A 72,089-nucleotide genomic window follows, 5' to 3' on the forward strand; every position below is an offset into this window, starting at 1 on the left:
TGTAGGTCATGCTGCTTTGCCTGATTCCCCCTGCTGTAATTCTGGGAAGTGCTCACTCTGGTGGATAACAATAGGAAAACATGTAAAATAATAATTTAAATTTTGAATACTTCCCTCTTGCGGTAGAAAAAAAACAAAAAACAAAACAGCAAAAAAGCTTTAAAAATATAATAAAAATAAGTAACTTACTAAAAAATGTTTTTTACATTTGCGACACATTCCTTTTAATGTACCATACAACGTACTGGGAAACTAAAAAAAAAAATTTCTTTGTTCGGTTGTATGGGGGGAAAAAAACCAAAACTGATTCCCCATTGTTCTTTAACCCTTGATTTTATGCCATTGACCGTGCAGTAAAAACGTCATATTAAGTTTATTCTGAGGATCAATACAATTACAGCCATACAAAGAAACAAATAATAAATTTTCTGTAGTAACATCCTCAATAAATTATCCTGAGCAGTTATTTTAGCTGGACATAGATAAAACTGCAGAACAGCAAACAACCTTTCATCAGTTGTTTGAGTTTAGAGGAAAGATACTACATCTTGTTTAGGCCCTATGAACACTACCATAAAAATTGTCCGGAATTGCGGTCCGCAATTATGGACGCATTCACTTCTATTGTTCGCGGACAACTTCCCGTTTATTTACGGGAAGGTGTCCGGGCCTAGAAGTGTACCGCAAAAGACAGGACCTGTCCTGTCTTGGCTTTTGCTTTTTACGGTCCGTGCTCCCATACTTTGTATGGGAGCACGGGCTGAAAATGCAGAGGGCTGCCAGAGGCCGGCCATGCACGCAATCGCGGGTCATGATTACAGGTACGGCCGTGTGCATGAGGCCTAAGAAAGGAGAAAACACAAAGACACAAGATTGGTGTGGTTTTAAAGGTTCTTTATACTATAAAAAACAACAAGAAAGAAAACCTCATCACAATAAACTTGATAAATTTACATCATATTTTCATAACGAGTAGATGACACTCATGGTCCACAGTACTCTGAAGAGACTTCTTCCCTCAAAGTATAGGGTTACAGTTTAATTACTCTCCAAGGTCCAGAGTTCTGAATTTGTCTAGGTTGTAGAAGCATGCCTTCACAATGCGTCCACCAAAGTATCTTCCATTAAGGTCCACCACAGCTGAAGAAAAAAAGTAAAGAAAATGTATATTATTCTAAATATACATCTGCACTAAATGTTTGGCATTAATGGGACCGTTAGGTCAGATTACCAGATAGCCATAGAAAAGAATAAAAATACTTACTTGTAAAGGGAAAAAGCTCCTACCCACCTCCCCAGCACCGTGCTGAAGTCTCGCACATGCTCAGTACAATCTGCAGTTTCCCTGGTTCAGCAGTGAAAGAGTCTGTCTTCCAGCCGCAGTTTTAGTGTGGAAATACAGCTTCTAACTCCATCTGCTGCTTTTTCTCACTGCAGAGCCAGGTAGACTGAAGCTTGTACTGAGCATGTGTGAGATTTCAACATGGTGCGTGGGAGAAGGGACACTGATAGGAGCTTGTCAGCTCTAGGTGGCAGGAGATGGATTACATCATACATACACACTTGGTCTCATACATATACTTAATCTCATAAAATGATAATTTTAATATCAGACAGGAAAACTTTGAGAAAGGATTATACAGCCATTCTTACACGGATCAGTGTACATTAGCCTTATCAGGTAAAGAGGCTCGGTCACTAGTTTAGTAATGCCCTATCTCCTAGATATCTTCTATTAGGCGGTGTCACACTGCAAATAATAAACGTTTTGGGACACAATTTTCGCTAGCATTATCAAAGTTATGAGCTTTTTTTCTAAATATGCAAATGAGCCTATACTTGGCAAATGGGTATCAACAATAGCGATTCTCAAGGGGTGGAGCTTCCTCACAGCCTCTGACGCTGTCCTATCAGCATGAAGCCGCTTCACACAGTGTGAGAGACTGAGGCTGGAGGGAAGGGGGGGGTCACTTCAAAACAGCCGTATCTCGGGCCATACCTAGAACAGTCTTCTGGTGGCTTATGAAAGAGGAGATTCTAATCTTTCATATGACACCAGAATCACAGTTCTAGCTGTGAAACAACCGGAGATATCGTCAGTTAAATACGCAGTCGGGAATGAAAACTGTATACTATATGATCACACGGTGTTGCTGGGAAGGGAAGGGCGACAAGCTGTATGTCACCCCAGGTCTGGATTCTCAGCTACACTGCTCATTACTGCTATATAATGTCCTCTGCCAAACAATGCAGAATACAAATCATATAATGGCCAGAAATAGTGTTATTCCTAATGTACACACATATGGCAAATGCAGAAACGGTTCTATTCTAAGCAATGAAAAAGATTAATATTCCTTATGACTGTTCTATTGCTTCTCTAGTTCCCATGCTGTTCAGTGTGATGGCACTCCAATAAATATCTGAATGTAAGAAATCAAATACACGTTTCTCAGAAAAACACAATAGCGTGTACATGGTTTTCCCAGGTTTATGTTCTAGAGTCATGTAAAATGTTCAGAATGCTATAGCTTGGATGTGAGCTCTAATGTTGATATAACACTGTAGAGCGTGTAGGAATCTAAAACAACCACAGGGCCATTTTTGTACCTTATTTTTCGGACTATAAGACGCACACAGGTTTTAGACAACAGAAAATAGGAAAAATTTCATATTTTACGACTTTTACAAATAAAAATCTATTTGTTGAAATAAAAAATTTGTTCTGTTTCACCACATTCTGAGGGCCATAACTTTTATATTTTTTCATCAAGCGGTGTGAGCGCTTATTTTTTGTAGTTTTTATTGGCACCATTTTTTGATTGCTTATTATTTCATTTTGTTTTAGCGCGAAGGTGACCAAAAAAAAGATTCTGGTCTTTTAATATTTTTTTTTTTACACCATTCACCGTGAGAGTTAAATAATGGTATATTGTAATAGTTCGGACTTTAAGGCCCCATGCACACGACAGTTAAAATCGTCCGTAATTGCAATTATGGACCCATTTACTTCTATTGTCCACGGACACCTTCCCATTTGTGTCCGGGCTGTTTTAGACATTTTATTAGTTCCCCTAGGGGACTTGAACCAGCGATCTTTAGAAATACAAATGAATTGCAGTAGATTGTCATTTCTATAGGAGCCTGCTAAGCCCTGCCGGAGGCATGGCTAAGCAGAGGCAGACCGAAGACAGACCTGCTGGCCTTCATTAGGCCCCCAGGCTGCCATGACAACCATAGGCTCCCCTCGATTGCATTGAGGTGGGGGGGGGGGGGGCTTGGCGTTAGTGACCGCCAATACGCCTTTTAACGGCGGCCACTAATGGACTTTATTCTGATGCATATGCCTTTTTACGGCACTGCATCAGGATAAAGTAAACAGAGCAGGGAGCGTCAAATCTCCCTGCTCTCAGCTGCCAGAGGCAGCTTAGGGCTGGGAGCATCCCTGCTCTGCCGTGTGAGATCGATATAAGTATCGATCTCACCTGTTTAACCCCTCAGATGCGGTGCACAATAGCGAGCACCGCATCTGTGTGGTTTTGGGCAGAGGGAGGGAGCTCTCTCTCCCGCCGACACCCGGCGATACGATCGCCGAGTGTCAGTGTCTTCTATGGCAGCCGGGGGCCTAATAAAGGCCCCCAGGTCTGCCTGTCATGAATGCCTGCTAGATCATGCCTCTGGCATGACCTAGCAGATGCCTGTCCGTTTTAAACGGACAGGAAGTAATACACTGCAATACAAAAGTATTGCAGTGTATTATAATAGCGATCGGAGAATCGCATATTAAAGTCCCTTAGTGGGACTAGTAAAAAAGTAAAAAAAAAGTTTCATAAAGTTAATAAAAAAAAAATTGGAAAAAAAAAATTAAAAACCCAACTTTTCCCCTTACAAAATGCTTTACTATTAAAAAAACAAAATAAAGTAAAAACGTTACACATCCGTAACGACCCCGACTATAAATCTATTACATTATTTAACTCGCACGGTGAACGCTGTAAAAAATTTAATAAAAAACTATGGAAAAATTGCTGTTTTCTGTGAATCCTGACTTAAAAAAAATGTGATAAAAAGTGATCAAAAAGTCGCATCTACTCCAAAATGGTACCAATAAAAACGACAAGTCTTCCCGCAAAAAAATAGCCCTCATACAACCGCATCGGCAAAAAAATAAAAACGTTACGGCTCTTCAAATATGGAGACACAAAAATAAATAATTTTGAAAAAAAAACGTTTTTACTGTGTAAAAGTAGTAAAACATACAAAATACATACAAATGTGGTATTGTTGCAATCGTAACAACCCGCTGAATAAAGTTATTGTGTTATTTATATCACACGGTAAATGGCATAGATTTAAGACGCGAAAAAGAGTGGCGAAATTTCAGTTTTTTTTCTATTCCCCCCCAAAAAAAAGTTAATAAAAGTTAATCAATAAATAATATGTCCCCCAAAATGGTGCTATTAAAAAATACAACTTGTCCCGCAAAAAACAAGACCTTATACAGCTATGTCGATGCAAAAATAAAAAGGTTATAGCTCTTGGAATGCGAGATGGAAAAACATAAAAAATGGCTTGATCATTAAGGTTCCTCTAGAACGGGGAACCCTAAATCCCGTTATAGCTTTTTGTGCTCACGCTGACTGATGACCACTTCCTGATTACATGGTCGGGAGTAACGGAAACCGTGTATCTTGCTGAGCTACGCTGTCTCCGTAACTCCCATAGTAGTGAATGGCAGTTACGGAAGCAGCGCAGCAGATCGCTACGAATGCGGCGATAAATATGTATCGTTTTTTTTTTTTTCCGTTTTACTACTTTTGCACAATAAACATGCGTTCTGGAAAAAAGTAATTTGTGTCGTCACATCCTGAGAGCCATAAATTGTAATTTTCTGTCAATTAAGTGGTATGAGGTCTTATTTTTTGCTTATAGTTTCTATTGGTACCATTTTGGAGTACATGAGACATTTTGATCACTTTTTATTCAATTTTCTGTGGGAGACGAAGTGACCAAAAAAAAAATAGCAATTCTGGCATTTTAAATATTTATGGCCTTCACCGTACAGGCTAAATAATGATATACTGTAATAGTTCAGACTTTTACGTCCGTGGCGACACCAGTTCTGTTAATTTTTGATTGAATGTTTTTACAGTGTGCTTGGGGAAAATGTTTTAATATATATTTTTATTGGAAGGGGGGGGGCACTTTTACATTTTCATTAAACATTATTTAACTCCATTTTACATTTAGTTTTTTTGTCCCACCACAGGCATTAAAGCAGTGATCATTTGTTCGCTTGTATATTGCTTTGAAATACATAGTATTCCAAAGCATTGTTGCCTCTGGAATGACCCAATATGCAATAGAACCGACAGATACATAGGACAGGGTTTTGAAAACCCCATCCACATATATTGTACGATGAATCACTGCAGATTTTCAGTTGCAGATTCTGCATTGAAAATCTGCAGAATTCAACAATATGTAAAGGCGTTAACATTTACAGCATGGTAAACAGAACATTTAGACTTTTTACAATGTATAAAAGTTATACGCTAAGATATATGTACCCCAAAAACGGTGCCTTAAAATAATACAACTCGTCCTGCAAGACAGGCCGTTATAGGTATGTAAAAAAAAAGTAAGGCTATAACTATTGGAACACAAATACTAATAAATATACTGTCGTGTGAAAGAGACATCAGGGAGGATTTACATGCAGCAGATTTTGTTGCAGAAATTTTCTGGGACAGAAAATGAGTTCCATTCATCTGAAAGGAACTTGCAAAAAACCATGTACTGCTGCAGAAACAAACCACATTCAGGTGAATGGAACAGATTTATAGGCCTCTTTCATACGGCAGCTTTTTTGCATCAGTAGAAACCTAAATGGAACCTACACAGAGAAAAAAGTATAATGGAAATATTGCAACTCTACCAAGTTTTGTACCCACTCCTGGTTTTGGCTTCCAAATACTGATGCAAAATACTGCTACACCGTATGTGAAAGTGGCCTTAGGCCTGCTTCACAGGAGCGTGTTTGGTCTGTATAATACAGTCTGTAGTTCGGCATGATTTCCCAGACCGAACACAGTTCAAGGAGCCGGGCTCGAGGCATCAGGTAGCTATGATGCTAGGAGTCACTGTCTCCCTGCGGGAAAACTTTCCGGTACTGTAATCAAGTTTTCAATGCGAGACAGTATTCCCGCGTGGGGGGGGGGGGTCGGGCAGGGACTCCAAGCATCATAGATAACTATGATACTAGGAGCCCACCTCCCTGACCTGTGCTTTGGTCTGGGAAATACTGCCGACATATGGACCATATTTTACAGACTGAACACGCCCGTGTAAAACCAACCTAAGGCAAAACTAAAAAAGTTCCCTGTGTCCTCAAAGCCAAAATAGGTTGTGTCCTTTTTCAGATTTTACACCCTCATGTTTTTAGGAGGTAACAAGTGGCACCCATACTGGCTTTGCAATTACTGCAGATTGCAATTATTCTTGGGCCTCCCTTCCCTCCAACAGAAATCCTTTAACAAATTTGTCAGTTTACCGAAACTATACCTTACCTTTAATAGCCGACTCTACTCTCTCAAATTCCAAAAATATCCTCACTGCATCCTCGTCTGGAGTACCTGGGATCTAATAAAAATGAAAACATTACGACCATTACTAATCAGCTTTAAAAAAGTCACTGCTATAAAACACATTTTGCATCTTCAGACTGAATCTATATGGTAATGAAATTCATATGGAAAAGAAAAAAATCAAAACAAAAATATATATATTTTCCTTCCATACTTAGCAATGTTAGACTGTGTTCACATCAGCGTTGCCCTTCCGTTGAGGGGTTCCGTTGGAGGTTTCCTTCGGGTCAACCCCTCAACGGAAAAGAACAACGGAAAAGAAACCGGAAACCTTGGCTTCCGTTTGCATCACCATTGATCTCAATGGTGACGGAAATGTTGCGAAAGGTTTCCGTTTGTCACCATTGTGACAGGGTTCCGTTGTTTTGACGGAATAGCGCAGTCGACTACGATATTTATTCCGTCAAAAACAGAACCCTGTCCATGGAGATCAATGGTGATGCAAACGGAAGCTAAGGTTTCCGTTTGCCTTTCCGTTTAGGGGTTAACCGAATGGAAACCCTCAATGGAAATGCAATGCTGATGTGAAGAGGCCCTACCGGTACCACCACTAAAGGAGATCTACAAAAATAATCATAAAAAGCCCCTTTATTGCACTTAAACTTTTTAACTATTTTAGGCTGTGTTCACACTGCTGTTCAGGGTTCATGAGGTGCTATCTTGCTATCTAAACGCCAGAGAAAACAGAATCCAGATGGAACGCATTATAAAGAGTCTGTTGGGCACCATTAGGATCTGTTGTGTATTATAAACGAAGGCCATGATACAAATGTGACACACTGAGTACAGATATTATTGATTCGAGTTATACTCCTGGAGATTTCAGCTGCTCAGCTCCAGTGTCATTATGACAACATAACGCAAAAGTGGAATGGAAAGTTGGACCATATAGGGTTGATATTATAGGGCTGATATTGTAGGATAAAACCAAAGTCAAAGTGTTTGTGATAAAACACAAACTTATTTTGATTAGGCTACGCGTTTCAACGCCAAACCAGCACCCTCATCAGGCCAAGTGAAAAAAAAATGACAAGACAGTCACTATAGTTTCATGTAAAACCCTTGAAAAGCTGCCAAACAAAAAGGTCAAAGTACACCTCTGTTTCACCTGTAAAAATTGCACAGCCAATAACTGCATCACAAACCCGTGGCAATTTGCGGTAAAAGGCATGCAGTTTTGTGACGTGGTGTTTGATCACGCGGCACACAACCACAATGCCCTATTTGAGGTCAGCATATAGTGCTGCTGGAGACCCCGATTCCGGCGGCGTATAACTTACTTAGTTATATTTACTAATTTTCCGAGCCAGGAGTCCTCTCAATGATGTGACATACACAAGACTCCTCAATATTCATGAGCTGCGTCTAGCCCCGCCCACCCACCGCTGATGGCTTCTTTCTCCAAAGCACAAAAAAGGGAAAAAGCGGTCAATCAGCGGCGGGTGGGCAGGGTTAGCCGTATCTCATGAATATGAGCTTCTGAAGAAAAAGATTTTTCCAAAAACGACAAAACTATGAAAAGTTATACACCGCTAGAATCAGGGTCTCTGGCACTAATTCATGCTGCCCTCAGATAGGGCTGCATAAACCGGATGACAGATTCCCTTTAAATTAAAAAATAGCAACAGACCCGAGTATCAGGTCACATCTGCATCCTACGACACTAGGCTTGAAACTGAGGAAAAAACTAAAAAGTAGAATACTTAGTGATCCCGTGTGGTAAAGTACTATGTCTGATGCCAAGGACATAGGCAAAAAAAAGTACACAAGCCCAATTCGATCCGGTCCATTAACTAGTGTCGTTTGATGTAGATTGGGCTATTAATATTTTATACCCCAGGACAGCAGTCCTCAAAAGTTTTTTTGCATTTGCATGAAAGGACCACTTTCATGCAAGACAATTTTTCCACAGACCGGCAGGGGTGGTATTACGCGCATTACAAAACACCCTGCGTACTAGAGTTAAATGGAAATAAAATGAAAAGGTTTTTAGGGTCAGTTCACGTGTTGCGTAAATACTGTGGATTGTTCACAACGGAATTAGTTGCGGAAATTCCGCAGCATAATACAGTTGCAGCAAAGTGGATGAGATAGAACAAATCTTATCCGAACACTGCGTAAATATGGAGCCGAAAAAACATGCAGTGTGGAGTTTTATTCCGCAGCATGTCAATTGTATTTGCGGAAGCGCTGCTTATTTGTTGCGGGTTTTCCCCATAGAATTCAATGGGGAGGCAAAACCCACAACAATTAGCAGTTGTTGAATTTATTGAAGCATAATCGCAACTAATCTGCCGCAAAAAACGCAACTCAGGAAAATAAATAAATAAATCTTATACTTACCCAGAAGTCTGTTTCTTCCTCCAGGTGGACCTCCTGGGATGATATTTCATCCCATGTGACCGCTGCAGCCAAATCACAGGCTGAAATGTCATCCCAGGTGGCAGGACTGCTAGCAAGGTGGCTAAATGCTGCAGTTAGGCGAAAAAATGCACCAGGTGCAGAATTATTCTAAAATGCTAGCGTTATTAAAATTTAACATGCACTACTTAAGGCGTTTTTAATTTGGTGTCATTTTGTGCATGCTTTTTTTCTGGCATTTTGAAGTCCTATAGAAAAGCCTATGGAAAAAACACATGAAAAAAAACGCCATACCCAGAGAATGCTGCATTTGAAAAAAAACAAAATCACTAACCACAAAATACTTGCAAAAATAGGGTTGTCAAGATACCAGAATTTGGACTTCGATACCGATACCAAAACGATACTTTGCTAACAATAAAAAATTCTTCAATTTTCTTATGTGAGGCGCGTGGTGTGATGAATTGTGAACCTCCATGTTCCTCACATTAATAGTAATTAACCCCATCATGTTTCTCAGTCATTATGGACAACATTGGGTTAATGTGTGAGGTACATGATGGGGTTATTTAGTATTAATGTGAGGCACATGGAGGTTCAAAATTCATAATACCTCGTGCCTCACATATAAGTGAAAGAAAGCAGTTTTTATCTCTTAACACCGTACACATCATAAATGACGCTATAAATTTATTACAGTCGTGACGATACCAAATATGTGTATATTTTATGTATTGAGACTTATTTTAATGTTTATTGTAAAAAAAATGTGTGTATTATTTTTAAATTTAAAGAGGCTCTGTCACCAGATTTTGCAACCCCTATCTGCTATTGCAGCAGATCGGCGCTGCAATGTAGATTACAGTAACGTTTTTATTTTTAAAAAACGAGCATTTTTGGCCAAGTTATGACCATTTTTGTAGTTATGCAAATGAGGCTTGCAAAAGTCCAAGTGGGTGTGTTTAAAGTAAAAGTCCAAGTGAGCGTGTATTATGTGCGTACATCGGGGCGTGTTTACTACTTTTACTAGCTGGGCGTTCTGATGAGAAGTATCATCCACTTCTCTTCAGAACGCCCAGCTTCTGGCAGATCACGCTGTGACGTCACTCACAGGTCCTGCATCGTGTCAGACGAGCGATGACACATCGGCACCAGAGGCTACAGTTGATTCTGCAGCAGCATCAGCGTTTGCAGGTAAGTAGCTACATCGACTTACCTGCAAACGCTGATGCTGCTGCAGAATCAACTGTAGCCTCTGGTGCTGATGTGTCCTCGCTCGTCTGACACGATGCAGGACCTGTGAGTGACGACACAGTGTGATCTCTTGAGAACACGGCTGTGTCTGCACTGCCAGAAGCTGGCCGTTCTGAAGAGAAGTGGATGATACTTCTCGTCAGAACGCCCAGCTAGTAAAAGTAGTAAAAACGCCCCGATGTACGCACATAATACACGCCCAGTTGTACTTTTGCAAGCCTCATTTGCATAAATACAAAAATGGTCATAACTTGGCCAAAAATGCTCGTTTTTAAAAAATAAAAACGTTACTGTAATCTACATTGCAGCGCCTATCTGCTGCAATAGGAGATAGGGGTTGCAAAATCTGGTGACAGAGCCTCTTTAACATTACTTTATTTCTTTTTTTACTTTTTTATTTTCAAACTTTAATGTACTGGCATATATCTATATGCCAGTACATTAGCCGGTGTACTGATAGTACACAGGCAGTTGTCAGGACATACCCAAGTATGCCCTAACAACATGAAATATGGTCAGAGAGCCCTGGGGTCTTCAATGGACCCTGGGCTGTCTGCCCATATATGATATATCCCTCGATCGCGTCACATGGATTCCCTGTGACGCGATCCAAAGGGCATCCCCCTTCTCATTTTCCACTTGAATGCTGCGGTCAGCTTTGATCAAGAGAGTAGCGGCGGCGATCAGAGGTTTCTCTGATCTGTGCCATTAGAGCGGGGCTGCGGCTGTGTAATACATCCATTGCCCTGCTCCTGACAATAAGCAAGCACATGGTCAGCTTGAGGTGATGCGGCCAGCAATGCACCAATGAGACACGTTCTGTCTTCAGTGCCGGCGCTCATTAGTGCAGCGTCGGCCGCATCACCTCATGCTGAATGTACGCGCGCACACTTGTTGTCAGGAGCGGGGCAATGGCTGTATTACACAGCAGAATCCCCGCTCTGACTAGATTCACATAAAACAATACTAAAATGTGCGGCCACACAGCTTAGTATTGAAATACATGAATTAACGGTATTGAACCGTTTGAGGGTGCACGGCATCGAAATAGTATCGACAAGTCGATACATCGTGCAACCCTATTCAAAAATGCAACAAATCAAAACGTAGTTGTATGTAGTGAATTTTATATTCTACTATAGATTTTTAAAAGGCAGCACAGTTCATTGAAGTGAATGTGGCTAAGTCGCCATATCATTTATAACCTGTGGACAGGTGTGGCACGGTTTTGGTAGAAAGCCGCCATGTTTTACAAATCCAGGACAACCCCTTTAACAACCAGACTTCCTTACATAATTAAATAGCAAAAGCGTGTTAGACGTGTTAGCAATGTAAGTGGCCCTACATCTCTAACACCCAGGAGCCACTACACAGCAAGATGTTAATTATATTACAAGAGCCAAGGTCTGGGAGACGCAATTCAGAATTGGTGCAGGAAATTGGTATTTCTAAATAGGATAATACGTTTAGCACCTGGTCTCCAGTGTAGGGTTTTTGATCGATTCCAAAAGTATTATAAGAAATTATATTGACTTTAATGGGGTCCGTTGGTTTTCCAGTATTTTTAATTGCCAAGAATAGCGCTTCAGAATGCATTATTTTTTCCATCACAGAACATCACAGCACAAGTGTGAACAGAGTCTTGAATAAATTATTTTTAAGTCAAGAATTTCTGCTAGCCGCCAATTGCCAAAATAGTACAGACTTTAGAGTTGCCACTCAAATACTGAAGGCAGTAGAATGTGTGAAATAACTTATAAGTGTGACTGCTTAGATAAAACATATTTAACTCTTTAGAAGTAGTTACATCTGTTTACATTTATGAGAACTTGTCCTAAAATAAAAGATAACAAACCTCAAAAATGACACATTTTGCAACTTTGCCATATTTTTCACATTCTTCCTTTGTTTCGCCCTCCAGATCTTCATCCACTTCCCCTGAACCCACCATATTCTGCAAAGGGAAGTTAGCAAAACATTTTTCAGAATGCGTACATTGTGGTGTAAAATGTGCTGATACGTAAAAGAGCACATTCACACGGATGTTTTTGTGTTATGTACATATATTTCTCGCTGAAATCAGAAAAAGACCCATCAGTGGAAAGCAGAAAAACATTTCAGAAAAATTTTATGCCAAAAACAAGCGCGGATCCTATCAGAGGCAAGGAGGAAACGGAGATACTAATGAAAAATTACACGATTTTCTAGTAAGGGGAAAAATAAAAAATAAGTCAGCGTGAGATACTTCTTAGCCTTACCCGTAATAAAACCACTTTGGTCGGACACTTTAGTATTTCTGTTAGAGGGTTTGGATCTGCTTTTTTAGATGTGTCAACTGGAATAAAATTATGCAAAACGTTAAAATTACCTAAAAGCAATCAAACACAAGCCAGACTGAAATGAAACATAATCTCTGTCAGTTCTCTCACGTGATCGTCTGGATTGTTACATAAACATACATGTAAACATGCAACAGGTATCGTAACATGCCAGATTTAGCGGTGACAAACGTGAACAGATATGGGTTCTGAGGATCTCCTTCATTTGCAACGGGAGAGATACAGTATTCCCATAAATTGATGACAGGACTGAAAAGGCAATGTCTATGTGACCCAGCTACACAATCAGGCAAGTCTTCTATCAATATAAAAAGGAGTTCTCCTGATTAATGAGACAACATAGGAATTTGTATCTATTGTGTTAGATTGTAAGCTGTTGCGAGAGGGCCCTCATCCCTTTTGTTTGATTTGTTAATGACTTGTTACTCTGTCAGATTTTGTTGGGGTCCTATTACATGGTCTGATAATGGCCGTGAAAACGAGCTCTCATCAACGAGAGGAGATGTGCTGCCGACAACAATAATATTTTACTTCTTTAACCCCTTAACGACCAAGGACGAAAATGAACGTCATGGTCGGCTGCTAGTTCCCGCACCATGACGTTCATTTTCGTCCGCAATTCAAACTGTCACTCTGTGTAAACACAGAGTGACAGACCCGCGCTGACAGCTGTCCTAGACAGCTGAGACATCAGTCTTGCCGGACAGCGGACCATCGCCGCTGATTTCGGCAGTTAACCCCTTAAGTGCGGCGACGGATTGCCGTCGCCGCATTTAAGTGGTTTGAAGCACATCAGCAGCCCCCACGAAGTGATCGTGGGGGCTACCGATGCTTGTCACGGCAATCGGAGGTCAGATAATGACCTCCGGGTTGCCATGCACGGAAGCCTCGGAGGAACAGCCTCCGGCCGTTCCTCCTCTGCTTTCTGTCAGTGTGACAGTCACGTCACAATGAAAGTTAGAGTACATCACACTACGTGTGTAGTGTAATGTACTCTAGCAGCGATCAAAGCTGCAAGACTAAGTTTCCCCTAGTGGGACAAGTTAAAAAAGTAAAAAAAAGTAATAAAAATGTTTTAAAAAAAGTGTAAAAATAAAAGTTATAAGTTCTATAAACACTAAATGCTTTTTTTCCTATAAGACTTTTATTATAGAAAAAAAATGAACACATTAAAAAAGTACACATATTTGGTATCACCGCGTTCGTAACGAACCCAACTATAAAACTATAATGTTATTTTTCCCGCACGATGAACACCCCAAAAAAAAATCAATAAAAAACTACGACAGAATCGCAATTTTTTGGGTCACCACCGCTCCCTAAATAAAGAATAAAAAGTGATCAAAAAGTCGCATGTACCCGAAAATAGTACCAATAAAAACTTCTATCCGTCCCGCAAAAAACAAGCCCTTACACAGCTTTTTTGACTAAAAAATTACGGCTCTCAGAATATGGTGACACAGAATTTTTTTTTTTTATAAATAAGTCATTTTATTGCGCAAACGCTAAAAAAAAGGACCAAACCTATATACATATGGTATCGCCGTAATCGTACCAACCCGCAGAATAAAGTAAAAATTTAATTTATAGCGTACGGTGAGCGCCGCAAAAAAAACACCTAAAAAACGGTGTCAGAATTCCTGTTTTTTGCTCAGGATTGCAAAAAAATTGAATAAAAAGTGATCAAAAAAAATCGCATGTACCCCAAAATGGTACCAATGAAAACTACAGATTGTCCCGCAACAAATAAGCCTTCACACCACTCTATTGATGGAAAAATAAAAAAGTTATGGCTCTTGGAAAGCGGGGAGTGAAAATCTAAAATATGAAAGCAAAAAATGGATCAGTCCTGAAAGGGTTAATTCATTTCTAATGAAAAAACGTATGACCACATGTGGGGTATTTCCGTACTCGGGAGAAATTGCTTTATAAAAAAATGGTTGTTTTTTTCCTCCTTTATCCCTTGTGAAAATGAGAAAATGCAACATTTTAGTGGAAAAAATGTTGATATTAATTTTCGCGCCCTAATTCTAATAAACTCTGCAAAAGACCCGTGGGGTGTAAATGCGCACTATACCCCTAGAAAAATTCCTTGAAGGTTTTTCCAAAATGGGGTCACTTTTGGTGGGTTTCCACTGTTTTGCAAATGCGACATGGCACCGAAAACCATTCCAGCAAAATCATAAATCCAAATGGTGCTCCTTCCCTTCTGAGCCCTGCTGTGGGTCCAAACAGCAGTTTATTACCACATATGGGGTATTGTCGTAATCGGGAGACATTGCTTTACAAATGTTGGGGTGCATTTTCTTCGTTATTACTTGTAAATAATAAAAATTTCTATGTTGTTTCAGAAAAAAAGTACATTTTAATTCTTACAGACTAATTTCAATATATTTAGCGAAAAACCTGTGTGGTCAAAATGCTAACTATACCCCTAGATAAATACCTTAAGGGGTCTAGTTTTCGAAATGGGGTCGTTTATGGGGAGTTTCTATCATTCTGGCAGCTCAAAGCTTCTCCAAATGTACATTGGGGCCTAAAACATTTTCAAGCAAAATATGAGTCCTGAAAGCCTCCGGGTGTTCCCTTCCTTTGGGGCCCTGCCGTGTGTCCAAACAACGTATTAGGGCCACAATGTGGGTATTTTTGAAAACAGGAGAAAGAGGGTGATAGATTTTGTGGGGTGTTTCTTCATTTTCATGGTCGTTTTACAAAGAAATCGGTCTTCAAACAAATACTTTTATGAAAAAAGTGAAATTATAATTTTTCTCACCTGATATGCATTAAATTTAGCAAAGAACTGTGGGGTCAAAATAATTACTATACCCCTAAATAAATACCTTATGGGGTCTAGTTTTCTAAATGGGGTCGTTTATGGGGAGTTTCTATCGTTCTGGCAGCTCAAAGCCTCTCCAAATGTACAGTGGGGCCTAAAACATTTTCAAGCAAAATATGAGTCCTGAAAGCCTCCGGGTGCTCCCTTCCTTTTGGGTCCTGCCGTGTGTCCAGGCAGCGCATTAGGGCCACAATGTTGGTATTTTTGAAAACAGGAGAAACAGGGTGATAGATTTTGTGGTGTGTTTCTTCATTCTCATGGTCGCTTTACAAAGAAATTGGTCTTCAAACTGATACTTTTATGAAAAAAAGTGAAATTTTTTTTTTTTTCACCTGCTATGTATTCAATTTAGCAAAAAACTGTGGGGTCAAAATACTTACTATACCCTTAGGTAAATGCCTTAAGGGGTCTAGTTTTCTAAATGGGGTCATTTGTGGGGGTTTCCACCATTCTGACACCTATGAGCCTCTGAAAACCTGGCTTGGTGCAGGAAAACAAAATGTACTTCAAAATTTATAAAATTATTATTCAATTTGTAAGTCCTCTAAATTGCTGAAAAATTATTTTATTTTTTCAAAAGTGCTGTCAAAATGGAGTAAAGAGATGGAAATATATTTAATTAAAAAAATTGTGCAGTATGTGTGTACATATGTGACACATTGCAGTTAAAAATAGGGAAAAATGATAATTTGTACAAAATTTCTTCAATTTCTCTATTTTTTTATTAATTTCCGCAAATCGTATCAGTCTACTTTTACCACTAAAATAAAGTACAACATGTGACGAAAAAACAATGTCAGAATTACTTGGATATTCAAAACTTTCACAGAGTTATTCTCTGATAAAGTCAGACATACCAGATTTGACAAATCTGGCTTGGTCATTAAGGTACAAACATGCCCGGTCATTAAGGGTTAAAACGATACGACCAGCAGATAATCAAGCGTTTGCTCGTTCATCTGCTGATCGTTCCCCTGTTTACACAGGGCAATTATCGGCAACGAGCGTTATATTAAGGCTTGTCTGCCCGATAATCGTCCTGTGTAAAACCCCATTTACTGTCATGTGCTACAAGTCATTCAAGCAGCAAAGCCACTGCACTAAACATATACAAATTTAAGGAATTTGCTCTGGGGGTTTCTCTGTTAAAAATATTATATTGCCAGGGTGGCCACAGTGCGTTTCGGGAGTCATACGTGGCTAACAGAATATTTTGGTGCAGATCCTAGATACACAACTGAACACAAATCCAGTTTCCAAAACGCATTGAGGTAGTCCAGGAATCTGGCTCTGTTCCACAAAGCAGGACATTTGGGCTCTTCTGTCTGATTAGTGTTCTGCAGTGATGATATCTGGAGAGATTGGCACAAGAAGAGAAAGCGTGCTGTGGAATATGCTGTTACTCTTCCGGGATTGAGATATTTGATGACAGACTGCCTTTTGGGAGCTACAAACGGCTGTTAGTTGGATACTCCTAATATAAAAATAGTATTTTTTTTCCTGTGCTGCCTTAAAGGGAATGTGTTGCCAGCAAAACATGTTTTTTTTTTTTTTTTAGTTAAACAATTAGTGTGTGGGTGATTAAACATTGTTCTAATTTTTTTAATTTTTTCCACGAGTCAGGAAATATTATAAATTGGATTCAATTTATAATATTTCCCAGCACTGGTCACTAGATGGAGCACTTCCCAAAATTGCAGCATTGCATGTGGTAAAGCAACCACATTGCTTTATGCTGCAAAATTGGGAAAAAATCCCTCGCTCTAGTGAGCTCTCAGAATCCCCCCGTCCTTTATCCTGGCTAGTGCCGGGAGAAACGAGGGGTTTGAACGGTCTAACCTCCTACACTGTGTGTCGCCATTTTTTGAGCTAACACACAGTGTAGAAAGTTTACATAAACTAGTAAACACATACTGAAACACGAACATACATAGAAATCACTTACCTGCTCCAGTCGCCGCCGCTCCCTCCGGTCCATCCGCTCCGTCTGCTGCTCCATGTGCACAAGTCCGGAAGCCGCGACCGGAAGTAGTAATCTTACTGTCCGGCCGCGACTTCCGGTCCACAGGAAAATGGCGCCGGACGGCGCGCATTTCAAATCGGACTGTGTGGGAAAGGCGCATGCGCCGTTCCCACACACACGGCATACACCAAAGTGGATGGAACGGGCCCCGTTCGCAGTCCCTATGGGACTGGAGCTGCCGTATTCCATGTCTGTATGTGTCGTTAACCGACACATACAGAAATGGAAAAAAAAATGGCAGCCCCCATAGGGAAGAAAAAGTGTAAAAATAGAAAAAAGTAACACACAAACACACAAATAAATATAAAAGTTTTTAATAAAACCCTAACATAAAACTGATATAAAAAAAATAATTTTGGTGACACTGTTCCTTTAAGTATGTTTTAGGACAGATATCTAAATATACAAATCAGTCTGGCATTTGACAGATCAAATTCTGGGTAAAAATCTGTCTAAACCAGAAACCCAATTCACATGCATTGCAGACGGAAATTTAGCAGATTTATGGAATTTAGACATGGAACCCGCGACTAAATCCGAAACGTGTGAACATAAGGACACACTAAAGGCACAAAGAAAAATTATCCATCTTAACTAACATTTTTAAGCTCAAATGTCAACATATTCAACTAAAAAAAACTTTATATACAGATGGAGCAATCTTTAACTTGACACTTACCGTGTTAAAGAGGCTCTGTCACCACATTATAAGTGCCCTATCTCCTACATAAGGAGATGGGCGCTGTAATGTAGGTGACAGTAATGCTTTTTATTTAAAAAACCGATCTTTTTTCACAACGTTAGGAGCGATTTTGGTTTATGCTAATGAGCTTTCTTAATGCCCAAGTGGGCGTATTTTTACTTTCGACCAAGTGGGCGTTGTACAGAGGAGTGCATGACGCTGACCAATCGGCATCATGCACTCCTCTCCATTCATTTACACTGCACTAGCGATATAGTTATATCACTATGTGCAGCCTCATACACAAACCCGAACATTACTACAGTGTCCTGATAATGAATACACATGAAATCCAGCCTGGACGTCATGTGTACTCAGAATCCTGACACTTTTGAATCTTTTTTGTGAGATTCCGGCAAGTGAAACGAAATCTCGCGAGATTACGGAGCTAAACGAGATTTTGTTTCACTTGCCGGAATCTCACAAAAAAGATTCAGAGGTGTCAGGATTCTGAGTACACATGACGTCCAGGCTGGATGGTCATGTGTATTCATTATCAGGACACTGTAGTAATGTTAGGGTTTGTGTATGTAGCTGCACATAGTGATATAACTATATCGCTAGTGCAGTGTAAATGAATGGAGAGGAGTGCATGATGCCGATTAGTCAGCGTCATGCACTCCTCTGTACAACGCCCACTTGGTCGAAAGTAAAAATATGCCCACTTGGGCATTAAGAAAGCTCATTAGCATAAACCAAAATCGCTCCTAACGTTGTGAAAATAGATCATTTTTTTAAATAAAAAGCATTACTGTCACCTACATTACAGCGCCCATCTCCTTATGTAGGAGATAGGGCACTTATAATGTGGTGACAGAGTCTCTTTAAATACACTTTATCCGCAAGCATCAGAAATGTAATCTTAGATAGATAAGAAGCATACCTTTATCAGCCACATCACCAATAATGATTTTTCCTCCTCTCTTGCTGGTTTTCTCAACAGATAAGGCAGTACTAAGCCCCTGTTCATGCTTTCCCAGACCCTGTCCTTCCCGGAAGCCGTATTTCTGCATGATTTTATGAGCCACAGTTCCACTATAAAGCAAAAAAATTAAGAAGAGGAGATTGAGCATAAAATATAAAGAACTGTTTTATTAACCCCTTCCCGACATTTGTCGTATGGATACATCATGGAAAGCTAGTGCTTTCCGCATTTTGCCGCATCCATACGACAAATGGTGGACACCGGCTCAGAAGAGGAGTCGGTGGCACCATCGCTGGATGTCAGCGGTGTATTACAGTATGGCGGGGACCAAAATTAACTTCGATCCCCGCCATTAACCCCTTAAATGCAGCGCTCAAATGCAATCGATGCATTTAAGCGGTTTGCAGCTCATTGGAATCCCAGCAATGAAATTGGCTGCAATGGCAACCGGAGGTCCAATACTGGCCTCCCGGTCTGCCTAGCACGGAAGCCTTCCAGGCGTCGTCAGCGGTGGATGTCAGCTGTATGTTACAGCTGACATCCACCTGTAATGGCAGGAAACTGAGCTAGCTCCAATCGCTGCATCTTAGGAGGTTGCTAACAGATCGCCAACCCTGCCATGCAATGAGGGCTGGAGACTGCTGCTATGGCAGCAGGAGACCCAACAATGGCCTCCAGCTCTGCCATTACGGAAGCTGATTAGGCCCCGCCGGGAGGCGAAGCCTAATCGGCTTGCTGTTGGTGAATAACTGACAGATCCAATACATTGCACTACATAGGTATGTATAATAAAAGTTTCAAGTAATAAAATAAAACACATTCGCCCTGTTCATTCATCAAGTCCTTTATTATTGAAAATAAATAAACCATAAGCGACTGTAACGGCCTGAACTATAAAAATATTATGTTATTCATTGCATGCGGTGAACGGCGTAAAGAAAAACCTGTAAAGAACAATGCCAGAATTTCTGGTTTTGGTCAGTTTGCCCTACAAAAATTTGAATAAAAAAAGTGATCAAAAAGTTGCATGTATCTAAAAATGTTACCTATAAAAACTATAGCTCATCTCGCAAAAAAACAAGCCCTCATACAGCTCCGTCGACGAAAAAATGAAAACGTTATGGTTCTCAAAACATGGCGACAGAAAAAATAAAATTACTTCTGTAAAAATAATGTATCGTGCAAAAAGTTGTAAAACATAAAAAAGTGCTATAAATTAGATATCGCCGGAATCGTACTCACCCGCAGAATAAAGTTAAAATGTAGTTTATTACGCATGGTGAACGCTGTATAAAAAAAGCAAAACTAAAAAAACTATGCCAGAATTGCAGTTTTTTGGTCCCTTGCCCTCCCAAAAATAGGATAAAAATTGATCAAGAAGTCGCAGGTACCCCAAAATGGTACCAATAATAGCTACAGCTCGTCCCGCAAAAAACAGCCCTCATACCACTCCGTCTATCAAAAATAAAATTAGTTAAGGCTTCCATAAGTCAGGAAATAAAAAATATGCAGCTGTGACGACCCGCGGGGAACATTTCTTCTGTTTCAAGAGGCGAATTATCAAGGACCTAAAATTAGGGAACCAGTAAGGGTAGAGCCCAAACATATCTGCCCGTATTATACCAGGACAACACTTCCCAGCAAAATTCTCCACACTGCAAAGGTGTGGAGTGTTTAACAAAAGGGGGATACGGAAGGACATTTATCAGTACAACACCAGCCTGTGCAGAAAAGGACTGCTCCACAGCGTAACACACATATATGGATTATTTTACTCTTTTTTTTTAACCCATTATACCACCTGACTATGCCCCTGATGTAAGCCGGGCAGAGTACATTTGCCCCCACATTATAAACGGAAACAGCAATACTCAAACAAACCTACCAAGCAAATCCACGCTCCAAAAGCCAAATGGTGCGCCCTCCACTCTGAACCCTACAGCATGCCCACACAGCAGTTTATTTCTACATATATGGCATTGCCATACCCGGGAGAACCCTTTTAACAATTTTTGGGGTGTGTGTCTCCAGTGGCACAACATATCTGCCACTGAAATGGCATATCTGGGGAAAAATGTACATTTTTAATTTGCACCATCCGCAGCGCAATCATTTATGGAAAAGACCTGTAGGGTGAAGATGCTCACTACAATGCTTAATAAAATGCCTTGAGGGGTGCAGTTTCCAAAATGGGGTCACTTCTTTCTTTTATTATTTCACATCAGAGCTCTGCAATTGTGAACCAATATTTTGTAAATCTCCAAATTAGGCCTCAATTTTACATGGTGCTCTTTCACTCTTGAGCCCTGTCAAATGTCCAGGCAAAATATTAGGGCCACATGTAGGGTATTCCTAAAACCGGGAAACACAGCATAATAATTAGAGAGCAGTCTTGTTATGGTGGCACAAGCCGGGCACCACATATTGGCATATCTATGGAAAAAATTCCATTTTCGCTCTGCAACATCGAGTGAACACTAATTTTTGCAAAACACCTGCGGGGTCATCATGCCCACTACACCCCAAGGTGAATACCTTGAGGGGTGTCGTTTCCGAAATGTGGTCACTTCTGGGGGGTTTCCACTGCTTTGGTCCCACAGGGGCATTGCAAACGCAACATAGCGACCAGAAACCAATCCAGCAAAATCTGCACTCCAAAAGCCAAATGGCACTCCATCCCTTCTGAGCCCTACTGTATATCCAAACAACAGTTTATTACCACATACGGGGTGCTGCCGTACTCGGGAGAAATTGCTTTACAAATGCTGGGGTTCTTTTTTCCTTTATTTGTTGAGAATATGAAAAATTTTGAGCTAAAGCTACGTCTTATTGAAGAAAAGGAATTGTTTTTATTTTCACTGCCCAATTCTAATAAATTCTATGAAACACCCATGGGGTCAAAATGCTCACTACAACGCTAGATGAATTCCTCACGAGGTGTAGTTTCCAAAATGGGGTCACTTGTGGGGGGGGGGGGGTTTCCACTGTTTTGTCTCCTCAGGGACTTTGCAAATGTGACATGGCCTCCGCAAACCATTCCTGCTAAATTTGAGCACCAAGAGCCAAATAGCGCTCTTTCCCTCCTGAGCCCTGCCTTGTGTCCAAACAGCCATTTATGACCATATGTTGGGTGTTGTTTTACTCGGGAGAAATTGCTTTACAAATGTTGCGGTGCTTTTTCCCTTTAGTCCTTGTGGAAATGAAAAAAAATTAGCTAAACCCACATTTTCTTTGAAAAAAAAACATAGATTATAATTTTTACTTCTAATAATTTCTGCAATGAACCTGTGGGGTCAAAATGCTGACTATAAACCTAGATATTTTCTTTGAGGTGTGTATTTTCCCAAATTGGGTCACTTTTGGGGGATTTCCACTGTTTTGGCACCAAAAGAGCCCTTCAAACCTGACATGGTGCCTAAAATATATTCTAATAAAAAGAAAGCCCCAAAATCCTCTAGGTGCTCCTTTGATTCTGAGGCCGGTGCTTCAGTCCAGTAGCACGCTACAGCCACATGTGGGATATTTCTAAAAACTGCAGACTCTGGGCAATAAATATGGAGTTGGATTTCTCTGGTAAAACTTTCTGTGTTACAAAAAAAATGGATTAAAACTGAATTTCTACAAAAAAAAAAAAAAATGATATTTGTAAATGTCACCTCTACTTTGCTTTAGTTCATGTGAAACATCTAAAGGGTTAATAAACTTTCTAAATGCTGTTTTGAATACTTTGAGGGGTGAAGTTTTTAAAATGGGGTGACTTATTGGGGGTTTCTAATATATAAGGCCATCAAAGCCACTTCACAACTGAACTGGCCCCTGTAAAAATAACCTTTTGACATTTTCTTGAAAATTCTGAGAAATTGTTGCTAAAGTTCTAAGCTTTGTGAGGTCATAGAAAAATAAAAGGATGTTGAAAAAACGATGCCAATATAAAGTAGACATATGGGGGATGTTAATTAGCAACAATTTTGTGTGGTATAACTGCCTGTCTTACAAGCAGATACATTTAAATATAGAAATAGGGATGCACGATGCATCGAAACTTCGATACGGTTTCGATACTCTGCATCCCCAAACTGTTCGATACCGCTATTTCATGTATTTCGATACTTAGCTATGCGGCCGCACAGCTCAGTATAGTAACACATGAATGTATGAGAGTGGGGCTGCGGCTGTGTAATAGTCACTGCCCCGCTCCTGAGTCCTGACATGTGCACGCTGTCTGGATGATGATATGATGCGGCCAGCGCTGCACTAATGAGCGGCGGCACTGAAGCTAGAACATTGCAGGCACACTGCAAAACACCCCCATGTTCTGTCTTCAGTGCCGGCGCATCACCTCATGCTGACCGCGCGCGCACTTCCTGTCAGGAGCGGGGCAATGGCTATATTACACAGCCACAGTCCCGCTCTATAACGGCGGAGATCAGAGAAACCTCATCTCCGCCGTTATTCCCCTGAATGCTGCGATCAAAGCCGACTGCAGCATTCAGGGGAAAATGAGAAGGGGGTATGCCCCTTGGATCGCGTCACAGGATCCCCTGTGACGCGATTGAGGGACATACCATATATGGGCAGACAGCCCAGGGTCCATTGAAGGATGCCACGACTGTCCTCCCATATTTCCTGTTGTTAGGGCATACTTAGGTATTTCCTAACAACTGCCTGTGTACTATCAGTACACAGGCTAATGTACTGGGCTATAGATATATGCCAGTACATTAAAGTTTAAAAATAAAGTAAAAACAAAGTAATGTTAAATTAAAAAAAATACACATTCACCTTTTTTTTTTTACAACAAACATTAAAATAAATCTAAATACATAAAATATACACATTCAGTATTGCCGCGGCCGTAATAACCTGCACAACTATTTTTTTGCATCATTTATGATGTATACGCTGTAAAAAAATAAAATGAAAACTGCTTTCTTTCACTTATTTTGGGGCACGAGGTGTGATGAATTTAACCTCCATGTGCCTCACATTAATAGTAATTAACCCAATCATGTACCTCACACATAACTTAAGGTATCATGTACCTTACACATTAACCCATTCTGAGAAACATAATGGGGTTAATCACTATTAATGTGAGGCACATTCAAAATTCAACACGACGTGTGTCACATCAGAAAAACGGAAGAACTTTTTGTTTTTTATTAATGTTGGCAAATTAATTGGTATCGAAATCGCAATACTAAACGAAGTATCGGTATCGAAGTCCAAATTCTGGTATCGTGACATCCCTATTTAGAAAAATGCAAATTTTTGCAATTTTCCGTGAAATTTTGGTGTTTTTCACAATTAAATACGGAATGTATCGAGCAAATTTTGCCAGTAACATAAAGTTCTATGTGTCACGAGAAAACAATCTCAGAATCGCTTGGATAGATAAAAGCATTCCCAAGTTATTACCACATAAATTTAAACATGTCAGATTTGAAAAATGAGGCTGTCATGAAGGTCAAAAGTGGCCAGAGGGAAGGGGTTAATTATATATAAAAAGAAGGGAAAAAAGCAAGGACATCTCAGCAGTAAAAGTACCTGGCTTTTGAGACAGCTTAATTATCTACAGTTAGGTCCAGAATTATTTGGACAGTGACACAATCTTCATGATTTGGGCTCTGAAATGCCACCACATTGGATTTGAAATTAAACAACTGAGATACAATTGAAGTGTAGACTTTCAGGTTTAATTCAACGGGTTAAAAAAAACAACCTGTGAACGTTTTAGGAATTGCAACCATTTTTCTACACAGCCTCCTCATATCAGGGGCTCAAAAGTAATTGGACAAATTAACATTACCATAAAAAAAATTTTTTTTTAATACTTTGTAGAGAATCCTTTGCAGGCAATGACTGCCTGAAGTCTGGAATCCATGGACAACACCAAACACTGGGTTTCCTCCTTTGTGATGCTTTGCCCGACCTTTACTGTTGTTACCTTCAGTTGTTGCTTGTTTGTGGGTCTTTCTGCCTTAACCCCTTCCCTCTTTAGCCACTTTTGACCTTCCTGACAGAGCCTCATTTTTCAAATCTGACATGTGTCACTTTATGTGGTAATAACTCCGGAATGCTTTCACCTATCCAAGCGATTCTGAGATTGTTTTCTCGTGACACATTGGACTTTATGTTACTGGCAAAATTTGCTCGATATGTTCAGTATTTAATTGTGAAAAACACCAAAATTTAGCGAAAAATTGCAAAAATTAGCATTTTTCTCAATTTAAATGTATCTGCTTATAAGACAGGCAGTTATAATACACAAAATTGTTGCTAATTAACATCCCCCATATGTCTACTTTAGATTGGCATCGTTTTTTGAACATCCTTTTATTTTTCTATGACCTCACAAGGCTTAGAACTTTAGCAGCAATTTCTCACATTTTCAAGAAAATTTCAAAAGGCTATTTTTACAGGGGCCAGTTCAGTTGTGAAGTGGTTTTGAGGGCCTTATATATTAGAAACCCCAAAAAAGTCACCCCATTTTAAAAACTTCACCCCTCAAAGTATTCAAAACAGCATTTAGAAAATGTCTTAACCCTTTAAACATTTCACAGGAATTAAAGCAAAGTAGAGGTGAAATTTACAAATTTCATATTTTTCTGCAGAAATACATTTTTAATACAATTTTTTTTATAACACAGAAGGTTTTACCAGAGAAATGCAACTCAATATTTGTTGCCCAGTTTTTGCAGTTTTAGGAAATATCCCACATGTGGCCGTAGCGTGCTACTGGACTGAAACACCGGCCTCAGAAGCAAAGGAGCACCTAGTGGATTTTGGGGCCTTATTTTTGTTAGAATATATTTTAGGCACCATGTCAGGTTTGAAGGGCTCTTGCGGTGCCAAAACAGTCAAAATCCCCCAAAAGTGACCCCATCTGGGAAACTAGACACCTCAAGGAAATTATCTAGGGGTGTAGTGAGCATTTTCACCGCACAGGTTTTTTACAGAAATTATTGGAAGTAGGCCGTGAAAATTAAAATCAACATTTCTTCAAAGAAAATGTAGGTTTAGCGATTTTTTTTCTCATTTCCACAAGGACTAAAGGAGAAAAAGCACCGCAAAATTTGTAAAGCAATTTCTCCCGAGTAAAACAATACCTCACATGTGGTAATAAACGGTTGTTTGGAGACACGGCGTGGCTGAGAAGGGAAAGAGCGCCATTTGGCTTTTGGAGTTCACATTTAGCAGGAATGGTTTGCGGAGGCCATGTCACATTTACAAAGCCCCTGAGGGGACAAAACAGTGAAAACCCCAAACAAGTGACCCCATTTTGGAAACTATACCCCTTGAGGAAATTATCTAGGGGTATAGTGAGCATTTTGACCCCACAGGTTTTTTGCAGAAATTTTTGCAAGTAGGCTGTGAAAATGAAAATCTACATTTTTTTCAAATAAAATGTAGGTTTAGCTAATTTTTTTTCATTTCCACAAGGACTAAAGGAGAAAAATCACCATAAAATTTGTAAAGAAATTTCTCCCGAGTAAAACAGTACCCCATTGTGGTAATAAACGGCTGTTTGGACACACGGCGAGGCTGAGAAGGGAAAGAGCGCCATTTGGCTTTTGGAACTCAAATTTAGCAGGAATGGTTTGTGGAGGCCATGTTACATTTACAAAGCCCCTGAGGGGACAAAACAGTGGAAACCCCCCACAAGTGACCCCATTTTGGAAACAACACCCATTGAGGAAATTATCTAGGGGTATAGTGAGCGATTTGACACCACAGTTTTTTTGCAGAAATTATTGGAAGTAGGCCCTGAAAATAATAATCTACATTTTTTCAAAGAAAATGTAGGTTTAGCTAATTTTTTCTCATTTCCAGAAGGACTAAAGGAGAAAAAGCACCACAAAATTTGTAAAGCAATTTCTCCCGAGTAAAACAATACCCCACATGTGGTAATAAACGGCTGTTTGGACACACGGCAGGGCTTAGAAGGGAAAGAGCACTATTTGACTTTTTGAGATCACATTTAGCAGGAATGATTTGCGGAGGCCAGGTCACATTTGCAAAGCCCCTGAGGGGACAAAACAATGAAAATGCCCAAAAAGGGACTCCATTTAGGAAACTACACCTCTTGAAGAATGCATCTAGGGGTGTAGTGAGCATTTTGACCCCACAGATGTTTCATAGAATTTATTAGAATTAGGCAGTGAAAATAAAAACAGTCCTTTTTCTTCAATAAGACGTAGCTTTAGCGCAAATTTTTTCATTTTCTCAACAAATAAAGGAAAAAAAAAGAACCCAACATTTGTAAAGCTATTTCTCCCGAGTACGGCAATACCCCATATGTGGTCATAAACTGCTGTTTGGGCAAACGGCAGGGCTCAGAAGGGAAGGACCGCCATTTGGAGTGCAGATGTTGCTGGATTGGTTTCTGGGCACCTGTGGGCCCAAAACAGTGGAAACCCCCCAGAAGTGACCCCATTTTGTAAACTACACCCCTCAATGCATTTACCAAGGGGTGTAGTAAGCATTTTAACCCTGCAGGTGTTTTGTAGAAATTAGTGTGCGCTCAATGTTGCAGAGTGAAAATGGGATTTTTTTCCATAGATATGCCAATATGTGGTGCCCGGCTTGTGCCACCATAACAAGACAGCTCTCTAATTATTATGCGGTGTTTCCCGGTTTTAGAAACACCCTACATGTGGCCCTAATCTTTTGTCTGGACATATGACAGGGCTCAGAAGTGAAGAGTACCATGCGGAGTGGAGGCCTAATTTGGCGATTTACAAAGTATTGGTTCACAACTGCAGAGGCTCAGATGTGAAATAATAAAAAGAAACCCCTGATAAGTGACCCCATTATGGAACTGCACCCCTCAAGGCATTTATTAAGGGGTGTAGTGAGCATTTTCACCCCACAGGTCTTTTCCATAAATGAATGCGCTGCGGATGGTGCAAATTAAAAATTTATATTTTTCCCTAGATATGCCATTCAGTGGCAAATATGTCATGCCCAGCTTATGACGCTGGAGACACACACCACAAAAATTGTTAAAAGGGTTCTCACGGGTATGACGGTGCCATATATGTTGAAGGAAACTGCTGTTTGGGCACGCTGTAGGGTTCAGGGCCGAGGGAGCACCATTTGGCTTTTGGAGAGCGGATTTTGCTTGGTACTATATTTGTTTGAGTATTGCTGGTGTTTTATAATGTGGGGGTACATGTAAGCGGGGCGGAGTATATAAGGGGCATAGTCAGGTGGTATAAAAAAATAAAAATAATCCATAGATGTGTGTTACGCTGTGAAGCAATCCTTTCTGCACAGGCCGGTGTCGCACTGATAAATGGTGTCATTTCTTATCCCCCTTTTGGTCCACACTCCGCGCCTTTGTAGTTTGGGGAATTTTGCTGGGAAAGTATTATCCTGGTATAATACGGGCACCGTCGCTTCCATCGGATATGATTGGGCCCTCCCTTCCTGGTTCCCTAATTTTAGGTCCTTGATAAATCGCCTCTTGAAACAGAAGAAATGTTCTCCTCGGGCACAACTGCATATTTTTTTATTTCCTGACTTATTGGAGCCATAACTAATTTTATTTTTCATAGACGTAGCGGTATGAGGGCTGGTTTGTTGCGGGACGAGCTGTAGTTATTATTGGTACCATTTTGGGGTACATGTGACTTTTTGATCACCTTTTATCCTATTTTTTGGGATGCCAGGTAAACCAAAAAACGCAATTCTGGCACAGCTTTTTTTGGTTTTTTTTTATACAGAGTTCACCATGCGTTATAAACTACATGTTACCTTTATTCTGCGGGTCAGTACGATTCCGGCGATACCTCATTTATAGAACTTTTTTATGTTTTACAACTTTTTGCACAATAAAATTACTTTTGTAAAAAGAATGTATTTTTTCTGTCGCCAAGTTGTGAGAACCATAACGTTTTAATTTTTTTGTCGACGGAGTTGTATGAGGGCTTGTTTTTTGCGGGACGAGCTATAGTTTTTATAGGTACCATTTTTGGATACGTGCGACTTTTTGATCACTTTTTATTGTAATATTTGTAGGGCAAAGTGACTAAAAAACAGAAACTCTGGTAACGTTTTTTACGGGTTTTTTTTACGCTGTTCACCGCGTGCAATAAATAATATAATATTTTGATACCTCCGGTCGTTACGGTCGTGGCGATACCAAATACATATGGTTTATTATTATTTTTCAATAATAAAGGACTTGATAAGAGTAAAAGGGGGATTGTGTGTTATTTGATTACTTGAAACTTTTATTGTTTTCAAACTTTTATTTTTTGCACTTTTTTTTACACTTTTTTATACTTTTTTTACACTTTTTCTCAAGTCCCACTAGGGGACTTGAAGGTCCAACGGTCAGATTTTTTTTTTTCTAATACATTGCACTACCTATGTAGTGCAATGTATTAGATCTGTCAGTCATTCACTGACAGCAAGCCGTTTAGGCTTCGCCTCCCGGCGGGGCCTAAATCGGCTTCCGTAATGGCAGAGCAGGAGACCATTGTGTCTCCTGTTGCCATAACAGCAGTCGCCAGTCCCGATTGCCTGTCAGGGCTGGCGATCTGCTTGTAACCGCTACGATGCAGCAATCGCTTTCGATTGCTGCATCGAAGGGGTTAATGGCAGGGATCGGAGCTAGCTCCGGTTCCTGCCGTTACAGGTGGATGTCAGCTGTACAGTACAGCTGACTTCCACCGCTGATGACGCCGGATCAGCTCCTGACCCGGCGCCATCTTGCCGGCAGCTACGGAAGCCGATCAGGCTCCGCCGCCGGGCGGATCTTGACCGGCTTCGGTGCTAGGCAGACCGGGAGGCCAGTATTAGGCCTCCGGTTGCCATTGCAGCCACCGGAACCCCGGCAATTTCATTACTGGGGTTCCGATGAGCTGCAAACACCTTAAGTGCAGCGATCGCGTTTGAGCGCTGCACTTAAGGGGTTAATGGCGGGGATCGAAGCTAATTTCGGTCCCCGCCGTTACAGTCGGATGTCAGCTGTAAGATACAGCTGAGATCCGGTGATGATGGGACCGGCTCAGCTTCTGAGCCGGTGCCAAACGTTTGACGTACATGTACGGCAAGATGCGGGAAGTCAGTACTTTCCATGACGTACATGTACGTCAAATGTCGGGAAGGGGTTAAAGGGGTTTTCTGAGATAAAATTACTGTGTTAATGCTTGGAATTTCTGAACGTAAATACATTTGTAATATACTTACATTTTCCAAATTTGCCCCGTTTCCAGATGCTGCCGTGAGGTTCTTGACGGGTAACGTTACTCTGTGGCCGCTGTGTTGCTCTTCAATTCTCTTCTGGGTATACGACACATCACTTGTGACATGCCGTGTATGTGCTGTTCTGTTGTACAGCCCATAACGCGCATGCATGGTCCCTGCTGTTATCTCGAGAATAGCAGGGACTGCGAATGTGCGTTACGGGCTGTACAACAGGACAGCCCATACACGGCACGTCACAAGTGATGTGTCGTATACCCGGAAAAGACTTGAAGATCAACACAGCGGCCAGAGAGTGACATCACCAGTCAAGTACCCCATGGCAACATCTGGAAATGGGGGCAATTTGGAGAATTTAAGTATATTACAAATGTATTTACATTAATAAATTACAAGCATTAAAGGGAAGGTGTCATGATTTTTTTTTTTTTTATTATATTGAAATATAAACAAAAATTTTATTTATTAGTGTTGTGACTTTAAACTGCTTACTGTGTTCTTACTTTTACTTCTCTATGGGGGCTGCCATTTTTTTTTTCATCTCTGTATGTATCAATTAACGGCACATACAACCCCATAGAGAATGCGAACGGGAGCCGTTCCATTCTCAGAAGCATACGCCGTCTGTGTGGGAACGGCGCATGCACCGCTCCCACACAGACCAAAACGAAGCTCGTTGGTAGAGCGAAATCCAGCGCCATTTTCATGTGGACCGGTAGCCGCTGCCGGACAGTAAGATGACGACTTGCGGCCGCGGCTTCCGGCCATATGTTCAACGAAGCGAAGGCGCAAGGAGCGTAGACCAGCGGAGGTGGCGGCAGGTAATTTATGTTCGTGTATGTGACGTGTGGGTTATGTTCGTGTACGTGATGTGGGTATTATGTTCATGTATGTTCGTGTGATACTGTCTGCTGAGCCCTGTATCTAATCCTCCTACACTGTGCAGTCGCTCAGAAAACGGCAGCACACAGTGTAGGAGGTTTGAAGACATTCAAACCCCTCCTTCTCCTGGCACTAGCCAGAAGAAGGGAGGGGGGATTGTGTGAGCACTCTAGAGGAGAGTGTGTCCACCCCAAATTTGCAGCATAAATCAATGAGGTTACTTTACCACAGTGACCATGCTGCAATTTTGTGAACTGCTCCCTCTAGTGACCAGCACATGGAAATGTTATCAATTAGCATCAAATTTATAAAATTTCCTGACTTGTGAAAAAATTAAATGTGCCATCACTCAAATACTAATTGTTTAATTGAAGAAAATAAAAATAAATTTCTAGCGACACATTCCCTTTTACACAGTCATTTTACCTCAGAAAACCCCTTTAAGCTTTGTCTTAAAGAGGCTCTGTCACCAGATTTTGCAACCCCTATCTGCTATTGCAGCAGATAGGCGCTGCAATGTAGATTACAGTAACGTTTTTATTTTTAAAAAACGAGCATTTTTGGCCAAGTTATGACCATTTTTGTAATTATGCAAATGAGGCTTGCAAAAGTCCAAGTGGGTGTGTTTAAAAGTAAAAGTCCAAGTGGGCGTGTATTAGGTGCGTACATCGGGGCGTTTTTAATACTTTTACTAGCTGGGCGCTGTGAAGAGAAGTAACATCCTCTTCTCTTCAGAACGCCCAGCTTCTGACAGTGCAGATCTGTGACGTCACTCACAGGTCCTGCATCGTGACGGCCACATCGGCAGCAGAGGCTACAGTTGATTCTGCAGCAGCATCAGCGTTTGCAGGTAAGATCGACTTACCTGCAAACGCTGATGCTGCTGCAGAATCAACTGTAGCCTCTGGTGCCGATGTGGCCGTCACGATGCAGGACCTGTGAGTGACGTCACAGATCTGCACTGTCACAAGCTGGGCGTTCTGAAGAGAAGAGGATGTTACTTCTGATCAGAGCGCCCAGCTAGTGAAAGTATTAAAAACGCCCCGATGTACGCACATAATACATGCCCACTTGGACTTTTACTTTTAAACACACCCACTTGGACTTTTGCAAGCCTCATTTGCATAACTACAAAAATGGTCATAACTTGGCCAAAAATGCTCGTTTTTTTAAAATAAAAACGTTACTGTAATCTACATTGCAGCGCCTATCTGCTGCAATAGCAGATAGGGGTTGCAAAATCTGGTGACAGAGCCTCTTTAAGCAAGTGAAATGCAGCTCGATCCGGTTGAGATCTGATGATTGACTTGGCCATTGCAAAATATTCCACTTCTTTGCCTTTCTGCATTTGGTTGAATCTGAGCAGAAAGTATACCCCTGAACACTTCAGAATTCATCCGGCTGCTTCTGTCTTCAGTCACATCATCAATAAACACTAGTGACCCAATGCCTTTGGCAGCCATGCATGCCAATGCCTCCACATTGCCTCCACCATGTTTTACAGAGGATGTGGTGTGCTTTGGATCATGAACCGTTCCAAGCCTTCTCCATACTTTCTTCCTCCCATCATTCTGGTACAGGTTGATCTTAGTTTCATCTGTCCAAGTAATGCTGTTCCAGAACTGGGCAGCTTCTTTAGATGTTGATTGGCAAAGTCTAATCTGGCCTTTCTATTTTTGAGGCTGATCCCTCTATATTTGCTCACATGAAGTCTTCTCTTTATGGTAGACTTCGATACTGATACACCTACTTCCAGAAGAGTGTTCTTCACTTGGGAGACGTTGCGAAGAGGGGTTTTCTTCACCATGGAAAGGATCCTGCGATCATCCACCACTGTTGTGTTCCGTGGACGTCCAGGCCTTTTGGAGTTCATGAGATCACCAGTGCGCTCTTTTTTTTCAAGAATGAACCAAACTGTTGATTTGGCCACTCTTAACATGTGTGCTTCTCTCTGATGGATTTCTTCATTTTTTTCAGCCTAACGATTGTCCGTTTCACTTGCATTGAGAGCTCCTTTGAGCTCATGTTGTGGGTTCACAGCAACAGCTTCCAAATGCAAATGCCGCACCTGGAATCAACTCCAGACCTTTTACCTGCTTAGTTGGATTAACAAGGGAATAGATCATGCAGCCCATTAAATAGCTTTTGAGATAATTGTTGAGTTACCTTTGGCCCCACCAAAAAGAGGCAGCTACATATTAAAGAGTAGTAATTCCTAAATCCTTCCTCAAATTAGAATGTGAGTACCCTCAAATTAAAGCTGAGAGTCTGCACTTTCAGCCCATATTGATTATATAACTGTATATTCAATGTATTTTGGTAAACAGATAAAATGGCAAAACTTGTGTCACTGTCCAAATAATTCTGGACGTAAATGTATGTTCAGTCAATGCCTGAGGAAGAGACCTAAGAATGTAGTCACCCAATAAAAAGGGTATACTTAGGTTGGGTTCACATGTTGCGGTCAGAATGCGTTTGTTTTTTTTGCCGTGAACCGTGGCAACATCACACCATTTTGTTGCGATTATTAGGCAACAAAACTTTTACTCTTACCCCATGTTTGCAATAAACGAATTACTGGGCCCAGTGGGTGAACGAGGCCTCTCTGGCTCATCATATATTGGAGGAGGAATTGCTGCTTTGGGTATAGGTGGACGGGGCCTAGGCTCCTCATCATAAGATGGCACAATGGCTGAAAAGAGATAAGGAAAAGTTTATTGTAAACCTCCACTGACATTTATTTAAAGAGAATACTATTTACAGTTCTATTTTTTCCACTAATTATACTTCTAGTTATTTCCTATATGTGCTTGTTGTATACATACTGTATGTTGTTTGCCTTTATGATTGTAAGGCTGGGTTCACACGACCTATTTTCAGACGTAAACGAGGCGTATTATGCCTCGTTTTACGTCTGAAAATAAGGCTACAATACGTCGGCAAACATCTACCCATTCATTTGAATGGGTTTGCCGACTTACTGTGCAGACAACCTGTCATTTACGAGTCGTCGTTTGACAGCTGTCAAACGACGACGCGTAAAAATACAGCCTCGTCAAAAGAAGTGCAGGACACTTCTTTCAGATGTAATTTGAGACGTTCTTCATTGAACTCAATGAAGAGCAGCTCAAAATTTACGGCTGTCAGAGAAGCCTCGCAAAATGCGAGGAGGAGCAATTATGTCTGAAACGTCATTTCAGACGTAAAAGCCTGCTACCGTGTGCACATCCCCATAGAGTTACGATTGATATCAACGACTGTATTTTATGGGTTAGGTTTTTATTTTGTTTTAAAAAAAAATGTTTTTTAGGGGATTGTATTGCAATTTTGATACTGTAGGTACAAAGCTTTTTGAACAAGTAGGATATGGTGGCTTATAATCCTGTAATTATTTAGAATTTTGGATTTGTTTGTTTTTTGTGTGTAGAGGGATATATAGATCTTGAGGATTAAAGTTTACTCACCGTGCTATGGAAAACAAGTTTGTCCACTATTAGAAGGCGCTAATAGCATTTGAACCAATAGAAACAATAAAAAGAGTTTGCTATGAGGAAACTCTTCTTTTCTATAACAAAGGACAAATTGGAACTTTGTGTTTGGTGTTACCAAGTGTCCTTTTCTCTGAATGAAGTACAACTATATACAACACAATATATACGGTCATATCATATAAAGGTTGGAACATAAGGCTTTGTTCCCATCTGTGTTCTGAGCCTCAGTCACCATTCATCCCTTTAAAACAATTGGGTCCATCAGTTGCCAGAGGTGTCCATCGTTCAGCGGAACTCGCCCTCCATCGTGGTTTTTGTTATAAACAGAAACCACGATGCAGATGTGAATAAAGCTTAAAATGTAGAGTTACAGTAAAAACTATTCATGCTAAAATATTTTAATGATCTTATGCAATAGAACTTTATGTTCACCAATAACTCCCTCTAAAGGTAAAATGTGATCAATATTCCCAAAAAAATCATAGCAGAACTTACATTCCCGGTCTTTTTCAACAAGTGATGTCGGTGGTGCAATAGCTGCTCCTCCTACCACTGTCAAGAAACAAAGAAACAATGACATATTAACGAAAAATCTATTTTGCTGAAAGAATAAAAAAAAAAAAGGCAGATAAAATACACTGGTGAAGTACAGGTTTTTGGTTTTATGATTCTGTAACAATTATTTCATTCAGAGTTTCATCAGCCAATTCCCAATACCGCCTATAATAGACCAAACTTGGACAGTATTTATGTTACAACAGTTAGGTCTCACGCACATTTTTTTTGCGTCCGCAATTCATTCGCAAGAATGCGGATTCATTCATTTCTATGGGCCCGTGCATACAACCGTGGTTTACACGGACCATGTGGGGGCCACAATTGCGGACCGTAAAAACTCAGGACAAGTCATTTTACGGTGCGCAATTGTGGTCCGGTCCCATTGAAATAAATGCACATCTTCTGTGCGCATAGTCTGTGATTGCGGTCGGCCCGCGGATGAGACTCAGCGGCCGTCGGTGCCGTAAAACACAGTTCATGCTCACGGCTACAGATTATTTTTAAAAAAATGTGGAGAAACAGGCAAATATTTAGAAAAAGGATGTCCAAAATGTATAAAAATTAAGAAAACATGTAAAACAAAAATATATTTTAAAGAGGCTCTATCTCCTACATAATCTGAGCGGCGCTGTAATGTAGATAACAGTGGTTTTTATTTAGAAAAACTAATTTTTTAGCAAGTTCTGAACAACTTTAGATGTATGCTAATTAGTTTCTTAATGCCCAACTTTTGACAAAGTGGGCATTGTAAATAGAAGTGTATGACGCTGATTAATCAGAGTCATACACTTCTCTCCATTCATGTCTATTTGTACTCACGCTGTGCTGTCACATACACCCACATTAACTTTACTGAAGTGTCTTGAGAGTGAATAGACATTGCCCCCAGCCAGGACACGATGTCTATTTACACTCCCGACAGTTCGGTAAAGTTTCTGTGTGACTTACTCACAGAGGAAAGCGTGATCTGTCATTCACAGCGTCTCGCGATTACACTGTTCCTGATCACCATACGTGTTAAATCTATTGTATGCTCCCCTCCCTTAAGGGTTAGCGGTTGATATCAGAGGTGTCTCCATAATAGAGGCTCTTACTCCACATTTACTTGCATTGTACCATATGCCACTGCGGATTTCACGTGCGAATATTCCACAGGTACAATCTGAAACGAATCTGGACCATCTAAAAGTGTCCTAATGGCTATTAAGCACAGCCAACTACTGCAGGTGATCATGCAAGCACAACAAAGTATAACAGATGTGGGAACGTAAAGGTCCCTTTACACTGGGCAATATGGGCGGCGAAAACTAGCACCAATCAAAGAGTAATTTCGTTGATCAGCGTTAGTTTGCTCCTTTCACAAAAAGCAATGATTGGGTATGTATGGGGATGAGAGCTTTTTACTACCATCGCTCGTCCACATGCATTTGAATCATGTGGGCAGAATGTCTCCCTGTTTACATAGGGAGGTGTGCTGCTAACGACGATAATATTTTGTGCTGCATAAAAGATGCGATCTGCCGATAAACAAGCGTTTTATTGGCTGATCGTTGCACTGTTTACACAGCGTAATGATCGGGAATGAGCGTTCCTATGAAACCTTGTTTGCCTGATCACTGGTCCATGTAAAAGGGCCTTAAAGAGTCTCTATCACCAGTTTATAACTGACCTAATCTAATAGGCGCTTTAATATAAATAAGTAATATGTTGTTTTTGTAAAAAAAAACTTTTGTTTTTGACAATGTTATGAGCATTGTAAATGTTATGCAAATTTGTTCTTAATGCCCAAGCGGGAGTTTTTTTACTCTTGACCAAGTGGGCGTAGTAAAGAGAAGTGTATGACGCTGACCAACCAGTGTCATACACTTATCTTCATTCATGTCCAGTTTAATCCACGGCACAGCGTGATCTCACGAGCTGTGCTGTCACTTACTCCCGTAGTAGCTTCACACAAGCGACGGGAGAACGACCGGACATCGCCTCCAGGCGAAAAGTGGTGTGGGCCACGTAAAAGTCTATCACCACTGACCTCTCTTACGCCGTTCTCTATCAAACTCTTCGTCCTCATCAGATTCAGGATCTGGTCTACGGGAAAACCCACTGGCTTCATGTCGGTCCTTTCTCCGCCTAAAATTCAAAGAACTTACCATATTTTAATAATAATTTTTGTATTATAGAGAATGTAGAGCATGGATAGGGCTGCAGACAGAAATAAGGGAAAAATATGCAGGGTGGTGCCGTACTGTGGATGAGTTATACTTTTGAATTGAAATTCAAAAGGGAATGGGCAACCAGTGGAGTGACTAGTAGAGGTTAGACAAAAATATGCATAGTCTGCGGGAAATTGCTCGCCCGGAGAAGGTTTCTCTTGGTGACGTGCAGTGAATCTTCACAAAATATGCTGAAAACAAGAGTATGTGATCAACCAAGACCTGGACAAGCTCGAGGGACCACAAAACAGGAGGACAAATTTATCAGTGTGATCTAAACTGGGCAGATTCAAAACAGCTGGTCAGATCTGTGCCGCTCAAATGGAAATGAGAAATAAAAGCATGTCAATCGCACCGTCAAAGGCCGCCTTGAAGGGATTTGAAAACCATTGCTTACGCTCATTAATAAAAGGAAGCTATTGTGGACTAAAAAGTGCAGGAGTTGTTCCACTAGTCAGTAGAAAAAGGTTATTTTAACAGACAAATCGAAGTTTCAGGTGTTTGGGTCCAAGAGGCAAAAGTTTGCATTCAGCTCACGGTCAAGAATTGTGGAGGTTCCATTATGGTCTGGTGTTATTTCAGAGGTGGTGGGTGACCTACTAAAAATAATAAGGAATCATAGACCCAAGTGCTACCACCATATCCTGGTGCGCAATGCCATCCATGCACCCATCTTATTGGTGGTGATTCCAAACTACAGCAAGATAACGATAACGACCCAAAATGCCCATTTTGAGGAAAAAATACTTAGCTAACAGAATACTAAACGTCTGCTAAATTTAGCAGATAGTCGAATTCCTCAGTAAGGGTATGTTCACACGCAGTGTTTTCAGGCGTATTTCGGGGCGTTTACACCTCGAAAAAACGGAAGCTGAACGCCTACAAACATCTGTCCATTGAAATCTATGGGGAAAACAGCATTCAGTTCATACGGGGCGTCTTTTTACTCCACGGTTTTAAAAAAACGGAGCGTAAAAAGAAGTGCATGTCACTTCTTGATGCGTTTTTTGGAGCGGATTTTACATTGAACACTATGAAAAACGCCTCAAAAGCTCCAAATTAAATGAAGCTTCATTTTCAGCTTCAAAAACGCCTGAAAAATCGGAGGCGGTTTTTGACTCAGAGTGTGAACATACCCTAACAATGCATACAACATATACCATATGAATGTGACAGAAAAGCCCCCCAAATTTAAAGTGTAGCTAAACGTTTGACAAACTTCTGACATGTCAGAAGTTCGGATTGGTGGGGGTCCGAGCACTGAGACCCCCACTAATTGCTAGAATGAAGCAGCTGAAGCGTTCGTGTGAGCGCTCAGCCACTTCGTGTCTGTTCAGCTGTTTCCGGAAATAAATGTATCGGTGTAAGGACACAATAGAAAGCCTGTGTGCCCGTATTCCGAAACATCGGCTTTCCGGAAAAAGTCGAACAGACACAAAGCGGCTGAGCGCCCACCAATCCAAACTTCTGACGTGTCACTATGACATGTCAGAAGTTTGTCAAACGTTTAGTTACCCTTTAATTATAGGCATACTGAGATACAGTAGGGTTCCCAGACTTTAATAGATGGCAAATTATGGCTCTGTACAAGCATGTATTCAATGACCACATGTGTATGATCAGCCTTATGCTGGAGGAGTGCATGGCTGATGTATCTTTCAAGTCAAGGAAAAACAAAAAACAATTACCAAGAAAAATACTTTCTTTAGTTTTAATGGGTGGGAACACCAGGTAACCACTAACATAAGTGCCGTCAAAAAGGTTCATACCCTTTAACCCATTCCCGATAGTTTTCGTAACTGTATGTCATATCAGCAAGGGGTTGCCGCATTTTGTTGTAGTTACGACAAGCTGATGGCGTGGGCTTTGGTGATTTGCTTCTGGGAAACGCAATCTTTATACCACACACTGTAGAGTAATCTGGATGCATGGAGTTAGTATGCTCTCTCTATGTGGGTTTTCAGGTACATCGGTTTCCTCCCACACTCGAAAATCATACTGATTTTGGCTTCCTATGAAACTGTTCCTAGTGTGTGTTTGAGACAGGGACTGATGTAAGTGATGAAACTCTGTACAGGGCGCTATACAAGCAATGGAAATTAAAACAATTAAGGAAAAACTAACTGCCCCACTTCATATAGGAGCTCAACGAATCTATTAAGAATTTGTCTGACACCAAACTTGTCATTTGTTTCCAATGACCAGTAGAACTGTAAATGCAGCTCTGAGTTACAAGAAAGGATGTAAACTCAGGACCAAGGCAAGATAAGGAATGCCATGTATTGACAATGTTACTCAGATTGTAATGTAGATTATTTCTATATACAGTTTAACTGTGCAACAGCTTTAGCTTTTTTTTTTTTTTTTAAACTACTTGTTAACTTACTTTTCTCGCTCTTCAATTTCTTTCTGCCTTTCCAGCTCGCGCTGACGTTGCCTTTCCTCTCTCTGACGTTTAACCACTTTTTCTAATTCATTAGGGTACATGGGGTCATACTCATCAGCTAATGGAACCAAGACATCTCCTGTAGAAAACCCACTAGGAACAGGGTCCTATAGCAGAAAGGTGCAATAAGTCCATAACACACTAAGATCAAGTTGGAATATTTCTATTATTTTCAGTTTTATAAATAGATCAAAATCTACCTATTCCATGCTGGGTTCCAAAAGTTTTCTGTATCCATACTTAACCCCTTCAGGACATAGCCTGTTTTGGCCTTCAGGACGAAGCCGATTTTTTCAAATCTGACATGTGTCACTTTATGTGGTAATAACTTGGGAATGCTTTTACCTATCCAAGTGATTCTGAGATTGTTTATTCGTGACATATTGTACTTTATGTTAGTAAAAAAATTGGATGATAAATTCAATGTTTGTGTGGAAAACACCAAAATTGAGAAAATTTGCAAAAATTTGCATTTTTCTAAAATTAAATGTATCTGCTTGTAAGACAGGCAGTAATACCACACAAAATAGTTATTATTTCATATATCCCATATGTGTACTAAATGTTTGCATAATTTTTTGAACATTCCTTTATTTTTCCAGTACATTGCAAGACTTAGAACTTTAGCAGCAATTTCTTATATTTTCAAGAAAATGTCAAAAGCCCATTTTTTCACAGACCAGTTCAGTTCTGAAGTGGCTTTGAGGGTCTTATATATTAGAAAGTCCCCATAAATCACCCCATTTTGAAAACGACACCCCTCAAAGTATCCAAAACAGCATTCAAAAAGTGGGGACACTTTGGGGGGGGGGGGGGGGGGGTTTCCACTGTATTGGTCCCTCCAGGGTGTTGCAAACGCGACATGGCACTGTAAACCATTCCAGCAAAATCTGCGCTCCAAAATCCAAATGGCGCTCCTTCCCTTCTGAGCTCTGCCGTGGGTCCAAACAGCAGTTTAGTACCACATGTGGCGTATTGCCGTAATCGGGAGAAGTAGCTTTACAAGTTTTGGGGTGCTTTTTATTCTGTATTCCTTGAAAATATTTTTTCAGAAAAAAAGTAGATTTTCACTTTCACAGACAAACTCCAATAGATATAGCAAAAGACCTGTGGGGGTCAAGATGCTAACTATAGATAATTTATAGATAAATTCCTTGAGGTGTGTAGTTTCCAAAACCATGTCACTTTTGGGGGATTTGGCCCTACAAGACCTCTTCAAACCTTACATGGTGCCTAAAATATATTCTAAAAAAAAAAAAAAAGGAGGCCCCAAAATCCTCTAGCTGCTCCTTTGCTTCTGAGGCCTGTGTTTCAGTCCATTACCACACTAGAGCCATATGTGAGATATTTCTAAAAACTGCAGAACCTGGGCAATAAATATTGAGTTGCGTTTCTCTGGTAAAACCTTCTGTGGTACAGAAAAAAATGTATTACAAATTTATTTCAGCAAATAAAATAAAATTTGTAAATTTCCCCTCTAATTTGCTTTAATTCCTGTGAAGCGCCTAAAGAGTTAAGAAACTTTCTGAATGCGGTTTTGAATACTTTGAGGGGTGCAGTTTTTAATATGGGGTGATTTATGGGGTCTATCTAGTACATAAGGCCCTGAAAGCCACTTCAGAACTGAATTGGTCCTTGTAAAAATTGCCTTTTGAAATTTTCTTGAAAATATGAGAAATTGCTGCTAAAGTTCTAAGTCTTGTAACGTCCTAGAAAAATAAAAGAATGTTCAAAAAACGATGCCAACATAAAGTAGACATATGGGTGATGTTAACTTGTAACTATTTTGTGTGGTATTACTATCTGTTTTACAAGCAGATACATTTAAATTGAGAAAAATTCAAATTTTTGCACATTTTCTCCAAATCTTGGTGTTTTTTACAAATAAATATTGAATTTATCAACCAAATTTTTTCCCTAACATAAAGTACAATATGTCACGAGAAAACAATCTCGGAATCGCTTGGATAGGTAAAAGCATTCCGGAGTTATTACCACAAAGTGACACATGTCGGAACTGAACTGGACCTTGAAAAATAGCCTTTTGAAATGTTCTTGAAAATGTGAGAAATTACTTTTAAAGTTGCCTTGTAACGTCCTAGAAAAATAAAATAATGTTCAAAAAACGATGCAAATATACAGTAGACATATGGAATATGTGAAATAGTAACTATTTTGTGTGGTATTACTATCTGTTTTACAAGCAGATACATTTACAATTAGAAAAATCATAATTTTTGCAAAGTTTCTCTAAATTTTGGTGTTCTTCACAAATAAGCAATGAATTTAGTGACCAAATTTTTCCACTAACATAAAGTATAATATGTCACGAGAAAACAATGTCAGAATCGCTTGGATAGGCAAAAGCATTCCAGAGTTATTACCACATAAATTGACACGTCAGATTTGAAAAAATGGGGCTTGTCCTGAAGGCCAAAATTAGCTCGGTCCTGAAAGGGTTAAACATTAATCGGGTTCTCCCAGGTATGGCGATGCCAGATCTGTGGACGTAAACTGCTGTTTGGGCACACTGTAGGGCTCAGAAGGGAGGGAGCGCCATTTGGCTTTTGGAACGCAGATTTAGCTTGGTAGTACTTCTGTTTGGGGTTTTACTTGTATTTCAGTATATAATGTGGGGCATATGTGAGCTGGGCAGAGTACACCAGGGCATAATAAGAGGGTATAATAATGGGGTAAATAAATAATAATCCGCAGATCTGTGGCCAGTGTCGCACTGATAAATTGCGCCCGATCTTCTCTGCTTTTAGAACACTCTGCACATTCTGAGAGCCAGAATTTTTTCATTTTTTTCTCCACCGGAGCTGTGTTAGGGCTTATTTGTTGCGGGACAATCTGTAGTTTTCATTGGTACTATTTTGGGGTACATGCGTTTTTTTAAATCACTTTTTATAACATTTTTGGGCAAGCAAGGTGACCAAAAACCATCAATTCTGACAACGTTTTTGTATGGCGTTCACCGTGCACTACAAATGACCATTTTACTTTATTCTGCAGGTCGATACGATTACGGAGATACCAAATGTATATAGTTTTTTTTTACATTTTGCTGCGTTTGCACAATAAAATCACATTTTTTTATAAAATAAATTCATTTTTTGTGTCCCCATATTCTGAGAGCCATAACGTTTTAATTTTCAGTCAAAAAAGCGGTGTAAGGGCTTGTTTTTTGCGGGACGGATTGTCGTTTTTATTGATACTATTTTGGGGTACATGCGCCTTTTTGATCACATTTTATTGTATATTTTGTGAAGGGTGGTGCCAAAAAATTTGTGATTCTGGCAGTTTTTTTACTTATTATTTTTTGCGGTGTTCACCGTGCTGGAAAAACAACATTATAGTTTGGGTCGTTACGAACGCGGTGATACCAAATACGTGTACTCTTTTTAACGTGTTCATTTTTTTCCTGTAATAAAAGGCTTATTATAGGAAAAAAAGCATTTTTTGTTTATGTAACTTATAACTTTTATAAAACATTTTTATTATCTTTTTTTTTTACTTGTCCCACTAGGGGACACTTAGACTTGCAGCACTGATCGCTGCTGGAACACATTACACTACCTACGTAGTGTAATGTGCTCTAACTGTCATTGTGACGTGACAGTCACTCTGACAGGAAGCCTATGAGGACCATCCTCCGGCTGGTCCTCATAGGCTAAATGTACATGGCAGCCAAGAAGCCATTGACTGGCGTCCGGTTGCCTTGGGTAACATCGCCAGCCCCGGTGATTTTACGTAGGGGCTGCCCATCTGCGCTAAACACCTTAAATACAGCGATCACAATTGAACGCCACATCTAAGGAGTTAACTGCCGAAATCAGCGGTAACAGGGAATGCAGGGCAGACACCCTGCACAGTTAACCGCCGTAGCAGTGTAGCGCCGCGCGACGGTTAACTGTCAAAGTACAGACGTATCTGCACGTCAAGGTGCGCGAAGTTACTGCTCACCTTGAGGTGCAGTTATGTCAAGGAGCGGGAAAGGGTTATTTCCATCGATGACATTTATGGCATATCAATAAGAATGTCTGATGGATGTGGTCCCAACTCTGGGACACGCACCTATTTCCAGAATGGAGGTTAGAATATTCTTGAGATAAGTGTGGGTCCTTGCTCAGGGACCAGTATCTATCAGACATTTATGGCATATGCCGTGGATATGCCATAAAATGTCAGAGATGGGAATACCCCTTTAATAGCAGAACAATGACAATACCTTCAATCCAGCAGCCACGGGAGGTGGAGTATCAATAATTTGCCGATCCTCTGTACTGCCTCGTTTAAGATCAATTACAGGTGCAAGCACTGTAGTCTGTTTTGTTCTCTGAGTCTGTAATAAAATGCAAAAACACAATATTCAGGGTAATAACAAATGGCTACAACATAAGTGCAAAACGCAGTGCTTTTAAATTGTTTGCAAAAAAATAAAAATAAGTTACATTGAAGTTCTATTATTCTAATTTCAACTGAGGTCAACAACACATGAGAAGATCACATTGGTGAAGACTAGGATCTTCGGCCACCACTGATTTCCAGAATGAATGGGCCCTATAAAGCGCTTTGATCACTTTTGGCTCTGCTCGGTGATTACGGTTATTGAAAATCTGACAACATTCCGACCAAAGGGGTAATTCAATTTCCTTTTGGAATCTTCAAAAAAAAAAAATTTAAAATCCTAATCCCTGATTTCCAATAGTCATACAATGATGGCATAACCTTCTCTTGATAAGATGGTAATAACCATTTAATCATATATGACTCAAAATTAATTTAGAAGGAGGAATTCTTTAAAGATTTTCTATAGATCAAAGTGATGTTTACCTGACAGGTAGATCAGACATATGGTGCATTTGGGTTTAAGCCTGCTACCGGGAGCCATATAAAATAATCTTGCACTTATTCTACATGTGCTATACATGTACGAATACATTCAATCAACCCTACACATACCTTTGCTTGTGTTAGAGCTGCCTTTTTAACTTGCAGCTGTGACTGCAAAAGCTTGAAGTTTTTCGACCATCCTTCTGTTTTTGAATCACTTGTCTCTACTCCTAAATCGTCATATAAAGACATTTTCCTCACCTAAAACCTATCAACAAGGAAAAAAACAAAACATTGCTTAAAAAATATATTTCTTCTAATCATTGGTCACTTTTCTGATTCCTTTGAAATTACATTTTATGGGGTTATCATAATAAACATAGTAAGGTTGATAAAAAGACAAGTCCATTAAAGCGGCTCTGTCACCACATTATAAGTGCCCTATCTTCTACATAATCTGATTGGGGCTGTAATGTAGATAACAGCACTGGTTTTTATTTTGAAAAACAATCATTTTTGAGAAAGTTCGGAACAATTTTAGATTTATGCTAATTTGTTTCTTAATGCCCAACTTGGTGTTTTTAACTTTTGACCAAGTGGGCGCTGTAAAGGGAAGTGTATGACGCTGACCAATCAGCGTCATACACTTCTCTCCATTCATGTCCATCTGTATTCACATCACTGCGTGATCTCGCGAGATCACTCTGTGCTGTCACATACACCCACATTAACTTTACTGAAGTGTCTTGAGAGTGAATAGACATCACTACCAGCCAGGACGCGATGTCTATTCACAATCCCGAGACTTCGGCAACGTTTCTATGGGACTTGATCACAGCAAAGAGTGATCTCGCGAGATCACGCTATGAATGACAGCACAGCATGATCTCGCGAGATCACGCTGTGCTGTGTGAGTAAGTCCCACAGAAACTTTACATAAGTGTCGGGAGTGTGAACAGACATCGCATCCTGGCTGGAGGCCAGTGTCTATTCACTCTCAAGACACTTCAGTAATGTTAATGTGGGTGTATGTGACAGCACTGAGTGATCTCGGTAGATCACGCAGTGCTGTGAATACAGATGGAGAGAAGTGTAAGACGCTGATTGGTCAGCGTCATACAATTCCCTTTACAGCGCCCACTTGGTCAAAAGTTTAAAAAAACGCCCTGTTGGGCATTAAGAAACTAATTAGCATAAATCTAAAAATTTTCATGACTTTCTCAAAAATTATCGTTCTTCAAAATAAAAACCACGGTTGTTATCTACATTACAGCGCCGATCAGATTATGTAAGAGATAGGGCACTTATAATCTGGTGACAGAGCCTCTTTAAGTTCCATCAGAGCAAGGCAAAACAATCCTATGAGGCAGTTGCCACTTGCGTCATATTAGGGTATAGTCACAATTTCCTTACAGAAATATCTGTAAATGAAATTCTGTTCCATACATCTGAATAGGGTTGTTTCCGCAGAATGCTTATGATTTTTTGCAGGCCCCATTCAGATGAATAGAACAGTCGCATACATTTCAACAACAAATCTGCGGTTCGTGAATATACCCTTAGGAAGATAGCCAATATGGAGATTCCCCAGAATAAACCCCCTGATCAATGACCTATTTACAGCAATACTTCAAACGATTTAGAATATTAGGTTTTAGGCCTGATTCACATTGCGTTTTTACACTTCCGACAGGTATCCTACTGTATAGGCATACAGTGGGATACGTCGGCCGAACTCCCTGGGGACAGCTCTACATCACTGTTGTCCGGAGCTTTCAACTACGGAGTCCCCGGACAGAGCATCGCAATTCGCTCTGGCCGGGGACTCCTATTTTGGGAAATCCCTTGACGTCACTGTCCATATATGGATAGTGACGTTAAGAACTTTGATATGCAGGAATCTCCGGCCAGAGCGTTGCGGACGCTCTGGCCGGGGATTCCACTCCTAGAGGGACCCCCTGAGGTCACTGTCCATACAGGTTTACTGTGTACATCGGGAGCTTTCCCAACATACACGATAAACGTAGGCACAAACGTAATGTGAATCAGGCTTCACAAGACCGGCATCCAGTACCCCTTAAGGCTGGGTTCACACGACCCATTTTCAGACATTAACGAGGCGTATTATGCCTCGTTTTACGTCTGAAAATAGGGCTACAATACGTCGGCAAACATCTGCCCATTTATTTGAATGGGTTTGCCGACGTACTGTGCAGACGACCTGTCATTTACGCGTCGTCGTTTGACAGCTGGCAAACGACGACGTGTAAATTGACTGCCTCGGCAAAGAAGTGCAGGACACTTCTTTGAAACGTAATTTGAGCCGTTTTTCATTGAATTCAATGAAGAGCAGCTCAAGATTACAGGCGTCAAAGACGCCTCGCATAATACGAGGAGGAGCTTTTACGTCTGAAACGACGCAGCTGTTTTCTCCTGAAAACAGTCTGTCTTTTCAGACGTAAAAGACGTGTGCACATACCCTAAAAGTCACTCAGTGAATTAACCAGCACATCATTTTCTGGGAGACAATACAATAGTTTCTCAGCCCTTAGGGTATGTTCACATGCTTAACAAAAAACGTCTGAAAATACGGAGCTGTTTTCAGGGAATACAGCCTCTGATTTTCAGGCGTTTTTGATGCTGAAAATTAGGGCCTGTTTACATGGAGTATTTTGACTAGCTTTTTGGAGCAGAAACCGCTCCGCAAAACTCGTCAAAGGCCGACCGAAAATGCCTCCCATTGATGTCAATGGGAGGCGGGGGCAGCTTTCTTCCGCGAGCGGTAAAACCGCCTCGCGGGAGAAATAGGGCATGTCCCTTCTCTTCACACGTTTACGCCTCTGCCCTCCCATTGACATCAATGGGAGGCAGAGAGAGCGTATTTCGCTGAGTTTTTTGCCCGTAGCACTCAATGGGCGCGTGAGAAAATCGCGGCAAACGACGTGCAGGAAGGACAAAATCTGCCTCAAAATCCCAAACGGAATTTTGAGGCAGAATTTTCCTCCTGCAAAAAAACTCTGTGTGAACACAGCCTTAGGCCTTATTTACACGAACGTGTTAAACGTCCGTGGGACGGCCGTTGACACAGCAGCCGTCCCACGGACCTATGTAATTCAATGTGGCCGTTCACACAGCCTTTGTTTCAACGGACCGTGTGAAGGGTCCATGGGAAAAATAGGACATGTCCGTTCTTTTCGCGCATCACGCATCCCTCCATAGACTCAACAATCGGGGATGCGTGACATCGCGACCCGCAGCGCTGAGCACGGATGCACCTTGGACGTAAAAAACTGCAGTTATTCACGTCCGAGATGAGCAGTGTTCGTGTAAATAAGGCCTTAAGCTTCTTTTAATTTGGAGCTTCTTTTGAGGCGTTTTTTTTAGGCGTTTTTCACAGTGTTCAATGTAAAATCAGCTCTAAAAAACGCCTCAAGAAGTGACATGCTACTTCTTTTTACGGAGCGTCTTTTTACGCTCCGTTTTTTAAAACAGAGGCGTAAAAACACGCCCCGTATGAACTAAATGCTGTTTTTCCCATTGATTTCATTGGGCAGATGTTTGGAGGCATTCTGCTTCTGATTTTTCAGCCGTTTACCGTACAGTAAAGGAAAGCCCTGCTTTGCTTATTTTTCCTTGCAATAAAAGAAAGTCCTGCTTTACTGATTTTCTCTACATGGATTGTTAAGATTACAGGCCTAGGAATAAAAAGTTTATAAAATAAGCCCCTGTATTGACCGTTGATATATTTGTTCATTAGTAAATAGGTCACCCCAAGCAGTCTTTTTCCCCAATCAAATAACCCCAATTTTTACACACTTTTTTAGAACTGTAATCCACTGAATCCCTTAACATGGTTGACCCATCAGGACAACCGGACCATGTATTATATTTAAATGGGCATAATGTAACACACAAAACTAGCGCCGTGTGCTGCAATGGAGAAGACTAATTGACATGTCTCGTCACTTGCCCCTCCATCTGCGGCTATGTTATGGATGGGAGCGGCAAGCAGACAGAACAGAAAGCTAAGCTAACAAAGGGGCATGGCTTCATGGATAGAGAAAACGGCGTTGAAGTTTAAAAAAGTATATATATACGTTTCCTGTAATCATCTTTCCCACACATTTGTTCACATTATACTAAAGCAGTTAACCCCCTTCAGTGACAAGCTTGGGAGGAAGTATTCACCACCACCAACAGCTCACGAAATGTATCGCCAGCCTCAGCTTCTCCGCTGGATATGGGGGGGGGGGGGGGGGGTTCTGAAACTGGACCCAGCTGATCGCTGTGCCAGCTTCAATTTAAAAAGGGGTTGTCTATATATTTCTATGTAGTTCTCTGGCTGAAGATTGTATGTTCTCTGGGCAACTTATTGAATGGCTTTCTATGAAAATTATCTCTAGTCTGTGTGCGTGCATGATGATGTGTCTTTAGATTGTAAGCTCAGGTGGTGAATGGACGGATGTAAACCAACAAAATGTACAGGCGCCATAACAATAGTAACTTGTATAACTAATGATGGAAAGAGAAAACAAAGAGGAACCCCAAGGACCTGCAAAATAGTAACAACTGCAGCAATGTGCAAAGACTTCACGTAAAGCCTCGAAACTACGACAGCCAGGTTATTCATTTACATAGAAAACTCTGGCGTGTGAAAAACACAAATAATGCCCCCAAAACAAAGTGTCATACTCCCAGTTGTTAGCATGGCAGAGCTGTCAACAAACCACACCACCCTGTGCCCACAGTCCATTTACAGAGTACAGGCAGCCATAAATGGCAGCAGCCTCTATTCTACTGTAGGGCAGAAATGTGCTTCCCCCATAATGAAGGATGGGCTGTTATTTCTGCATACTGCACGGATAGTGCCCTCAAAACAGAGCTCCACTTCCAAACAACGGAATGTGAATCAACCACAGGCATAACAAGGGGAACACGGGCAAGTACCGCAGGCCGCAAGGCATTGGAATAGAAAAGGTTTATACACAAAACGATTAACCCTCACCGTGCAATACTCACTTACTACCCGTAGGAAAACCTCCATAAACCCCCGTGCTGGTAAGAGGGGCGGGGCTTGTGTACACGTATCACATGCGACAATCCAGCGATCAGCGTTACGATGTCTACAAATGAGGCTTGGAACGCAATATAGACGCATCTTACGTACAGTGCGTCTGGCCCCTTTACGTAGCGTTTCACGGGGCGGCCTTATGTGAGGGCAAGGGGTAATCGTCAGCCATTAATGATGCTGGCAACGTACAGGAATGGTTGTTAGGTTTACGTGTGTAGTGTTACTTGCAAATTGAGTTTACCTCCAGAGCTATTTGGCTTCGTGAGAAAGGGACGCTTTAACAAATTGGAAATATACCTTCCGTGAAAGACAGTGCCAGCTTGAAATCATAGATAAGCCTGCATTTCCCTACAAACGAACAACTGAAGTTATTATATAGATATTGATACTTCTGCAGAGTACAGAATAAACTGACATTATCACATTGATAAATATCCCCCATTGGTGTTAAAGAGGCTCTGTCACCAGATTATCAAACCCCTATCTCCTATTGCATGTGATCGGCGCTGCAATGTAGATTACAGAAACATTTTTTTTTTAAAACGATCATTTTTGCCCAAGTTATGAGCAATTTTATATTGCGTGTTTTCTCGTATTACCAACTGGGCGTGTTTTCTCGTATTACCAACTGGGCGTGTATTGTGTTTTTACCAACTGGGCGTTGTGAATAGAAGTGTATGACGCTGACAAATCAGCATCATACACTTCTCATCGTTCCCACCCAGCCTCTTTCACTAAAGACACACAGCGTGACGTCACCCACAGGTCCTTCAAGCTTGTCGTCGGACAAAGAAGATACATCGGCTCCAGGCGTCCAAAAGGTTAATATGCTCGTCTCTAGGGAGTTTACTATGCTTACCTGACACGGTGATGCTGCTGCAAATTCAACTGTACGCCTGGAGCTGATGTGTCTTCTCTCTTCCGACACCAAGGTTGAAGGACCTGTGGGTGACATCATCATTCCCAGCCAGCTTCTTTCACTGCAGGTGACGTCACTCTGTGTCTGCAGTGAAAGAAGCTGGCTGGGAATGATGAGAAGTGTATGATGCTGATTCGTCAGCGTCATACACTTCTATTCACAACGCCCAGTTGGTAAAAACACAATACACGCCCAGTTGGTAAAACGAGAAAACACGCCCAGTTGTCCATTGAAAAGCTCATTTGCATAAATATAAAATTGCTCATAACTTGGGCAAAAATGATCGTTTTAAAAAAAAACAAAAAAAATACAACTTTGCTGTTATCTACATTGCAGCGCTGATCACATTCAATAGGAGATAGGGGTTTGAAAATCTGGTGACAGAGCCTCTTTAAATAGCGCTTTCTTTTTTAAAGGTTTCAGGATCGTGAATTTGTTTCTGCAAACCGACGAAGCTTTGGAATATCCTGGATTAACATCGTATTTATTTTTGTACAGATGCAGGATTTCTAATGTACATACTAATAGGGCTAATGCACAATTAAATGATCTTATCTGTTCACGGAGCCGCACAACCTGCGTCTGCTGCTGTATGTAGAGATATTTTTCCCTAGAATCAGCTGGTTTCAGGAAAAAATGACAAAGTAAAAATGCAGCCTGCAGAGCGGGAAAAATGCTGTTAAATGCAGATACAAGTCATACAATGGTCAGAAATAGCGTTAATTCTCATATACACAGAAGATGGCATACAGATTTCTAACAAGGTCTGTCATAGAGACAACTTTACTTTCCTCACAGCTGCTTACAACAACATATAGTATCTGATTGTCTCTGACGCGTTATATCGCTCCAAATTCACCCATATGCACTGTATTGCCAATCAAATGGTTTGTTTTTTCTGTAGACTTTAAACACATGGTAGTGTAATCGTTTTCATTGGTTTGACTGACTCTTGGTGTCTATGTGAAGTGTATACTTTTTGCGTGGTACGTGTCATCAGCGCTGCTTGATGGCCTTTATTAGAGCGTGGCGGAGGCGGCAGGTGAGCTCTACTTCACTGTCCATATCCACTAGTTGCTCACTTTCTGAGGCTGCTGGCTGACACTGTCTTTACTTTTGGTCACATACGGTAATATTTTTGCTTAGATTATTCCTATGTGTATATGTATGTAATTTTGGCATTATAATAAATTGTTTGCTAGGCACCTTGCAATTTGAGCGCTAGATAGAGAGCTTTAGGCCTTTATTTATTAGGTCTCCCACGTGATCCTCAATCCCTGCTTGCTTGTAAACCTTGGCCTTGATTTTACCCTGAGGGTATGTTCACACGGCAGCGTCCGTAACGGCTGAAATTACGGGGATGTTTTCAGGAGAAAACATCCCCGTAATTTCAGCCGTAACGGCATGTGCAGTCGCTTGAACGCCGCGTCCATTACGGACGTAATTGGCGCTGCTTTTCATTGGAGTCCATGAATAACGGCTCCAATTACGCCCCAAGAAGTGACAGGTCACATCTTTGACGCGGGCGTCTATTTACGCGCCGTCATTTGACAGTGGCGCGTAAATATACGCCTCGTGTGAACAGACAAACGTCAGCCCATTGCTTTCAATGGGCAGATGTTTGTCAACGCTATCGAGGCGCATTTTTCGGACGTAATTCGGGGCCAAAACGCCCGAATTACATCCGTAATTAGTGTGTGTGAACATACCCTTACTCTGCTTGCTCTCCTTTGATTGACATGCCGACAGATAGTCGTCTTCCACTGTTCATAACTTCTCCTGCTTCACTTGTTTAGCTCTTCTAGCTCAAGCACCCATCACCAGGCAGTCCTAATCGCTGTAACCTGTAAGGCTGGGTTCACACGACCTATTTTCAGACGTAAACGAGGCGTATTATGCCTCGTTTTACGCCTGAAAATAGGGCTCCAATACGTCGGCAAACATCTGCACATTCATTTGAATGGGTTTGCCGACGTACTGTGCCGACGACCTGTAATTTACAGCTGTCAAACGACGAAGCATAAAATGACTGCCTCGTCAAAGAAGTGCAGGACACTTCTTTGGACGTAATTTGAGCCATTTTTCATTGAATTCAATGAAGAAGAGCTCAAATTTACGGCCGTCAAAGACGCCTCGCAAAATGCGAGGAGGAGCAATTACGTCTGAAACGACGTAGCTGTTTTCTCCTGAAAACAGTCTGTAATTTCAGACGTAAAAGGCAGCTATCGTGTGCACATACCCTTAGTCTATATCATCTAGTAGGGTTCTCTGGTGAAGACGGGGGTTTTGTTGGACTCAATAGGATTCACCTTTTCAGCATACAGGTAAATGGTAAAACATTGGCTATGTACACGAGAGAGAGAATAGCTTTATAGGTAAAGCCATACACTGGTGATTAATTTGCTAAATGTAATTCCTGTATCATTCATTCCATGCTGAATTGAAGTTAAAGGAAAGGTGTCATGATTTTTTTATTTTTTTATTATATTGCTTTTTAATATATTAACATAAATTTTATTTATTTGTATTCTCATGTTCTACTTTTGACTTTGTTTTTACTTTTACTTCTCTATGGGGGCTGCCATTTTTTTTTCCATCTCTGTATGTGTCGATTAACGACACATAGAGATGGAATACGGCACATACAACCCCATAGAGAATGTGAACAGGAGACATTCCATTCTCTGCAGCGTACGCTGTCTGTCCTCCACCTACCATTTATTCTGTCGTTGGTACCTATATGGACCACGACAGCTGGATCATTACCAGCCCCTCCCAGTAATTTTTCCACCACATGCCGAACCCTGGCACCAGGGAGACAGCAAACCATTCGGTTGAGGCGGTCTTGGCGACAAATTATTCTATCTGTCTTCCTGATAATAGAATCCCCTAAAACTACCAATTGTCTTGCCTTACCTGCATTTCCATCCCGCCGACTACTAGCTGGGCTGTTCTCCTGGCTGTTAGGGAGATCAGTATCTACTAGGGCTGCCATTTCTGAGACCGACACCCTCCCATCATCACCCAACTTGGCAATTTTGCTTGGAATATCAGAAACAGCATTGCCCTTCCTTTTCTTTGACCCCTTTCTACTGCCCCTAACTACATTAACCCAACTACTTGCCTTATCCTGCTCACCCATGTCTTCACCCTCCAGTTCTACCCCACTCACTGCGTGCTCAGTGAGCAGCATGCTCCGCTCAAGATTGTCTATCGCCCTCAGTGTTGCATTTTGCTCCTCCAGATCTGTAATGTGAACTTCCAGGTGACCAACATGCTCACATCTGCCACAGAGGTATTCACTCTGGATCTCTGGCTCCAGTCGTGCAAACTGTGCACTGAAGAATACCTCCAATCTTTCTGTCCATTATCCCAATTACAAAAAAACAATGAACAATTGTTAAAGTAAAAGAAAAGGAGAGTACTTACAGGGGCTTTAACTCCTCTTTTTAACTCCAGTTTTGCAACTCTACTTGATATACAAACCACTTGTTTAGCAAGCCAAAACAGAGCAGGTAAAGATAAAATTGTCAGGGAGAGTAGTTCTGAGCCAATTAGCAGACAGCAATTAGCATTTTATAAAAACAACAGACCTGTTTAGTACAGAAAGGGAAATTGAGGAGGAAGGATCATATCTAGAAAACCAAACCCTGAATCGGAATACAATAATACTAATTAATTTATCAGATTATTTGCTGAATAAACATGACCAGTAAGGGCCACATGTTTGTCTTTTTGTCCCACCTAGTGGCTTTGAATTATTTTTAGATCTGAACATGTTCATCCCCAAACTTACCCTCTCAAGACATTTTTTTATACAATCTGATCTAATACCCTCTGCTCTGCTCTCCACCACAGGGCTCATCTTCTCTACTCATTGCAACAGATGTCTAACCTTAATCCCTTCCCTCTTTGGCCACTTTTGACCTTCCTGACAGAGCCGCATTTTTCAACTCTGACATGTTTCACTTTATGTGGTGATAACTTCGGAATGCTTTAACCTATCCAAGCGATTCTGAGATTGTTTTCTCGTGACACATTGGACTTTATGTTATTGGCAAAATTTGCTCGATACATTCAATATTTAAATGTGAAAAACACCAAAATGTAGCGAAAAATTGCATAAATTAGCAATTTTATAAATTTAAATGTATCTACTTGTAAGACAGGCAGTTATACCACACAAAATATTCGCTAATTAACAACCCCCATATGTCTACATTAGATTGATATCGTTTTTTGAACATCCTTTTATTTTTCTAGGACGTTACAAGGCTTAGAACTTTAGCAGCAATTTCTCACATTTTCAAGAAAATTTCAAAAGGCTATTTTTACAGGGGCCAGTTCAGTTGTGAAGTGGCTTTTCGGGGCTTATATATTAGAAACCTCCAAAAAGTCACCCCATTTTAAAAACTTCACCCCTCAAAGTATTCAAAACAGCATTTAGAAAGTTTCTTAACCCTTTAGACATTTCACAGGAATTAAACCAAAGTAGAGGTGAAATTTACACATTTAATTTTTTGTTGTTGCAGAAATTCATTTTTAATCAATTTTTTTTGTAACACAAAGTTTTACCAGAGAAACACAACTCAATATTTATTGCCCGGGTTCTGCAGTTTTAGAAAATATCCCACATGTGGCCCTTGTGTGCTACTGGACTGAAGCACAGGCCTCAGAAGCAAAGGAGCACCTAGTGGATTTTGCGCCTCCTTTTTATTAGAATATATTTTAGGCACCATGTCGGGTTTGAAGGTTCCAAAACAGTGGAAGTCCCCCAAAAGTGGCTCCATTTGGGAAACTACACACCTTAAGTAAATTATCTAGGGGTATAGTGAGCATTTTGACCCTACAGGTTTATTGCAGAAATTATTGGAAGTAGGCCGTGAAAATGGAAATCTACATTCTTTCAAAGAAAATGCAGGTTTAGCTAATTTTTTCTCATTTCCACAAGGACTAAAGGAGAAAAAGCACTGCAAAATTTGTAAAGCAATTTATCCCGAGTAAAACGATACCCCATATGTGGTAATAAACGGCTGTTTGGACACACGGCAGGGCTTAGAAGGGAAAGAACGCCATTTGGCTTTTGGAGCTCAAATTTAGCAGGAATGGTTTTCGAGGCCATGTCGCATTTGCAAAGCCCCTGAGGGACCAAAACAGTGGAAACCCCCCACAAGTGGCCCCATTTTGGAAACTACACCCCCTGAGAAAATTATCTAGGGTATAGTTAGCATTTTGACGCTGCTGGTTTTTTGCAGAAATTATTGGAAGTAGGCCGTGAAAATGAAAATCGACATTCTTTCAAAGAAAATGTAGGTTTAGCAAATTTTTTTTTCATTTCCACAAGGACTAGAGAAGAAAAAAGCACCGCAAAATTTGTAAAGCAATTTCTCCCGAGTAAAACAGTACCCCATATGTGGTAATAATTGGCGGTTTGGACACACGGCAGGGCTTAGATGGGAAAGAGCGCCATTTGGCTTTTGGAGCTCAAATTTAGCAGGAATGGTCTGTGGAGGCCATGTCACAATTGCAGAGCACCTGAGGGGACAAAACAATGAAAACGCCCCCAAAAAGTCACTCCATTTAGGTAACTACACCCCTTGAAGAATTCATCTACGGCTGTAGTGATCATTTTGACCCCACAGTGTTTCATAGAATTTATTAGAATTGGGCAGTGAAAATATTTTTCTTCAATAAACATGTAGCTTTAGCTCAAAATGATTCATTTTCTCAACAAATAAAGGAAAAAAAGAACCCCAACATTTGTAAAGCAACTTCTCTGGAGTACGGAAATCCCCCATATGTGGTCATAAACTGCTGTTTTGGTACATGGCAAGGAACAGAAGAGAAGGAGTGGCATTTGGCTTTTGGAGCACATATTTTGCTGGATTGGTTTCTGGACACCATGTCGCTTTTGCAAAGCCCCTAATGGAACCAGTACAGTGGAAACGACACAAAAGGGACTCCATTTGTAATACTACACCCCTTGAGGAATTAATCTAGGGGTGTAGTGTGCATTTTGACCCCACAGCTGTTTCATAGATTTTATTTAAATTGGGCAGTGAAAATAAAAAAAATTTTTTTCCAATAAGACGTAGCTTTAGCGCAAAGTTTTTCATTTTCTCAAAAAATAAAGCAGAAAAAGAACCCCAACATTTGTTAAGCAATTTCTCCCGAATATGGCAATACCCCATATGAGGTTATAAATTCATTTTTGGGCACACGGCAGTGCCATTTGGCTTTTGGATTACAGATTGTGCTGGATTGGTTTCTGGTCGCTATGTAGCATTTGCAAAACCCCTGTGGGACCAAAACAGTGGAAACCCCCCAAAAGTGACGCCCATTTTGAAAACGGCATCCCTCAAGGTATTCACCTAGGGATGTAGTGAGCATGTTAACCCTGCAGGTGTTTTGCATAAATTAGTGTGCACTCGATATTGCAGAGTGAAAATTGGATTTTTCCATAGATATGCCAATATGTGGTGCCCAGCTTGTGCCTTCATAACAAGACAGCTCTCTAATTATTATGCTGGGTTTCCCGGTTTTAGAATTACTCTACATGGGGCCCTAATCTTTTGCCTGGACATTTGACAGGGCTCAGGAGTGAGAGAATACCATGCGAAACTGAGGCCTAATTTGGTGATTTACACAGAATTGGTTAACAATTGCAGAGGCTCAGATGGGAAATAATAAAAGAAACCCCCCCAGAAGTGACCCCATTTTAGAAACATCACCCTTCAAGGCATTTATTAAGGGGTGTAGTGAGCATTTTCACCCCACAGGTCTTTTCTGGGCAGAGTACATTAGGGGCATAGTCAGGTGGTATAATAATAGGGTAATCAATAAAATAATCCATAGATGTGTACGCTGTGAAGCAATCATTTCTGCACAGGCCAGTGTCGCACTGATAAACGGTGTCCTTCCTCATCCCCCTTTTGTTCCACACTCCGTACCTTTGCAGTTTGGGGAATTTTGCTAGGAAGTGGTATAATGCGGGCACCCTCACTTCTAGCAGATATGTTTGGGCCCCCCTTCCTGGTTCCCTAATTTTAGCGCCCCGATAAATCGCCTCTGGAAACAGACAAAATGTTCCCATCTGATCTGCACAACTGCATATTTTTTATTTCCTGACTTATGGAAGCCTTAACCAATTTTATTTTTCATAGACGTAGTGGTATGAGGGCTGTTTTTTTTGCGGGACGAGCTGTAGTTATTATTGGTACCATTTTGGGGTACATGCGACTTTTTTATCACTTTTTATCCTATTTTATCCTATTTTTTGAGAGGCAAGGTGACCAAAAAACAGCAATTCTGGAATAGTTTTTTTAGGTTTTTTTTTATACAGCGTTCACCATGCGTTATAAGTTAGATGTTAACTTTATTCTGAGGGGTCAGTATGATTTCGGCGAAACCTAATTTAAAGCACTTTTTTATGTTTTACAACTTTTTGCACAATAAAATTACTTTTGTAAAAAGAATGTATTTTTTCTGTCGCCATGTTGTGAGAACCATAACTTTTTAATTTTTTCGTCGACGGAGCTGTATGAGGGCTTGTTTTTTGTGAGACGAGCTATTGTTTTTATAGGCACCATTTTTGGATACATGCCACTTTTTGATCACTTTCTATTTAAATTTTTGTAGGGCAAAGTGAACAAAAAACAGAAATTCTGGCATTATTTTTTACGTTTTTTTACGCCGTTCACCGCGTGGAATAAATAATATAATATTTTTATAGTTTAGGCCGTTACGGTTGCGGCGATACCAAATATGTATGGTTTATTATTTTTTTTCAATAATAAAGGACTTGATAAGGGAAAAATTGTGTTTTATTTTATTACTTAAAACTTTTATTATATTTTTTAAAACTTTTTTTCACATTGATTTTTTTAAACTTTTTTTTCCACTTTACTTTAGTCCCACTAGGGACTTGAAGGTTCAACTGTCAGATTTTTTTTTCTAATACATTGCACTACCTACGTAGTGCAATGTATTAGATCTGTCAGTCATTCACTGTCAGCAAGCCGATTAGGCTTCACCTACGAGCGGGGCCTAATCGGCTTCCGTAATGGCAGACAGGAGGCCATTGTTAGATCTCCTAGTGTCATAATAGCAGTCGGCAGTCGTGTGATTGCAGGGCACAGCTGCGGATCTGCTATCAACCACAAGGATGCAGCGATCACATCCGATCTCTGCATCTGAGGGGTTAATGGCAGGGATCGGAGCTAGCTCCAGTTCCTGCAATTACAGGTGGCTGTCAGCTGTAACATACAGCTGATATCCACCACTGATGACACCGGCTCATCTTCTGAGCCGGCGCCATCTTGTCGGCGGCTACGGAAGCCTTTCATGCCCCGCCTCCGGGCGGGGGCTGGAAGTTTTCCGTTCTAGGTACACTGGGAGACCAGTATTAGGCCTCCGATTGCCATTTCAGCCACTGCAGAATAAAAAATTCTATTCACAATCTATTCACAATCTCTGCACTTCGTTAACGTTTCTGTGGTAGTTACAGCAGAGGAAGCGTAAACTCGTTGTAATCTGTCATCTACAGAGTAATCTCGTGAGATTACGCTTCCTCTGCTGTAACTACCACAGAAACAGTAACGAAGTGCAGAGATTGTGAATAGAATTTTTTATTCTAGCCAGAACATCCCGCGGAATTGCAGGAGCCAGGTGTCTGGGTTTAGGAACCCTGTGGGCCCGGTCGATTAGTAGATCTCTTTCCAAGGGGTTGGGAATCAATGCTGTGAATAAGTCAGTTAAATATTCTCTCAGTTTGTCATCTGTGATATTTTCAGGGATGTTCCTGAATCGAATATTATTTCTCCTAGAACGGTCTTCTAGGTCAGCTAATTTCTGATAATTTTTAGATCATCTTCTGCTCATTATATGCGTCCACCAAACTATTGTGAGCCGTGGTGAAATCCTCCATCTTGTCCTCTAAATGTGCTGTTCTTTCTCCCATGGCTTTCAGCTCAGTGTGGAGAGTTGATATTGCACCATGAATATCTGCATGTATGGTATCTTTCAATTCTTTCAGCAAACACTTCATGTCAGAGATAGTTATATAGGGAGCTCCGCAGAAGACATGGATTGTATGGGAGAATCCCTGTATGGGGAAGATGTTGCAGCAAATTCCCCTATGGATTTATTGCAGCATGATTTCCTAGGCAAAGGAGATTGATTGTAGGTCTCACCTTGGCTGGATTGCTGAAGGACCGGGTTAGAGATCCTCACATTTCTGACCTCGTTGGATCGAGGAGGCGACTGGGGGCTCCCCGCCTGCTGCGAGGAGGCTGAAGAACCATGCGGTCCGGCGCCATCAAGGTTCTGTGCCGCGCTGGAGAGGAAGGAGTTAAGTTTGGCCGGGCTTCCCGGCTTGCGTCTCGTCCTGGTCATGTCGGCAGGTGCACTGGGCTAACAGCTTAGTAGCGGTAGTATGTAGGATTCATGTTCGTCAGTTACGTGCCTGCTTTGAGTCGGTTTATCCCCCTGATGCACGGAGCTAGCTTTTCTTGCTGCTGCTCCTCTCTACATCCAGCCACGTCCCCCCTTCATTTCTTTATCTACTGTTGCGCGAATCACGCGCGTCACACGGAAGTGCTTCCGTGTGCCGTGCGCGATTTTCAATCACCCATTGACTTTAATGGGTGCATGATGCGCGAAAAATGGCCAAGTGTAGAACATGTCGTGAGTTTTATGCAGCGGACATATGCTGCGTGAAAGTCACGGACTGTCTGAACGGCCCCATTCACTAACATAGGTCCGTGCGACGCACGTGATTTTCACGTGCGTATCACGGACTTAAAACACGTTCATGTGAATAAGGTCTAAGGCTGCGTTCGCATACAGCATTTTGCTGCATTTTTCTGTTTTTTAGTGGCGTTTTTAATGCCGTTTTTAGTGCAGCCAGATGTTACATTAAAGTCTTTAGTAAAATATAAAATGCACTACACGCAACTGTGTTTTGGCTTGTGGTGTTTTTGAGGAAATTTTGTGGTCGATGGAGTTTTTTTTCCAAATGCAGCATGCTCTGGGTATAGCGTTTTTTCACGCTTATTTCCCGTAGGCTTCTTTATAGGACTTTAAAACGCCCAAAAATAAGCATGCACAAAATGACACCAAATAAAAACCACTTTAAAAAAACGCGTTACATTTTAATAACGCTAGTGTATTTAGAACGTTTTTTGATGCAGTAAAAATTTACAGAGAAATAATGTGTGTGAAGTAGGCCTTAGCGTTCTGGTAACCCTTCTAAAGGCCTGATACCCACCCAGCTCTTGCCTAGCCAAAACATGTATATATATCACTGATATAAATACCCTATCTATTATTCCCCTTGAATTAGGATTATAATCAACTGTTACTGATTACAGGATATACAAACGCCTAGAGAAATTTTGTGCTCAGTGGTATCCTGTTTAGTCTTACATTATTCTTAGTTTTAAGACCAACATTTACCAACAGATTAAAAGCTTTGCAATGGGTAGTCACCTTGCTCCGAGCTTCACTAGTCTCTACATGGGACATTTTAAAACCCTGCACAACCTCTCCTACTATTAGTACAGTAAATACATTCGCTTTTACCAATGCTATATTGATGACCTATTCTTCCTATTGACTGGCACTACGACTGAGGCTCAAACTTTATAGTCCAACTTAACCAGAAAACATGGGTCTCAGTTTCAATGTTTTTATTGATCAGATTGACTTTCTAGATTTGCAACACACAAAGAATACTCATGATAATATTAAAACCAATACCCAATTTTAAATCCATTGACAGCAATAGCTTCCTTGAGTTCCACAGTGCCCAGGACATTAAATGGTTTAAGAATATCCTTTACAGCCAATTGAAAAGCATCAGGGAGAATTTTTCTGGCCAAACTTGTTTTTTCACTCAAGAAAAACCTCTTAGTCTACAGTCACACGAGCGTGTCCGATTTGCGTGCGCAAAGTACGCCGTGTTATACTCTCGTGAGTGACTCCGTTGTGCTTCAGTGTGTCCGTTGTTTACGCGCGTATGGCACGCATTTTATACACGTGCAAAAAACCTTTTGTCACAATTTTGGTCCCAACCCTCTGGGTACACCCATAGGAAGGTCACATGGTCAGGGCTCGTCGCTATGTGGGATTCTGGCAAATAAATGCAGGGTCTCTGGCAAATAAATGCAGGGTCTTCATGTTGACAATCCAGGTGGATGCAGACAATGTGAACCACGTCATCAAAGCCTGTGTCATCCTGCACAACTTCACATGAATGTACGATTCAACAGGTGATGTTGGCATGGAACATCACATGGCCACTGGAGCATTGAAGTTTTATATTGTTATTCCTCTTAGGTACATTGTTTTCGTTTTGATTGGGTAGTGTAGGGACTAGCAAGACAATGAGGACCCTTGGCGAGGGTTGCAGGCTCTCATATTTAGGTCAAAATATTAACTTAAAGTTTTTTTATTACACGTTTTAAAAATATTTCGCCCTCAAAAAATATTAATATTTTGACCTGAATATCAACCAATACCTAATTTTTATCCTGTATGTAAGTATATTTATATATATTTAGTTTTATTTTTATTTATTTTTTTGATAGAGATTTTTAAAAAAAATTGTGTTGTAGAGTGTGTTTTCTAAAAAAAATAAAGACATTTGTTTAGCCCCATTTTGCAGAATGTACAATCATAAACATGTCAAATTCAAGTACAAAAATGTGGATTTCAACCATGACTTTATCCAAAAAGTAAAAAAACACGAAACAGACCAAAATATCAGCAGAAGAATGAGTCTGTTCATAAATGTAACATAAATTAACAAATTACAAAATTAAAAAGAAAATTCCAATTTAAATAAATCGGGTGAAGATAGTGGGGGCACTTGATGGGCTTGACTCCATTCTCTCAAAGGGTGCTTGCACAGCAGATTGCCATGGAGGTGGGTTGGCATAATACGGCTCGTGTGGGCTGTAGTAAGCTCCACAAAAAACATTAGGATGTTCAGGAGCCATTTGCCTGTGCAAATATGGACATTGCTGCGGAATAGGAGGAGGTGATGAGCTATAGCTCTGGGACAGTTGTGGCTGAGGAGTAGTGTGCCCGAACAGCCGCCAGTTCCCCAATGCTGTAAAGCACTCCCTGGGGTCATTCGAGGGGTTGCTGCTACGAAAAGAATCATCACCGCTGATTGTGTTCTCAGGCGATGCTCAAAAGGTATACGGCGCAAACAAGGAGCCAGGGTACAAACAAACGTATCCGCCTCCTCCTTGGGTTGATGTCTAGACAAATATTCTAAAACCCTGGTGTCCACCTGGCTCGCTGTTGGTTCGACTCTTTTCATTTTCGTTGCAGCTCTGGAGCGAACAGGATTCTCAGGAGTGGTAGGGTTGTGAACTCTTGGGCCAGATGATGTCCCAGGAATCTCTGGATCCTGGTGTTCCTGGTCTGGATTTATGGTGTCTTCCACATCTCTCCTCTCTTCCATCTCTCTACTCTCTTCTTCCTCCTCTAGGTTGCCATCTGAGCTACATTTTAACAAAAATTTTTTTACAAATTACTAAGTATTACATGTATTGGGTTTTCCATCTGGATCAATTTCTAAAATGTACACAGGATATGTCATAAATGTCAGAGAGATATGGTTATCACCTCTGGAATACAAAGAGGAAGAACAGCGTTTAGGGGGCCCCCTTAAAGAGATCGTGCAGGTCCCAGAGGTGGAAACCGCATCCTTCTGACATTTATGACATATCCTGTGTAGAGATGAGCGAACTTATGAAAAGTTCGGTTCGACTAGTTCGCCGAATTTCACGAAAAAGTTTGATTCTGACCGAACCTGTCATTTCTGTGCGCCGAGCATGGTACTGTCCAGGGTGCTTATAGAGTTAATGGGCTGCACTAACTCTTTCAGCAACCTTGACAGTACATGCTCGGCACGCGGAAAATACAATTTCAATGTAATAAAAAAAAATTAAAAATACGTTCATACTTACATTCCTCCTGTCCGGCCTCCAGCGATGACGTTTCATCCATGTCGCCGCTGCAGCCAATCACAGGCTGTAGTGGCGGTCACGCACGTCAGGATGACGTCAGAAGGCCGGCCTCCAGGGATGACGCTTCATCCCACGTGACCGCCTCTGCAGCCAATCACAGGCTGCAGCAGCCTCTGCAGCCAATCACATGCTCCTCTCCTGAAATACTCTGTGCTGCCTTAAACTCTGTGGACAGGTCAGGATCCTGTTTCTCTTAAATGCTGCACTGTAGCGCAGCCTTATATAGTGGATCGAGCGGGTTCCCTAGCAGCATTTTAAAGAAACAGGATCCTGACCTGTCCACAGAGTTTAAGGCAGCACAGAGTATTTCAGTAGATGAGCACGGCCACGTGCAGCCGGTCTTTTTTCCGAGCCGTGCTCCCATTATAAAGTATAGGAGCACGGCCCGTAAAATAAAAAAATAGAACATGTTCTATCTTTTTAACGGCACGGGCACCTTCCCATGAGAAAACGGGAAGGTACCCGTGGCTAAGGCCTCATGCACACGACCGTATTTTTTCCCACCCGTAAATACTGGCGTAAATACGGGTCCGGTGTCACCCGTATTCCACCCGTATTTACGGGCACGTTTTTGGCAGCAAAATAGCACTGCACTAATCGGCAGCCCTTCTCTCTATCAGTGCAGGATAGAGAGAAGGGACAGCCCTTTCTGTAATAAAAGTTAAAGAAATTCATACTTACCCGGCCGTTGTCTTGGTGACGCGTCCCTCTCTTCACATCCAGCCCGACCTCCCTGGATGACGCGGCAGTCCATGTGACCGCTGCAGCCTGTGATTTAACCTGTGATTTGCAGCGGTCACATGGGCTGAAACGTCATCCAGGGATGTCGGGCCGGATATCGAGAGGGACGCGTCACCAAGGCAACGGCCGGGAGACCGGACTGGAGGAAGCAGGAAGTTCTCGGTAAGTATGAACGTCTCTTATTTTTTTTTTTTTACAGGTTGCTCCATATTCTGATTGGAATTCACTGTCCAGGGTGCTGAAAGAGTTACTGCCGATCAGTTAACTCTTTCAGCACCCTGGACAGTGACTATTTACTGACGTCGCCTAGCAACGCTGCCGTAATGACGGGTGCACACATGTAGCCACCCGTCATAGACTTCTATGGGCTGCCCGTGCCGTTATTACGGCCTGAAATAGGACATGTTCTATCTTTTTCAACGGCACGGGCACCTTCCCGTAAGAAAACGGGAAGGTACCCGTGGCCAATAGAAGTCTATGAGCCCGTTATTACGGGTCGTAATTACGACCCGTAATAACGGGAGTTTTTACGGTCGTGTGCATGAGGCCCCGTAATGACGGGTGGCTACATGTGTGCACCCTTCATTACGGCAGCGTTGCTAGGCGACGTCAGTAAATAGTCACTGTCCAGGGTGCTGAAAGAGTTAACTGATCGGCAGTAACTGTTTCAGCACCCTGGACAGTGAATTACGATCAGAATATAGAGTAACCTGTAGAAAAAAAAGACGTTCATACTTACCGAGAACTTTCTGCTTCCTCCAGTCCGGTCTCCTGGCCGTTGCCTTGGTGACGCGTCCCTCTCGACATCTGGCCCGACATTCCTGGCTGACGATACAGCCCATGTGACCGCTGCAGCCAATCACAGGCTGCCGCGGCTCTGCAGCCAATCACAGGCTGCAGAGGCCTCTGCAGCCAATCACAGGCTGCCATATCAGAAAAGAAGGTCGGACTGGAGGAAGAAGAGGGACTCGTCACCAAGACAACGACCGGGTATGTATGAAATGCTTTTTATTTTATTTTTAATCAGCAGCCTCTTTATCAGTGATTGATAGAGACAAGTGGCTGCCGATTTGTATAATATTTTTGACCGGGTTCGGTCAAAACGGGTTCAGCCGAACCTGGTGAAGTTCGGATAACGCTGCGAACCAAACTTTTCCCGATGTTCGGACCGAAACCAGGTTCGGTTGTCCCGGTTCGCTCATCTCTAATCCTGTGGATATGTCATAAAGTTCTTTGATGGGAAAAACCCTTGAACAGCCAATTTTTAATTGGATATTTTGGGATACTTACGCACGAAGTTCAAATATTGGTCTCAGAAAGGAAAACTGTTGAGTAAACAGATAGAGCATTTTCTTGCTTGGAGCAGAACCACTCTTCACTTTTTGTGTAATTTCTCTGCGGTATTGGTCCCTGGTGCTTCTCCACGTGACTTTAATGTCATTCACTGTTAGAAAAAAATTAAATATATATATATATATATATATATATATATATATATACACACTACCGTTCAAAAGTTTAGGGTCCCTTAGAAATTTCCTTATTTTTGAAAGAAAAGCACAGTTTTTTTCAATGAAGATAACATTAAATTAATCAGAAATACACTCTATACATTGATAATGTGCTAAATGACTATTCTAGCTGCAAACGTCTGGTTTTTAATGCTATATCTACATAGGTGTATAGAGGCCCATTTCCAGCAACCATCACTCCAGTGTTCTAATGGTACATTGTGTTTGCTAACTGTGTTAGAAGGCTAATGGATGATTAGAAAACACTTGAAAACCCCTGTGCAATTATGTTAGCACCGCTGTAAACAGTTTTGCTGTTTAGAGGAGCTATAAAACTGACCTTCCTTTGAGCTAGTTGAGAATCTGGAGCATTACATTCGTGGGTTCGATTAAGGCCTCGTGCACACTTACGTCACCATTTTCACGGACGCTTTTCACGGGTCCGTGAACCCGTTTTAGCGGCCGTGTGGTTTCCGTGTGCACTCCGTGTTTCCGTTTCCGTGCGCCCTAGCATGGTACTGTCCAGGGTGACAGTACCATGCTCGGCGCGCAGAAAATACAATTTTAATGTAATAAAAAAAAACTTACATACTTACATTCCTCCTGTCCGGCCTCCAGCGATGACGTTCAATCCATGTCGCCGCTGCAGCCAATCACAGGCTGCCGCGGCCTCGGCAGCCAATCACAGGCTGCCGCGTCACAAAAGAAGGTCGGACTGGAGGAAGAAGAGGGGCTCGTCACTAAGACAACGACCGGGTACATATGAAAGGCTTTTTATTTTATTTTTAATCAGCAGCTTCTTTTCTCTATCAGTTATTGATAGAGACAAGTGGCTGCCGATTAGTGTAATATTTTTCTAATGTTTTTCTGCCCGCCCGGCGGTTGCTAGGCAACAGCTCCGTCACACACAGACGGCACAAGGATGCCTTCCGTGTGCCTTCAGTTTTTTTGACGGCCCCATTGACTTGCATGGGCCTCACAGGAACGGAATCCCGGACCAAAGTAGGACATGCCCTACTTTGGATCGTAAAGGAGCAACGGACCGTCAAAAAAACTGAGGTGTACATGGCCCCATTGAAATGAATGGGTTCAGGGTGCTATCAGTGACAAAAACGGATAGCAACCTGAAGGAAAAAACTGAAGTGTGCATGAGGCCTAAACACTCAAGAGCTTTCATGTGAAATTCGACAGTCTATTCTTGTTCTTAGAAATGAAGGCTATTCCATGCGAGAAATTGCCAAGAAACTGAAGATTTCCTACAACGGTGTGTACTACTCCCTTCAGAGGACAGCACAAACAGGCAGAGTAGAAAGAGAAGTGGGAGGCCCCGCTGCACAACTGAGCAACAAGACAAGTACATTAGAGTCTCTAGTTTGAGAAATAGACGCCTCACAGGTCCTCAACTGGCAGCTTCATTAAATAGTACCAACAAAACGCCAGTGTCAACGTCTACAGTGAAGAGGCGACTCCGGGATGCTGGCCTTCAGGGCAGAGTGGCAAAGAAAAAGCCATATCTGAGACTGGCTGATAAAAGGAAAAGATTAATATGGGCAAAAGCACACAGACATTGGACAGAGGAAGACTGGAAAAAAGTGTTATGGACAGACGAATCGAAGTTTGAGTTGTTTGGATCACACAGAAGAACATTTGTGAGACGCAGAACAACTGAAAAGATGCTGGAAGAGTGCCTGACGCCATCTATCAAGCATGGTGGAGGTAATGTGATGGTTTGGGTTTGCTTTGGTGCTGGTAAAGTGGGAGATTTGTACAAGGTAAAAGGGATTTTGAATAAGGAAGGCTATCACTCCATTTTGCAACGCCATGCCATACCCTGTGGACAGCGCTTGATTGGAGCCAATTTCATTCTACAACAGGACAATGACCCAAAGCACACCTCCAAATTATGCAAGAATTATTTAGGGAAGAAGCAGGCAGCTGGTATTCTATCTGTAATGGAGTGGCCAGCGCAGCCACCAGATCTCAACCCCATAGAGATATTGTGGGAGCAGCTTGACCGTATAGTACGCAAGAAGTGCCCATCAAGCCAATCCAACTTGTGGGAGGGCCTTCTGGAAGCATGGGGTGAAATTTCTCCCGATTACCTCAGCAAATTAACAGCTAGAATGCCAAAGGTCTGCAATGCTGTAATTGCTGCAAATGGAGCATTCTTTGACGAAAGCAAAGTTTGAAGGAGAATATTATTATTTCAAATAAAAATCATTATTTCTAACCTTGTCAATGTCTTGACTATATTTTCTAGTCATTTTGCAACTCATTTGATATATATAAGTGTGAGTTTTCATGGAAAACATAAATTTGTCTGGGTGACCCCAAACTTTTGAACGGTAGTGTATATATATATAGATATATATATATACATACACATACACTAAGCTCAGTTCTACTTTCTAGTGCTGTATATACACTACCGTTCAAAAGTTTGGGGTCACCCAGACAATTTTGTGTTTTCCATGGAAAATCTCCCACTTTACCAGCACCAAAGCAACCCCAGACCATCACATTACCTCCACCATGCTTGACAGATGGCATCAGGCACACTTCCAGCATCTTTTCAGTTGTTCTGCGTCTCACAAATGTACTTCTGTGTGATCCAAACACCTCAAACTTCGATTCGTCTGTCCATAACACTTTTTTCCAATCTTCCTCTGTCTAATGTCTGTGTGCTTTTGCCCATATTAATCTTTTCCTTTTATTAGCCAGTCTCAGATATGGCTTTTTCTTTGCCACTCTACACTGAAGGCCAGCATCCCGTAGTTGCTTCTTCACTGTAGACGTTGACACTGGCGTTTTGCGGGTACTATTTAATGAAGCTGCCAGTTGAGGACCTGTGAGGCGTCTATTTCTCAAACTAGAGACTCTAATGTACTTGTCTTGTTGCTCAGTTGTGCAGTGGGGCCTCCCACGTCTCTTTCTACACTGGTTAGAGCCTGTTTGTGCTGTCCTCTGAAGGGAGTAGTACACACCGTTGTAGGAAATCTTCAGTTTCTTGGCAATTTCTCGCATGGAATAGCCTTCATTTCTAAGAACAAGAATAGACTGTTGAGTTTCACATGAAAGCTCTCTTTTTCTAGCCATTTTGAGAGTTTAATCGAATGTAATGCTCCAGATTCTCAACTAGCTCAAAGGAAGGTCAGTTTTATAGCTCCTCTAAACAGCAAAACTGTTAACAGCGGTGCTAACATAATTGCACAGGGGTTTTCAAGTGTTTTCTAATCATCCATTAGCCTTCTAACACAGTTAGCAAACACAATGTACCATTAGAACACTGGAGTGATGGTTGCTGGAAATGGGCCTCTATACACCTATGTAGATATTGCATTAAAAACCAGACGTTTGCAGCTAGAATAGTCATTTAGCACATTAACAATGTATAGAGTGTATTTCTGATTAATTTAATGTTATCTTCATTGAAAAAAACTGTGCTTTTCTATCAAAAATAAGGAAATTTCTAAGTGACCCTAAACTTTTGAACGGTAGTGTATGTACTGAGCTCAGTTCTGGTGCTGTATATATGTGCTAAGCTTTGTTCTGGAGCTATATATATGTATGAGCTTTGTTCTAGTGCTGTATATATGTATTGAGCTCAGTTCTGGTGCTGTATATATATGTATTGAGCCTTGTTCTGGTGTTGTATATATGTAATGAGCCTGGTTCTGTAGCCGTATATGTCAGAGCTTGGTTCTGGAACTGTAATTATATAGGATATATTTACAATAACAAAATTGCAGGGCAGATGTAATTGTTTTCAATTTATTGTATATTTAATGGGAACCTGTCAGATAGGTGTAAAGGATCTGCCAGACACAGCTTCTGTGTCGACGCCCGTGGTTAATCAGTCTGCATCTGCTCCTAGATCTGATAGAGTGACTCGATCTGCTACCACTCAGGCTGGTAGGCTGAGGAATGGGAGAACCTATCACAGCCTGGCCAGATGGTTCTAGTTCCCGCACTTGGTCTATGTATACCTTCATTTGTTTCTTGTCTTTGCCTGTGATTCTCTCGTTTCCTGGCTCTGCTGTTCCAGCTATTACTATTGACCTCTGCTTCATTTTGACCCGGGCTTTACTGACTAAGCTCCTGCTCTGCGTTTGGTACCTCGTACACTCCTGGTTTGACTCGGCTCGTTCACTACTCTTGTTGCTCACGGTGTTGCCGTGGGCAACTGCCACATTACCATTAGCTTCTGTGTACCCTTGTCTGTTTGTCTGTCGTGAACATATTGAGTGTAGGGACCATCGCCCAGTTGTACGCCGTCGCCTAGGATGGGTCGTGCAAGTAGGCAGGGACTGAGTGGCGGGTAGATTAGGGCCCACCTGTCTGTCTCCCTACCCCGTAATTACATAATCACAGGCCCTTATACCTTTTCTACCCTGGTTCCTACTACTATGGACCCCCTTGAGACCCTGGCTCAGCAAATGCAGGGTCTCTCCCTACAGGTCCAAGCCCTGGCTCAGAGGTGCGACCAGCGTGATGCTAACCAGCTAGTGCCCTCCACCTCACCTCTTGAACCCCATCTCAAGTTGCCTGACCGGTTCTTAGGGGACCGGAAGACTTTTTTCTCCTTTCGGGAGAGTTGTAGACTCTATTTCCGTCTAAGGTCCCACTCCTCAGGTTCTGAGAGCCAGCGAGTGGGTATAATTGTCTCCCGGCTCCAGGACGGCCCCCAAGAATGGGCTTCTCTTTGGCTCCTGACGCCCCTGAACTTTCCTCTGTTGACCTTTTTTTTCCGCTCTCGGGCTCCTCTATGACAAGACTGCCTTTGCCGAGAGTCAGCTGGTGACCTTACGTCAGGGTAAGAGACCCGTTGAAGAGTACTGTTCTGACTTTAGGAAGTGGTGTGTAGCTTCTCGCTGGAATGACCCTGCTTTGAGGTGCCAGTTTAGATTGGGTCTGTCGAACGCGCAGAAGGACCTGTTAGTTAGCTATCCCTCTTCTGACTCTCTAGATCAGGTTATGGCTTTAGCGGTACGTCTTGACCGACGTCTCAGGGAACGACGACTTGAACGTTTTTGTACCTTCTCCTCTTGCTCCCCCATGATGGCTCCCGAGGTTCCGTTGCTTCGTTCTTCCACAGAAAACTCGGATGAACCAATGCAACTCGGGGCCTCCGTGTCTCCCCAACAACGTAGAGAGCTCCGCAGGAAGAATGGTCTCTGCTTCTACTGTGGGGATGACAAGCATCAAGTGAACAACTGTCCTAGGCGTTAGAATAAGCAGCCGGAAAACTTCCGCGCCTAAGTGACCATCGGGGAGGTCGCTTGGGCGCACAGGTATTTCCCATAAATATGAAACCTAATAAGATCTTGCTTCCCTTTCAGGTCTCTTTTGAGGGTAGGTCTGCCACCGGCAGTGCCTTCATGGATTCAGGGTCTTCTGCTAATATTATGTCTGTGGAATATGCTATGTCTCTAGCTATGCCATTGATTGATTTGCCTAAACCTGTCCCGGTAGTGGGTATCGACTCCACTCCACTTGCTAATGGTTATTTTACGCAGCATACCCCTGTTTTTGAACTAATTGTTGGCTCCATTCATTTGGAGCAGTGTTCTGTACTGGTGATGCAGGGATTATCGTCCGATTTGGTTTTAGGCCTTCCCTGGTTGCAGATGCATAATCCAGAGTTTAACTGGAGTACTGGGGATCTTACTAAATGGGGTAATGAATGCATGACGTCCTGTTTTTCTGTTCATTTTATTTCTCTCCCTGAGGAGGTGAACACTCTACTTGAGTTTATTCAGGACTTCGCTGATGTTTTTTCTAAAAAGGCCTCCGAAGTGTTACCTCCCCATAGAGAATACGATTGCACAATCCATTTGGTACCAGGAGCTAAGCTCCCTAAGGGTAGGATATTTAATCTCTCTTGTCCCGAACGTGAGGCCATGAGAGAATATATCCAGGAAAGCCTGGCCAAGGGTTACATTCGCCCCTCTACTTCTCTGGTAGGTGCTGGCTTCTTCTTCGTAGGGAAGGATGGTGGTCTTAGGCCGTGCATCGATTACCGAAACTTTAATAAAGTCACTGT

At 41.4% G+C, this 72,089-nt stretch overlaps 1 protein-coding gene across 3 annotated transcripts; it reads right to left on the reverse strand.

The window, feature by feature from the left end:
* Positions 1-879: 879 nt before the first annotated feature.
* Positions 880-49,889, reverse strand: RBM17 (RNA binding motif protein 17). Of its 3 annotated transcripts, none has more exons than XM_075857484.1 (12): positions 49,784-49,889; positions 44,894-45,032; positions 44,160-44,273; positions 39,869-40,035; positions 37,302-37,414; positions 35,210-35,266; positions 33,777-33,915; positions 19,086-19,237; positions 12,521-12,597; positions 12,118-12,216; positions 6,570-6,642; positions 880-1,140 (listed from the first exon to the last, which is right to left on the reverse strand). In XM_075857484.1, exons 2-12 carry the CDS (start codon positions 45,014-45,016, stop codon positions 1,043-1,045), a joined length of 1,212 nt encoding a protein of 403 aa, XP_075713599.1. In that variant the 5' UTR covers positions 45,017-45,032; positions 49,784-49,889; the 3' UTR covers positions 880-1,042. The 3 variants fall into 3 exon arrangements, with proteins under 3 accessions (XP_075713599.1, XP_075713601.1, XP_075713600.1); XM_075857486.1 differs by having other exon boundaries at positions 37,302-37,399; positions 49,784-49,888; XM_075857485.1 differs by having other exon boundaries at positions 49,770-49,837.
* Positions 49,890-72,089: the final 22,200 nt, after the last annotated feature.

The sequence above is a fragment of the Rhinoderma darwinii genome, chromosome 3 (assembly GCF_050947455.1).
Source record: "Rhinoderma darwinii isolate aRhiDar2 chromosome 3, aRhiDar2.hap1, whole genome shotgun sequence".
Classification (NCBI taxonomy): Eukaryota; Metazoa; Chordata; class Amphibia; order Anura; family Rhinodermatidae; genus Rhinoderma; species Rhinoderma darwinii.

Bases quoted from the DNA above. Each gene is read 5' to 3' on its own strand.
- RBM17 (XM_075857484.1), bottom strand. From the start codon at position 45,016: ATGTCTTTATATGACGATTTAGGAGTAGAGACAAGTGATTCAAAAACA. The intron at 19,238-33,776 runs GTAAGAGTAAAA...TTTGCTTTATAG, and splicing joins TCGTTTATTGCAAACATGGG to TGGAACTGTGGCTCATAAAA. The intron at 12,598-19,085 runs GTATGCTTCTTA...ATTTTATTCCAG, and splicing joins TGGTGATGTGGCTGATAAAG to TTGACACATCTAAAAAAGCA.